The sequence below is a fragment of the Ceratotherium simum genome, chromosome 17, assembly GCF_057802395.1.
Source record: "Ceratotherium simum simum isolate JZ-2026a chromosome 17, ASM5780239v1, whole genome shotgun sequence".
Taxonomy (NCBI): Eukaryota; Metazoa; Chordata; class Mammalia; order Perissodactyla; family Rhinocerotidae; genus Ceratotherium; species Ceratotherium simum.
In genome coordinates this window covers 16,652,136-16,722,243 of record NC_141916.1, presented here as the reverse complement: position 1 = coordinate 16,722,243, position 70,108 = coordinate 16,652,136, and the positions used below count along the sequence as shown (strand labels likewise).

Genomic DNA, 70,108 nt, shown 5'->3' with positions numbered 1-70,108 from the left:
GTACTGAAACTCAAGAGACATGTCCTAGAAGCTTTAGGACAATGACACTGATGAATTAGAAACTGATATCTAGAAAAAATGGCAATTCAGAGAGACCCACTCAATGGAATTTTCTACAGTTGGCGGGAATTGCTTCTGCCTCCCTACCAAACATTTGTTTTTCCCAACAAACATCCAAAAAAAAAAAAAAAAATAGAGAATAGTAAAACTATGTCCAATGATGGAGTATTATATAGATAATAAAAATGAGGGTTACAGGGTTTATGTAAACATAAAAAAATTTTCTGTTTTAATGTTAAGTGAGAAAAGGAGAAATCGAAATTGAGTAATCAGCATGACCACTAAATCCTAAGCACAGAGAGAGGCTGGAATAGGACTGGAGATACAGTTTGAGCATAGCTGTATTCTTTTTAAAAACTGACTAAAGCTAAATATTTTAGAAAAATATGTTCAAAAAATATATCTATCAAAGTGTTAATGGTAGTTGTTTCATGTAATGGTTGATTTTTAAATTTTCCATCTTTCTATTTTTCCAAGTTTAAAATAATGAGCAGGTATTATTTTTATAATGGAAGCAATCAAGCCCTGTAAGGCTCCAAAATCCTCTGCAGGGAAGTGAAGAAACTCTTTGTTTAGAAAACAGTCAGGCAGGTCAAGGACCCTGATCCCTTCTTTTGTTCACTGCAGAACTATGAGGGCAGCTGCCTGAGGGAATATTCTGGACTCAAGCTCCTCCCACCAGCTTTCACCTAGGCCAGGAAAATGCAGGTTACCACACTGGCTGCAGGTCCTATCTCGGGCCCTTAATTCTCCTCTTCCCCCTGGAACTGCAGGCCTCCCAGAGGTCACCTTGCACACCTGCACACACTCACGTGCGCTGGCAGGGCTCAGCGACCTCTCTCGGTTGATCTTCTCTGGACCCCGGCTGAGAAGCAGAGAAATCTCCCCAACCCTACAACCCCGTACCCTCCATGCTCAGGCAGGCCTCAGTAGCAGTCCCCGCCCATTGAATGACACCCTAATCCGATCACTGGGAGGAGATCCAGCCAAAGGAGAACAGACTGGGGTTTAGTGGAAGTCGTGTGGGATGTAAGATCAGAGCCTTGCTTTTTTGTTCCAGCTCCACAGCTTCCTAGTTTTCTGTCTGTGGGCTCTTCAGCCTCAATTTTGTCATCTGTCAAATGGGGTGATAATGACACTTGTCCTTACTACTTCACCAGGGTGTTATATAAACCGTTCCAAAAAATGGCAGTAACTGTTAGCTTTTATCTTTGACATTTTACAAAGATAAACATTGACGTCCACGTCTTTTCCCAGCATCAATCTCATTTAATCCTCACAACAGCATTATGAGGTAGATTTTCTTTTTTTTCCAGAAGTAGAAAGTAGGATACAAAAGACTAAGTGCTTTGCCCACATGATGCAACTAGTTAAATAGTAGAGGCAGGATTTGAACCACAGCTGACTGATTCCAGAACTCAGTACATAAATGTTGAATTGCGTCCATAAAAACCAAGGAGACGTGGATTGTTAGCTCCGCTGGGAGGTGATGAGCCTTGAGCAGGTTTCAGAGGAGGAGAGGAAGCAGGGACAGAGAGCAGTCATTACAGAGTAGAGGGGAGGGAGGCCAGAGCCCTACTAGACCAGCCTACTCCCCTAGACGTGAGAGCTGGGAAAAGGTTGTCTGAGGTGGGTCACAGAAAATAAGAAGGGGGAGAGTGAGACAGAGGTGAGAGGACAGGCCAGTCAAGGCTGGAGAGATTAACTGTGACATAAGTGACAGGAGAAAGGACTGTGGTTCCAGGCAGAAGCAGAGCATGACTGTGCAACCCCCCCTGTTTTCAACTTTTCCTTCTTAGGCTTTTATTCTAGGAGAAAATATTTGTGACCATTAGGTAGGAGAAGATACCTTAGATAGGACACCAAAAGCCCAAAACATTTTTAAATATTGATAAATTGGAGTTAGACAACATTAAAAACTTTTGCTTTTTGTAAGATGCCATTAAGAAAAATGAAAAGACAAGCCACACACTGGGAGAAAATATTTGCAGCACATATATCTGACAAAGGACTGTTATCCAGAATATATCATGAACTCCTGCAACTCAGTAATAAGTCAAGCCACCCAATAAAAATCTGTACAAGATGTGAACAGACCCTTCCCAAAAGATGTACACATGGCCAATAAGCACAAGAAAAGATGTTGAACATCACTAGTCGTCAGGAAAATGTGATTAAAACCACAATGAGATGGCAATCACACCCATTAGAATGACAAAGACTGACAACACCCCTTGTTGGAGAGGAGGTGGGGCAACTGGAAGGCTCATGCTATGCTGGTGGAAAACATAAAACCGGATTCTCACTTTGCCTAGGAGAGGGCGTTTTAGGTCATGTGGTAAGGGTACAATGAATTTTACAAGAAAATGCCAAATTATTTTCCAAAGTACGTGTACAATTTTGCATTTCCAACCGCAATGTGTGCGAGTTCCCTTTGCTCCGCATCCTCTGCAGCACTTGGTGTTTTCGCTTGCTTGTTTGTTTCAGACATTTTAACAGTTTGTAGGCTCTCATTGTGGCTTCAGTTTGCATTTCTCTAGTGACTAATGCTGTTGAGCATCTTTTCGTGTTTTTATTTACCATCTCTGTCTCTTTTCTGTAGAAGTGTCTATTCAAATCTTTCACCCGTTTTTTTAGTTTTATTTATTTATTTTTTTATTGAGGTCACATTGGTTTATAACATTATATCAATTTCAAGTGTACATCATTATATTTCGACTTCTGCATAGACCACATCGTGTTCACCACCAAAACTCTGGTTGCCATCCATCACTGTACAAATGTGCCTTGGCCATTTTTATTGATTTGTTTTGTTTTTTTCTTAGTGAGTTTTGAGAATTCTTTATATATTCTAGATACAAGTCCTTTATCAGATATATATTTTGAAAATATTTTCTCCCAGCTGTGGCTTGTTTTTTCATTCTCTTTACAGGGTATTTCACAGAGGAGAAGTTTTTAGTCTTGATGAAGTTTAATTTTTTAATCTTTTTCTCTTGCAGCTTATGATTTGGGTGTTGTATCTAAGATATCTTTGCCTAACCCAAGGTCAGAAAGAATTTCTCTATGATTTCTTCTAGAATGTTTATGGTCTATTTCTGACTCTATTCTGTTTCATGGATCTGTGTGTCCATCCTTTAACCAACACCACACTGTCTTGATTGCTATAATAAGTCTTGAAATCAAGTAATTTGAGTCCTCCAACTTTTTTTTTCAAAATTATTCTGGTTAGTCTGGGGACTTTGCATTTCCGTGTCCGTTCTTACCAATTTCTACAAAAAAATCTTGCTATGATTTTGTTTGGGATTTCATCAAAGATTAATTTGGGGAGAATTGACAACTTAACAATATAAGTCTTCCAATCCATAAATATGGTGAATCTCTCCATCTGTTTAGATCTTCTTTGATTTCTTTCATCAGTGTTTTTTAGTCTTGAGCATACAGATGATACGAAAATTTTTTTACCTGTATATTAAGTATGCTTTCTTGATGCTGTTGTAAATGATACTGCTTTATTAATTTCAATTTTTAATTGTTTATTGCTAGTTTGCAGCCCATAATCTTGCTAAACTCACGTATTAGTTCCAGTAGCTTTGTGCAGAATCTTTGGGATCTTTTACATAGACAATTACATCATATCTGAATAAAATCAGTTTTATTTCCTCCTTCCAATCTGTATGATTTTATTTCTTTTTCTTGCATTATTGCACTGTTTAGGAATTCTAGTATGACACCGAGTAGGAGTAGAAACAGCAGATATCCTTGTCCGTTCCCAATCTTAATGGACAAGCATTAGGCTTTCACCATTAAGTATGTTAGCTGTAGGTTTATGTAGATGTCTTTTATCAGGCTAAGGAAGGTCTTTTCTACTCCTAGTTTGTTAAGTATTTTTTAATCATGAATAGATGTTTAATTTTGTCAAAAAATTTTTTTGCCTCTATTGAGATAATCATATATTTTTTTCTTCTATAGTATGTCAATATGGTAAATACATTAATTGATTCAATAAGTGTTGAACCAGTCTTTCATTTCTGGGATAAATCTCACCTGATCATGATGTATTATCTTTTTCATAATTTCTGGATTCAACTTGCTCATATTTTGTTGAGAATTTCTGAATCTATGTTCATGAAAGATTTGATCTTTAGTTTCTTTTCTTATAATGTCTTTGTCTGATTTTGGTATCAAGGTAATGCTGACCTCATAAAACAAGATGAAAAGTGTCCCTTCCTCTTCTATCTTCTGGAAAATTTTGTATAAAATTATTATTTCTTAATTAATCCTACATATGCTTCAGTGCCTGGATGTAAAATTGTCCCATCCGTAAAGCCTTCCCCAGTCCCACAATACTGTCTATAGCTCTAGTGATGATACTAACAATAACAATAAGTGGTCTACAGCACTGCATGCTTATGATGGTGCAGGTCCTATATAATAAACATTTATCATTTATTATTGTGTATAACATTCCCAGAAACCCTATGAGGGAGGCATTATTGTTACTTCTTTACAAATGGGTAAATCAAAGCTCAGAGTTGCTAAATAACTTGCCCAAAGTCACACATTCTTTCATTTATCATCAGTTTTTTATTGAGTGCCTACTAAATTTTAAGGTACCAAGAACTGAACCTAGCACAGTCCGCTCCCTTAGCCTCCCTTAGTGCTTCTCAAAGCACGGCCCTTGCATCCCCTGCATCAGAATCACCTAGAAGCTTGTTAAAAATGCATATTTCCATATTTCCCCTGTAGTGGAAACTGGGGGTGCGGGGGTGGAGGGTGGGGCCAGGAAAGTGCACTTCGCATGAGGTCCCAGGTGATTTTAATGCACCACCTCTGCTCCCAGAGTAGCTCTTAACTACATGCTGCCTTGTTTCAATATCTATTTGTAAATTTCTCGTCCGTCCTCTAGTTGGACTGGAAGCTTCTTGTGGGATGTAGCATCTTGTGAGTGTTGGTACCCCCAAAATAGCCAAGTGCAGTGCCCTGCCCACAGTCATTGTCCAACAGACAGTGACTGAACTAAAATGAAATAGGGTGAAAATGACACAGAGCTTCAGATGCTCATGGCCACCCACACGCAGCACCTCTCAGGCTGTGTTCCACAACCCTCATTGCGCTGGGAGGCTGGGTGAATGAGCCTGGTGGACCCAGAAGCACAGACGGGGCTCTTTTCATCAGAGCTGGGGAAATATGTAGAAATAATCCCATTCCCTCTCCTCTAACTGATGCAGAAATCCAGCCTTGGGAGGAGAGATGAGCAGTCCAGTGTTGCACAACGATCCCCCAAGAAGAAGATCATATTTAAGTCTCCCGGGGCAAGGCCGTCCCCATTTTACAACAGGTAGAAGAAGCATGAACATTCCATTCAAGCAGTCTTCCTGGAGAAGGCAAGCTGTCCAAGGACTCTCATTTGAGTTGACAGAGAAGAAAGAGTTTGGTAAAGGGGAGGAAAGAAGCTCATTTGAGTTCATACCAAGACTCATAGGCAGAGAAAGGGAGGGAACCACAAGAGGGAGGGTGTCCCAAATATTCTGCAACATCATCAGGATATGAATATTTAGCCCAGTTCCCTATATAAATAGAGCTCATAGCACCCTTCTGTCTGTTCCCATCTCCCTTTTGAAGCCCAGGGCCTGACAAGTCAATTACCAGGTTTGGTAGAGGACAGTCAGAGGCCTGGTGGGAGGGGTGTGACCCAGATCCTGGACTAGTCTCCTGGGACTCTTAGGAGGGAAGGAAGGTTCTCTCCCTCGACCTGGCCCCTCACTCCATTACCCGCTTAAAGCCAGATTTCTTTCAGGCCTCAGGCCTGTACCCCTGAGTTGATTTACAAGGCTAATTTAGCTATTGGAGTCCGAGATGAGCGTAACATGTGTCTGAGTGGATCTGAAAAGAAGGACCGTGTCCCAGGTGGGGAGGAGTGAGGAGCTTTGAACTGCAGAAGGAGACTCCCACCACTGAGAGTCTCAGGAGTGAAGGCAGTTGGGAATAAAAGCTGCCCTCTTACCTTCGTCTCCTCCTTCCCCCTCAGAAATTACCAGAACGGCTCACCATTCCTGACGCCTTTAAACAGAGCATGAATTGGGGGTGGAGGCCCGATTTCTATGCCCATCCTGAGACTACCTGTTTCCTTACCTACCTTGGAGGTTCAAATTCAGTGACTGCTAAAGCTGCCCTCCAGTCCCAAATGTCTGGGACTCTAGTCCTGTTTCAGGTCATGTTCGTGTTTCATGGTACATACACCCTAAAACAGCTGGGCCCCCTGCACTTCTCCTTCCCAGCCTCCACCCTCACATCTGCAAACCTCTCCCCGCTGACCAAGGCCTGGGCAGCTCTCGGCCCTTCTCCGAGCAGCAGATCACCTAGAATAGTCACCCTCATGTATTGTCACATTGGCACCTGCAGCCCTCAGAGCTCTTCCTGCGCAGCACCCTCACACCTGGGGCTGGAGGTCTGGGGGCTGGTGAAGCCATTGATTCCCTACTACTGCCACCCCCCAACATTTCTCAAAGCCCTCTCTACAGCCTCTAGGAACAGGGAGAAGCTCACAGACTCAACTAAGGCCTCACCAAGTGTTTGAAGCAGAGTAGACTGAAAGAGAAAAGAATCCCCAGCATCTTTTTTCTGAGTTGTTTTGAGCCATATCTGAGGCGTCTGAATACATGAAGTTGACCTGACCCAACCTAAGCTACCAGCTCCCATTTGGATTACACTGGCCAGTCTAATACCAACCCCAAGAGCCTATCCCACCTGCCCAGCCATTCCTGAGCTCCCAGAAAGCCCCAGTCAGAGGACAAGGACATTTTGGGGAAGGAGCTGAAATCTTCACACTCGCAAAAGGGGCTGCCCTGACTGGGAAGTTGCTCCCAGAGGGCTGCAGGATGAGGGGAGAAGGAAGGGTCCGTTATCTGCTGAATGTGTTGGGGGACTTCTCTGATGGACGGGGGAAATGTTCTGTGAACATAGCAGTCCTATTATTTTGGAGATCACTGTATAGTCCTCCAGAGACTTCTCCAGATTCTCTCCTTCAGTCTTGTTGAGAGCCCCTCCCTGCTCCCCAGTGGACCAGGATCCCATGGCCAGTCAAGCTGAGGGGACTGTGCCTTGGGAACTCAGAGCTGCAGATAGCGTGGATGAGCGCTCAGGGGGCTCAGCCAGTTTGCCCTGAGGAGAAGGGGCCTCAGATCAGAGCTCTGGTCAGAAAGGGCGGGAGTGGGGGGCAGTCTGTGGGAAAAATGCTCGTTAAGAAGAGTGGCTTTTTCTGGAAAAAAAGTTTCCACAAATCCCCTGTCAACTTCCTGGCAATGTCACAGTCCCCGGGTCTGGCAAATACTTTCTGAGCACATCCCACCCCTCACCTGCCTCCAGGGCTAGCCCCTCCTCATCTCTGTTCTCAATGCTTCCCAGAAAAAATACCCTTGGCTTCTCCAAGCCACACTGCCTCAGGGCAACATGTCCCCACTCCAGAAAGCCTTTCTTTCATCATTTCTAAATCTCTCCATTTTCTGGCATCTTAAGTTAGACAGCAATGAGGAATAGCTCCTGGCTCCCCACTTCCACCAAAGCTTGACATTAAACACACATCACATGCTTTGAATTGCAAATGAAGTTTATTGTGCAGACACCAAGACCACAGCATTTTTGATACAGAGCCAGCAAGAAGGGCTATATAAACAGAAAGATGTTTCCCTGGGGGTGCTGCCAGGAGAAAGGCGCAGGCTTTGAGGTGGGGTCCTCAACAGAACACTCCTCAGGAAAAGGACCACCAAGTGAACAACACAACGAGGGGCCGGGAAGAGGGCAGGGCTGGAAGCACAAACTTAGACAGTGCAGCTTCTTCCCCAGGGGACAGAGGGTATCACTGGCTCCAACTAACTGGTTTGGAGAGAAGATATTTCAAAAATTGTATGTGGACGTCCCTTTCCTCCAAAATGCCATCAGAGATACATGACAAGGTTTGACTTGCTGTCAATTAGATGTACAGAGACAGGCTTCTACATTCTGGAGTGGGAGAGTCAAGGGCAGGACTCCATCTTTATCTAAAAGTGAAGCTTGCAATTCCGGCGTCACCTGAGCCAGAACCACCCCTTTCAGAGCTAGAACCTCCCCCTCCAGAACCGTATGCCCCTCCAGAACCAGAGGCTCCTTTGGAGCCACATACAGAAACGCATCCTCCTCCAGAGCCGTAGCCTCCTCCACCGCCACCTCTGGAGCTTGACCCTCTGCTTCCAGAGGTGTAACTGGTGCTTATAGAGCTGTATCCTCCTCCTCCAGAACTGGATCCTCTACCTCCAGAACCATAGCCTCCAAAGCCGGCCTTGGATGCCACATTTGAAGAAATGGTGCTGCTTGTCACAGCTGCAGAGAAAGATAGTATTACCACAGAAGTTCTGACTGCCTCGGCCTGCCTCCCGCATCACACCATCCACAGGGCAGGACCACACCCCACCACTTACACACAGTCACGTTGCTGCCGATGTCACCAGACAGCCTGTCAGGAAGAAAGAGAAAATGACTTGTGGCAGAGCACTTGGATTCTGTATACATGTTGTTTTACAACTTCCACCTACAAACGTGCAGGTTAGCGTCTAAAATCAGCCCCCAGGGACCTACAGACCCCCTCTTCTGTGTTGCCAGATCATAGAGATGTGGCAGGCCTCACATTTCTGCATGGCCTGGCATCCCAATCCATCTCAATTTTTTGCTCTCGTAAAAATGATCAAAAAGCAAATTCACCTCTGACTTGGCAACCCGTTTTTATATTTAAATCCATCTTAGGGAGTCTGATATTCAGACTCCAAGCCATACCAGAAATTTTGAGATGAGACTGCACTGTGAACATTACATTCAGAAAGAACTGCGACTCTGTACAGCCTCCCCATCCGCCCCCTGCCCCACTCTCCTCTGCTTCATCTGAAATCTTTCCCAATTCCTCTTGCAAGCTGGGGACAGGAGACACGGCCTCGCAGACAGGCACAGAGCAACAGCCTCAGCAAAGCCACTCCCTCCCTGTCATAGTGGCTTGCTGGGGGCCCGGGGTAGCTTTCTCCTTCCTGATGCTTCAGCCAGATTAAATTCACCAGGGATGCTGATAACAGACAAGGGTCTCAGACCACAGAGGAAGGAAAGGTCCCCTTTTAGGGGGTTAAATAACGGTTCTGTTTGTCCTCCAGAAACCTGCAAAGAACTAGGTCTGGCGCCTGCTCTGGGAGAGCATGACTCAGCCAGTCAGCCGGTTCCAACACATGAGCTCCCCATTCTGGGTCACCAGGTGGAGGGAGAGAGGGCCACGCACCCTGCAGGCCGAGAGACCAATGCTTCAGACTGTCTCCGACTAACCTGTTTCCATAGCATTTTGTTTCCTCTTTCAGAAAAGACCAAGATTAATTTATTGCTTAATTTAATTTAATCTGCCTTGTTAGTCATTCCATATTGATAAATCTACAATGTATACAATAATGCTTTCTGTCCTGAATCTCTGCTTGGGGAAGACAGTGACGTCAGCTCTCAGCCCTCCAAGGCCCTGCCCGCCCCTGCTTTCCCTGTCTTTGCCTCCAGCCCTGGTTCTAGGAGGGAGGAGAAGGTGGACCAGGGTACCCCTTGCCCTCCCTTGCCCCTCACCGGCATTCCTCGCCCTCCAACAGCTTGCGGTAGGTGGCGATCTCCACGTCCAGGGCCAGCTTGACGTTCATGAGCTCCTGGTAGTCGCGCAACAGCCGGGCCAGGTTCTCCCGAGCCCGCTTCAGGGCCTCCTCCAGGTCAGAGAGCTTGCAGTTGGCATCTTTGAGGGCGTTCTCTCCTCTCTGCTCCGCATCGGCAATGGCTTCTTGCACACTCTTACACTAGAAGAGAAGGTTTCTGTTTGTCCAGAGTGGAGTCTGCCTGGCAGACAGGGAGAGGAAGCAGAGGTGTTTAGGGTGTTGGAAGCCAGAATCTCTGGCCCTGGGAGTGTTGGTGCCCTCCGGAGTTAACGCAAGTCACAAACAACTGTCCTAAGACCTGGTGCTGTCTCTGGGGCATCTTGTTCCCAAGTCACCTTTGACTGGACCCTTAGGCTTTCCCCATAATGACCTCTGATCCTCACCACATGGGGCCAGGGTCATTATCGCATTTTATAGTTGCAAATGAGAACATTCCATGTGGACTGCTTCACAGAACTTCTGTTGCTTATGGAGTCGACTCTCTGCCCACATTATCTCTTCCAAAGCTCTGCCCACATAATCTCTTCCCTGTCCTACCCCAGGCCAGCTCCCTGCAGCACCGCTGCCCTCCATCACGCAGCTGGCTGGTGCAGGGCCTGTGCCGCGCACGAGTGGGCAGCTGTGCCTGCCATCAACGGCCAGGCAAATGACCTCTTGCTTTGTTATTGTTCCCTTTCACTTGTGTAAGCAATCAAAAGTGAACACAGTTCTTTCCCTGCCCTGATCCTTACTTTAAAATGTCTCTTAGACGCTCTGAAAATAGTTATAAGCCTTAAATTATGCTAAGCTCGAGGCGTTTGGGATTAACACATGCTAGATAAGAATTTTTCAGTGTCTCTTCTCTCTCTCTCACACCCACACACATGCACACACACGCCTATACACAACCTCCCACCCCACCCCGAGCTCCACTCAACCCGCCCCGGTGCTCAGGGCCACGCCCCACCTGCTTCTTCACGTGGGCGATCTCTCCCTGCAGTCTCTGGATCACACGGTTCAGCTCACTGATCTGCACCTTGATCTCTCGCAGGCTGTCTCCGTGTTGCCCGGCAGTAACCTGGAGCTCCTCATACTGCACGGGAAGAGGGGGACAGTCGCAGCTTGAAGGAAGCTGGGCTTGAGCCAAGGAAAGTCTGATACTGGTTCAGGGAGGGTCAACCAAGCTGAATGTCATGGCTGCATCTGTGGGAGGTGGGGGACTATCTCGCACTCCCCAAAAGGACTCAGTGCCATTCTCGATTGAGGGCATTTGGGGTACCGCGGACACTCTTTCTTGGGAATGATGCCCAACATCCATTAAACAAAAACACCAATAATCCCACTGTACACTTTCCAGCTGGGTGAAACCCAGCTTGTTAGAAGGTACTGTGGCTCTCCCTGCTGTCCTAGCACTTGCCTTGCTGTGGTACAGCGCCTCGGCCTCGGCCTTGCTCCTCTGGGCGATCTCCTCGTACTGGGCGCGCACCTCGGCGATGATGCTGTCCAGGTCCAGGTCCCGGTTGTTGTCCATGGACAGGACCACGGACGTGTCGGTGATTCTCTGTTGCATCTGGGACAGCTCCTGCAACACACAGGAGGTCTGGCTGTGGCTTCCCTGCCCACAGCCAAAGGCTCTCACACTAAGCATCATAATCCCACTGGATAGGATTTCAAGGACTATAACCACCATTCCAGGCCTCTGCCAAGGTTGTCCTGAGAATTACGGGAGAGCAGTCTGTATTTCCAAGCCTCCTAGTTAACAGCCTTCCCCATTCTTGCAGTTTTGGTAAGGGATCCCCAGAAAGAAGCCTTAAATTCTACTTCCTGTGTCAGAAGTCGTGTCCATGCACTTGGGCCGGGGGGGGGGGGCGGGCGGGGGGGGTTGTATATTACATTTTGGCCTCTGAAGTATATTGGACATAGGGATGGAAACAGGACAGGTCTCTTCCTAAGGGGAGTTGGACATTTGGGACACAGAGTGAGGGGAAACTGTCTTAGTGTTTCTTGAGCCTACTTCCTGTGACATCAGAGGAGAAAGTTCCTCTCCTCCAAGACCTACACCATAGAAGCCCCCTAGTGGCCTGAAATGATGGTATATTGAAGCCAGACAGTCCATAAACCCCACTGGTACCACCTTTCTACCAATCGGGAAGGACTTTCTTTTGGTGGGAAGGGTGGGAAGCAAGGGTCTATCTTCTTACCGTATCAAAGAGGAATTTCAGGAACTCAACCTCCTGGTTCAGCAGGTCCACCTTGGCCTGCAGATCCACCTTGACCTTGTAGGCATTGTCCACATCCTGCAGGAAAAGTCAGGGGCCTCTGGTGAAGCTCATCTCCACCACCACCTTACAGCATTCCATGTATGGGCCCCACCCTCTCTCTGCCCATCTCCTCCTCCCAGTCCCTGTTAGCTGCTCTCCAACATCCCAGGAAACTCAAGTGACCCATGTGCCCACAGGACCTCATTTGGCATAGAGTCTACAATGCACCTCTGCTGGGGGCTCCATGCCCACGTTCACTGTTCACGCCCCTGAGACCATCAGAGCTCTGATGAGACCAAGCTTTGTCCACCGTTCTCTCCCTCCTGCTTGAGACACTGTGTGTTCCCACTGTGGGGCACAATGGCCTCTGGTGGTTTTAACAGTCCTCAACCCTCCCCTCCTGTCTGTCCATCCCACCTCTCCTGAATTTCCCTGGATTTTACACCAAGGCCTCTGCAGGAACCAGGCTGAGAACCCACTTTTGCCTCTTAGCTCAAACCTTTGCCAGCACAACTGACAGCACATTTAAGCAGGCATTCTAAGGAAAGTCTCATTCCTTCCTCAGCTCTGCAGAAGAAGAATAAAATGCTTTCTGTGTTTGCATCTTTCAAAGTCCAATACAGGCTTTAAGTGAGTTGTTGGTGAGAAATGTTCTAGCAAACTCACCAAACATCTCCAAAAGCTTGAACTACAGAGATGCATTTGTTTCCAAGAGAACCAGCCATGGACGTGCCCCACCACTTTCCCTGGCTACTGCTGTTTGCACTCAGAGCTGTTCTTCAGCTGGTCTGTTTGGACACAACGGGGTTCTGAAGCACCCTCATTCCCACCCCAGCCATGACATTCTCTTGCTCACCTTTTTAAGCGTCACAAAATCATTCTCAGCAGCCGTGCGCCTGTTGATTTCGTCCTCATACCTGTTGGGACCCAGAGGACACAGCTGTCAGATTAGTTCTAGTTTGTTTATTTTTTTCTTTTCCTTTCCTTACTGGACTCACCCAAAGGACCCCATTCTCTGGGAATATTAAACACTCTTCAGCTGTCTAAATTGAAACTATGATATCCCAAATGAGGATGCTTTTCTATAGATTAACACTCAAACAGGTAAAACGCATGATGTCTGAAGCCCTAAACGTTGTCCTCACAAATAATTGATGAAGATACAGATTCTCTCCCCTCTATCAGCACAAATGCAGTTGGGAGATGAGTGGCTTTCCAGGGGAATGATCGGGTGGCTCAGATCAATGTTTATCTCACTCAGCATTTACTCTTCTACCTACTTCCTCTTAAAATCCTCAACAAGATCCTGCACATTGCACAGCTCTGATTCTCGTGATGCTTTTTCTGTAGAGAGTGTATCTACATTTCTCTTCAGTTGAGCAATGAACGCCTGGAAGATGGGATCCAGGTTGGGGGTGCCGGTGCCCACGTGGATTTGCTGCAGCAGCTCCCATTTGGTCTGCAGCACCTGGTTCTGCTGCTCCAGGAACCGCACCTGCCGTGACCAGAAGGAAAGCACATGAGCTCTGAGCTGCCCCTCCCACCAGCTGGCCATGCTCGCCAGAGTCAGCTCTGATCCTGCTTCTGGATGTAAAGAAGTCTACACAGCTTCGTCCTCACCAGCTGGATGGCGGATCATGCCAGGCAGAGCTTCTGAGCTTCCTGCCTCCACACTTGGAAAGTTCTATAGATTCCTAATGTGACATCTGGCACTCTCTAAGGAGAGAATTCTTTTCTTACTTTACCACCCACTTGTTTGTTGGCAGCTGTTCCCAGGACTCCAGACCATTTCCCTCCCTCATCCGGTGAATTCCCGGCAAAGCTCCCACAAATTCTGGGGAAAACCAAAAGCAGGCATCCACTGGCACTGCTCCTAAAGGTGCTGAGTGTGAGAGCACTGGAGGGCAGGGCTCCTCAGTCTGGTTTTTAAGAGCCTTGTAAATTCCTTAGACAGGCTCATCAGCCTTGAAACAGAAGAAAACCCTAGAACACTCCAAAGGGACACCAATAAAAACTTTATGGGTCCCCAAACCGAGAATGCTTCTCTTGGAGGGAGGAATTTCAGATTCAGCTTCTCAGAATTTAATAGAGTAACAACTTCTAGGGAAGGAAAGATGATCTAGGAAGAAGATGTTGTGCGAACCCCTTCCAAAGCCTGCTGTCACTTGGCCTGAACCAGTCAGTCCATTACTTGTCTATATCAGTTTTCCTAAGATTTTCAGAATTTTCCATAAATATTATTTATTTGGGCTGAAACAATAAAGCCAAAGGCACAAATAATTCTTAACTGCAGACTGCTGTGGAAGATGTAGCCCACGAAGCCAGCATCTGTCCTATTTGGATATTGCCAATGACCCAGGCTAGTATGAACACACTGATGACTCCTAAAAGAAACGAATCTCTGTTGCTTGCTTTTCAAGTAGCACTGGAAGTAGGCCACCTTGAGCATCAGTCAGAGCCGACTTCTCATGACTCACCTTGTCGATGAAGCAGGCAAATTTGTTGTTGAGAATTTTGATCTGCTCCCGCTCCTGAGACTTCACGTTCTGGATCTCTGGGTCAACTTTCACATTGAGAGGCTGCAGGAGGCTCTGGTTGATGGAGACTTCGTGGATGCCTCCACCGGGGAATCCTCCAGGCCCAAAGCCACCAGGACCCCCAAAACCTCCAAAGCCACTGCCACCTCCAAAACGGCCTCCACCAAAGCCGCCGCCTCCAAAGCCGCTGCTGCCTCCAAAGATGCTGCCACCTCCAAAACCACTGCCACCTCCGAAACCACCTCCTCTGCCACCAAATCCACCACCAGAGCCAAAGCTTCCACCTCCTCCAGCCACACTAATGGAGATGCTCTTGGTCCCTCCAAGGCCAACAAGACTCCGACTGCCAAAGCCGCCTACACCGAAGCCCCTTCCGCCACCGCCATGGCGGCTCAGGCAGGAGAAGCCAGTGGTCGATCTCCGGCTCCCACCAGAGACCACAGCCGAGCCACTGCTGAAGCCCCGGAATCCTCCTCCACAGCCTCCTCCTCCTCTTCCTCGAGATCTGTACGAGATCTGACAACTCATGGTGCCTTTGCCCGGCGGGGAAAGCTGAAGGATCCTGAGAAGAGTTAAGGATGGAGAGTCCACTATGCTGTTGGGAGGCTGTCAAGGTCCCCTTTTATACCCGCCAACTAGGTGTTGGTGTGCATGGGTGTGGACCCACTTATGCATGGGTTTGGTCTACCAGGAAGCTACTCCTGGTGAGTGATTATCAAGCTAATAGCCACTAAAAAAGTCTACTAATCAGCTCCATCCCAGAACTTGCTTTGATTGCAAACTTCTCCCGTTTATCTGGGCATCTGTCACGCAATTTGATTTTTGTAAAATCATCAAAAGAGGCCAGGATGTGTGTTTCTCAATCTGAAAAAGGATCTTCTGCAGGATGCCGCTCCTTGCTCTGGACCAACCCACGAGAGGCCAGCTACCACTCGGGCCCGTGCAGGCTCACCAGCCCTGATCAGTTGATGAAAGAGATGGCAGGTTATAGACTGTGGGAGCCCCTCAATACCAGCCTTAGAGTTCTCCTCGCTTTTCTTTCTGCCCCAGAAATAGTTTCAATAAGTGCTTTTGCAGAGCATAAATGTGATGGGGGGAAATAAGCAGGCTCTTACAGAAAGAAGCTGGCCGAGGATGCCGCAAAAGAGTTGTCGTTCTTCAAAGTATCTTGACCCTTTCCTTCCCAAACCACACCAGGAATGCATAATAGCCAGGCACTGAGGAGAGGAGAATTGTCTTCCCTGTAACCAGAAGTTGTTACAACCACCAACTCTTCATTTTTCTACATGAAAACCTAGGGGATGAGGGGCTGTTCCTGGGTCTGTCTCACTCTGAGGCACCCAACAAAAGATTGCAGTCAAAGGCTTTACACAGCTCCAAGGTCCAAGTGTGTATTGACTCAATCAGTCAATACTCATGTATAGCCCAGTGATTCTGCTAATCAATTAGGAAGTGAGGCTCCTCAACAATACTCAGAGATGGAAGAATATCAGAAGACCCGTCGAACCACCAAATGCACAGAGCATCCACACCTAAACTCAAGCACGATCCATCCTTTGTCCATGTGGCCAAATCCGTGGGAGAGGCGCTATGGAGCACTAGAATTGAATTTAAAGTCAAAAGTTCTGGGTTTGAGTCCTTTTCGACATTTACTGACTCTGTGCCTTTGAACTAAACTCTGAGACTCTGTATTCTTAGCTATAAAATGAGAAATTCATAGGAAGTGTTTTGAAAACCATGACACACAATACAAGTGTTGGGTGTCATTGTTTGCCATGAAGCTAACACATTCCTTTTCCTTTCTCCCTTGGCATGTTATTCTCTCTTCTGACGGCCATGACTGGGCACTCCACAGAGGCACCATACATTACAGAACCAGGATTTCTCAGATCCTAGGACACAGTTTGCATAAAATAGTGTAAACAACATGAGCTTTGAGTTTAAGTCCCAGTTTCATTGTATTTTAATCAAATGACCTTGGATAATTCATAATCCTCTTTGGGTCTCAGTTTCCTCATCTGTAAAAAGTGAAGAATAAGAAGAATATGGCTATTGCAAAAACAGAACAAGATAATAAACACATGTGCTAAGCACAGTTCCTGATTCATAGCAGAAACTCAGTGTTATTCACCTTCTCGACCCCCTTCCTCAAATCTTCCATCCTATGTCTTCACTACTTGGCTGAGGCGGGGATGAGGGTAAAGAACAGGGAGCTAGCTATTCAGAATATTTGATTTGCAATATGAGAATGCTGAAGGAGGCAAATCTGTGTGTCGCCTTGATTTTTTTCCCAGTCTCGCTTACGTAATCATAATCATGCTAGTAAATCAAAAAGCTAAATGATATACAGAGAGCCTCAAGCCAAAGGCAAACGTGGCACTATCTACGGCTATCTGAACAACACCCTAATTATCCATTACACCTCCATGACTGTGCTGAGGCCACACCAGCTCCAGGGGGGTCTTGGTCTCTCTTTGAGGAAAGGAAAGAACATTTTATTGAACATCTACTGCACCCCAGGCTTGTGCTGGGCACACAGTCTACATGTTTTACTCTCTATAATTATATGCTCACGCTAAATCTCCCTTCCCATTCTCTCCTCTGGGCACCTTCTCCTTCTAGACCCATTCGCCAGTTTTTGAAAGTCAAGTTGAAGAGAGTCTTCTTTTTCTCTTGAAATGTGGAGGGTGGAATTAATGCAACTTAGATATTGCATAACATTTTATTTCCATAATTTTTTACCCTTGCCTTTTACAGAATTTCAATGTGCTTGTCTAGATAACGTGTTCTGCATTCCTTAAGGGAGTGAAATGAGAGTCAAGACTCTTGGTTCTGGCTGTGATTTCATTTCTGACTTCCACCGTGGTCCTCAATTTCTTCGTCTATAAAATGGGAACATTTATCCTGTCCCACAGAATATTGGCCTTGTTGGTGTAATGGGTTTTAAGCTTTGCTGTCTCTGAGAACAGAACAGGGATCCTGTAGGACAAAATCCTTCTTTCAGGAAGTTGCTGGCAAGCCCAGGCCCCTAAATGCTTTTCCTCAAAGGTTTTCGAAAGCACATCCTTTGGCCACAGCGCAAAAGCAAGCCCCAGTGTTAATCGAGAGGGTGGGAACTGTTTAGCCAGTGGGAAATAGATGTGGATGCTGACACCAGACTCTGCTGGCAGGAATTCGTTTCCCCTCCCCCATACTCTCCTAGCAGCATCTCCCTCTCTTACGGCCTCATCACAGTCATCCTTGGGTTACAATGAGCCGTGTCCCTGGACTTCTGCTGGGCAGAGCCAGGGTCATATTTATCTTTACCCCAAACCTCGGCCCCCTCAGCACAGAGCATCACTCAGGGAATAAGCCCAAGATCCAAACATCATCTCTAGGGTTTTGGGTTTGGAATGGCGGGTTTTCTCTGACACGGGAATGTGCTGTTAGCAATGCTGAGTCTTCACAGCCTTCCATCCACCTGTTCCCTGAAGACCCCACCTGGACGTCATGTCTGGCTTCCATCCCACCCGCCATAGGGACTTCCCTTCACGGGCCAACGAGGTTAGTCTCTCCGTCCCCAAAACTCAGAGCATCGGCTGAACAGAGCTGCCTGCCAAGCCCTCAAGCCGTCTGGTCCACGCTGCGCCAGAATGGAAACCAAGTGTTTGGATTCAAAAACAAAAACAAAACAAACAACAAACTTTCCACTTCCAGGCCCTGCTGCTGAGTTCAGGCTGTTGGAGGGGCCAACACTCAGAGAGAGTCTAATAACATCGAGAAAGAAGTCAGAAAACAGATAGGATAGCCAACAGCAGCCTGGAAACAGCAGAAACCGCGCAAGGCAGCTGACGCCTACTCCCCACTCTGCCTGCTGCCCCTGGCGCATTCCCTCAGAGCGCGTAGCTGCCGCTCCAAAGAGCCCCACACTCCAGCGGCTCTAAGGGAAGGTGGGACGGGAGACTTACAGGCTCCCAACAGCAGTCATTGCTCAATATCTCCTCTGAGGCATTCCTTTATGAGTGACTGTTTTAAAACTGCTCACTCAGTCTGTAGTCCCGGCCCCTGACCCAGTTCTCCGTCACAGCCCCGGGCCTCCCCTCCTTTCTTACCTAACAAGTCCTTGATAGTTTTTTCTTCAATCGATTCCTTTTCTTATCCCAAACCCCAGGGCTCTTGATTTTAACATTCCCCGGGCAAACTGGCTTTAACTGCCAAGCCAGGCTGGCAGGCAGCCAGGCCGGCAGGCAGCCAGGCCCACCCAGAGTGTGAAATGCCCAGCACCCCACTGTATAGAACTCATTCTGGAATGCAGCGACTCGCAGACGTACATACCAGGCTTATCAGGAAAGCAGGATGTGCCCACTGCACGGAAACAATGCAGACCCCAGAAACAGAGGAGAAACAAGGGCAGGGATGCTGCCCAGGACACAGCAGGGGCTCATCACGTGTTGGCTGAACTAACGAAGCAATCCAGCAATCACCAAATGAAGCCTCCGGCATAGAGCCTGGCACATGTAGATGCCCACAATTGTCACTTCCTTCCCTACCGCTGTGGCCAAATTGTCATGTGTAGTTCTAATTTGCTAACTGGGCCCCAAACATTGGGAATTTAGACATCCTAGCTTTGTTCTCCATGGATCCATCCACAGATGAATGAACTCAGTTCCCGTCATGGCTACAACATACCCACAGCTCACTGGGGCGTGTGCCTTGCTTGCTGAAATGCCGTCCAGCTAATGATATCATTCTGACATGTGTGTCTGTATGTTCTCACCTGCAACATGTCTTCACTCGCACAGAAAGAGCCAAAAAAGCATCTTCCATGAAAAGTTCTTGCCCTTCCCAGCCCCAAGCCCCCTTCCAGTCAAATTATTTTCCAGACCAAGTTCTCCTCCCACTCCAGCCTCAAAATCCTTACTCTTGCTTGTTACCCAATAGCCATCCCAACACAGAAGGTCAAGACAGCCCTCAACATTCCATCCATTTCAGTTGTGATTTCAGAAGAACAGGGTATCATAATTATACTACTCATGCCTTCCTTGAAGTTCAGAGATTCCTCTAGGTTTCCCCACATTTAACGCTGCCCCCTTCCTACCCAGCCCCTCACTTCCTGCGGATTCCTGCGAATTCTCTCTTACATCACTGCCATTCACAGCTGCAGTTCATCTCCAGTGCCTCTACCTGAACACCTGCCATTTCTGCAGCCAAGCACCCATTGAGAGTTCCAGCAATGCTTTCAGTCCACACGTTGCCCCCACGCTCAGCCACCACCTCACCCTTCCTCATCATGTAAAGCTGCCCCTCTCCCATGGGACCTCTTTTATTTCTTCCTGTGTTGGGTTGGCTGGGAACAATGGTAGGAGGAAGCTGGTGGAGAAACATCCCCCCCACCCCAAAAAATGAGACAGAGAGAGAAAAGCATGAAAACAAATGGAATTGTAAAAGACCAAATAAATAGTCTCTTATTTCAAGAGATTCCTGCTCCTCAGTCTAGCAGCAAAGCTCTTCTGGATGCCTTCAGCCCTGCGGGCACTGGCATGACCCGTTTTGGAAGGAATGGCTGGAGAACTTGATTACGGACGACCTACTTGCTGCAGGGATTTTATTTAAAAAAAAAAAAAAAAGAAGGTAACTGTTCAAAACTCTCTGGACTGCTTCCCCCCCACCCACCCACATCAAAAACCATGGGTCTTCCAAACTCTTCTTTAAGTCTTTTAAATTCTAAAAATGCAAGTGAAATCGTTGCTAGTCAAGCAGTGAATGTCTACAAGAGCTAGTACGGTCATTTATTTGGGATGAGTTAAATTCACGACACACATTATATTTTGATGAGCCGTAGGCGCACCTCATGGCCCACCGGGTATTCAAAGCCATGTACTTGTCTCTGTTCAGCAGGACTTTCACAAGGGAAGCTGTGTGATAAACTGGGAAGAGCATGTTCAGGTATAAAGGTCAAGTCCCTCTGCCAGAAACCAGCAGTGTGACCTTGGCATGTCAGCCACTTTTCGGGTTACCTTTCCTCACCTCTGGAAACCAGCAGGAATGGTAAGAATATTAGATGAGGGTCAGAGAGCTAACATCCTATTTGCAGCCCTGGGACCGGCTGACTCCAGAACCTAGAGGAGCCCTCAGCCTTTCTGAGCCTTGGTTTTCTCATCTGCAAAATGGAGGCATTGAACCACAGATCCCCAGGGTCCCTCCAGTTCAGAAGTCAGTTTTTGCTTCACATGGATATTAATAGTTGAACCTCTGAGAACAGAAGCCAACTGCGGGAGAACTTGGAAAACAAAACAGCCCCAGACCCTGCCATCATCTATCTTCTCTCTCTCTGAGGGACAGGGGGAGAAATGGAGGAACAAGGCAGACAGAGGGGAGCCGCAGGGGAAGGAGCAGGGCAGACAGGTCTGGCTTCAGCTAAAGGAGAGTTTTGCCTTCAGGCAGGAACTGAGAACTCCCATGGGCATGGGCATTGGGATCTGAGAGGTGCCAGTTCATTACGTCTTGATTCCCCAACTGTAAGCTCCTTTAGAGCTTCCGTCTCTGTTTTCCAAAGATGTCTAGTGATAGAGTTGATTGATAAATAGTCATCTCTTTGAAATAGATTTCACCACTGCCAAATGTGGGGAGCACAGCAGCTAAACCCCAAGTCTGCTTCTTCTCCTTTTATTCCTTCTGTCTCCTTCGCATCAGCTCACAACACACCTGGGAGCAGGAGAGAACTTCACCTCTTCCCCTGGGGCTCCACATTAGCCACTCAGAGAAATTTTAAGAAAAGTTAATCTATCTGAGATTTGAAGTCCCAAGGATGTAAAATCTCCAGGCTCTCTCTCCTCCCGTGGGTACAAGTACCTGGCAGAAGTTTCTGGCATTTGTCTAAACACCAGGATTTGTTTGGGTTTTGCACGTTTCAGTGCTGTATCTGTCCCACACAGAGCAAGATCCAACGATGGAAACATCGTGGAGCCTCTCAGTGAGGTTCCTTGGGGTTGGAGGCAGAGGTAGACAGTCTGTATGGACCCCACCATCCCCACCGGCCCTCCAAGTCAGCATTTCAGTTGGCATCTGAACACTAGAGTGTTATATGCTGAGGGCTGCCTGGACCCCATGTTTCAGGGAGGGCCCAGACAGCCACCTCCTCTGGTCAGGGCTGTCCTCTGGAGACCCGTTACTATATCTATGGAGTTGGAGCACTGTCCTTACATTGGAAGTCTCCAGAGGGCCAGGATGGTGTCTGTACTTCTCTCTGTAGGTTTAGCTCCATGCCATTCACTGTCAAGCAGAAATAATGCTTCTCCAGTAAGAAAGGGAGATGATAATGACAGAATTTTATGATGAGGGTGTTGTGGTAAGTTTGTCTAGGCAAGTCCATGAAACCCGATCCTTGCCGACATCCTCCATGCCCTCTTCTGTGTAGAGCTAACCAAGCACACCAAGATGCTAACCTGAGACCAAGAAGCATCAGGTTTGCCCAAGCAGGCGTCCCTGGGGACCCCTCCCACTTGGGCAGTGGAGACAGCGTCTAGAGCTCCTGGACTTTGGAGGGAACAGGAGTCGTTTGTCCACCTGTTTGGCCTCCTTGGCTGGACCTTAACTCTCCCCCATTTGTAAGCAAATGCCCCTTGCTAGGTGTTTGTTTTCCATTGCTGCTCTCATTTTTAATCTACTAACAATCCCACGAGGTGAGGATTATTGCAGACTGGGAAACTGAGACATGGAGAGTCGGCTGTGACGACACAGGGCTTGTGCCCAGGACACGTGCTGTTTTATTCGTCACAGGAATTCCGAGCATCTCCTCAGAAACCAGGGGGCCGATAGTTTGGAAGAACCATCCTCTCATTCTCCTCCTCCCAATCTCTCCTGCTCGGAAACCCCCTTTGCTAGAAAGCTTTTGCTGATCAACCCCACGGGGTGCCCGCTCCCCTTAACCCTGTGCTTCCTCTACGGCCCCTGTGCCTTCGTTTCCCTTATGATCTGATTTATTACACCACTTTCTCAAGTGGTCAAGCCATGGTTGTGGGTCTCGGCCCACAAACTCCCAAGCTGGGTCCTTAAATGGAGTCCTTGGCTGGGCTCTGGGCAGTTCTTGCAAAATTGGATGCTAGTGTGGGGCATGCAGTTTCACTGAGGAGGAGTAAAGCTTTTCCAGATCCTCACCGGGGCCCAGACCCAAATACGTTTACACACCACTGTCCTGAACTCATCTCATTTCCTCCTGTTTCTTGCCTCCTGCCCCAGGCCCCACTCCCAGAACCGGCTTCGGCAGACAGTGCTGCCCCAAGTGTGCTGATTGGCTGTCTCTCTCGGGCCACTGCTTCCCAGGCGCACACCGGGGCCTCAGGAGAGGACTTCTCCGTGTCAGTATGTTCAGGGTTTCTGCTCACAACCAAGAGGGTGGAGATGGTGGGCAGGAGCACACAGCAAGGGAGGGCTGCTGTGCGTGTGGGCTGGGGGGGGGGGGAAGGAGTATGATGGATTATCAGATTGAGAGTGAGAAAGAGGGTGGTCCCCTCCCTCCTCCCGTGTCCCAGGAAGTCCATATGTCACAAACTAGAAAGGACGGGGACGAATCTTGGCATCCTTCCTCTCCATATCAAGTGTGAATTCAGCTCACAGCCCCTTTGGTGTGTCATTGCAGGAGACAGCAGAGAAGGACCAAGGGCCTCCTGCTCTCTTTGGGCACAGACGCACTGGCACAGCAGTGTTCTGGGGGCACTGCTCCAGGGGTGGTGAAGTGAGGAGTAAATAAGGGATGCAGGTGGGAAGTTGCCACCCTCCCTGGGCAGGAGTCACCAACCTCCCCAGGTCGGGGGTCAGGGTCTCAGCAACCGAGGGAGGGCTAGAGAGTGTCTTGGGGGCTGGAAGGTGACTAGGGACAGACGCTGGGGTAGGCGGCTGGGTGGGTGAATCCCCCCAGGAGGAGCGGAGCAGAGCTGGTAAGGAAGCAGGGAGAGTGAGCAGCTTGTCCCGCTGCTAGTCTCAATGCTGTTGAGAGAAGTGCCAGGAAGGCTGCATAGCACTTCAACAGCTCCCATGCCCTTGGGGTTCATCCCTTACTCACCAGCCAGCCTCCTCCTATATTTTCCACCTCCACTTCCCTCCCTCCCCAGATCAGCAGCTGGGAGATTGAGTGCAGCTGGATCCCTGGAACTGCTGTGCACCTTCCTAATCCTTGTTCCTGCAGAAGGTTCCTATCGTCCCAGTCCCCACCCAGACCCTGGTGAGGGTCTGGTGTCCTGGCCCTTCTAGGGGCCACTGCTTCCCAGGCAGCAAATTGGAGAACATCACACTCAAGAGGGCTGAGGCTGGCTACTTAGAGGATCTTGGAAAAGCAGACTTTGTCTTTGCCCCAAAACGCAGACAACCATCTGCCGAAGGGTGAGCAGTCTCCACAGCCTCCCCTGAGAGCCGGGGGAGGGAATAACACCGGGCAGTGGAAGGGAAGGATTTAGGTTATTGCAATGGCAAGGCTGGGAGATGCCAGGTGAGGTTTCCTCGCGGGCGTTTTAGCAGCAGCACGACGCTCTCTGCCAGGCAGACAAGGGTCCCTTCCAAGGACCGGGATGGCGTGGCTGCTCGAGGTCCTCTGTGAGGATCCTGGTGGGGAAAAGGCATGAGAGGGAAGCTTCCGAGGCTGGGTCCAGGGCTCAACCGCCCTGTTCTCACTGGATGGTAGAAACACAGACTTCCAGACCCTGGGTCTTTGGGGTCTCTTCCTGTCCCTTAGGTCTTCTCCCTGCCCTCTGTCCCAGCGTAAAAAGTGGCCACAGTGTCCAGAAAGAAAAGATTCTGAGGGATTCCCTGTTTAGGGGAAGAAAAGCTCTAATGACAGATTACCCTTACGGGTGCCCTATAATAAACAAAGTCTGCTCTGTGTGCTGGTTAAGGACACGGATTTGTGTCACACACCTGAATCGAATCCCAGCCCCACCACTATTAGCTTCTTGACCTTAGAAGGGTCACCTACCCTTTTGTGGCCTCTACTTCCTCATCTGTAAGGTGGGCATAATAGTATTTACTTCAGAGAGTTGATATGATATCATTGAAATGAAATATTGAAATATTTAAATGAAATAATACAAGTGGCACTTAGCACAATTTCCAGCAGAAAGCAAATCTTCCTACTTTCCCACTGTCTGTGGAAGTTGCAGAAGATGTCTAGAAATTCCAACACTGTGGTAATAAAATAAAAATGACTTCATCTCCCACACTGCGTCTTGCCACCAGACCATGCACCCCGACCTGAGGCTCACAAGCCCACCTCCTGGACCCCCTGCTCCCCGGAGCTCCTGGCCCTGTCGGAGCTCAGGTCCCAGCCTGCAGGCAGCTCACCTCTCATTGCAGAGCTAGTGGTAATGGCTCTAGGTTATGAGCCTTCCTCCCATGAGTATTTCTTTTAAAGGAGAACTCTTGAATGCCTCAAGACCCACAAGGGCAAAGCCAGAGGGAAGAACGAGGGACAGGACTCCGCCTTTGTCCCCAAGGAAGCAGCCTTTCCCAGGCACCCCAGCTACGCCTCTGCTCCTTGGCCCACCCCACCCTCAAGTACTTTCTCAAGGAAGAAGCAGAGTGGTAATGATAGCTCCCCTCACGCACACTTCAGATCACCCTCAAAGATGTCATTTCATTTTGACGATCTCCTTCTGAAATAAGTAGGGCAAGAATTGTGCCCCTTTCACACATGAGTACACTGAGCCTCTAAGACAGTGCAGGGACCTGCCTGAGATCCCCAGAGTAACGTAGCAGACCTGGGATATGTGCCAAGGTCTTCGGGCTCCGCATCCTTCTGTGAGCCCCACTTCTGCCCACTCCACCCTCTTCTGCCTAATCCCTGCTCCCAACACAGCGGTTTATTAAGAGTGCTCTGCCCCTCTGAAAGGCCCTCCACCCCATTCTAGTATCTGTATTAACTAACAGCTCAGAGATATGTTAGAGACCACCCTGACCGACAGCTCCTTTTTTTTCATTTTTTTCTTTCTTTTTTTTTTTTTTTGCTGAGGAAGATTCGCTCTGAGCTAACATCTGTTGCCAGTCTTCCTCTAGTTTGTATGTGGGTTGCTGCCACAGCATGACCGCTGTCGAGTGGTGTAGGTCCGCACCTGGGGGACCGAAGCAGGGCCACTGTAATCAAGCATGCCGAAATTAACCATGAGGCCGTTGGGCCTGCCTTGACACCTTTGTTTTTAAGATGAAGAAGCTGAGTTCAGTGAGTTGACAAGGTCATGTGACTAAAGGGTGACAGAGCAAGAACCTGGCCCAGCAGCTCGGCCCCCGAGCCACAACACCCTGACACATGGCATTTCAGAGCCAGAAAAGGCTTAACAAATGCCCCGATCAACCCTCAATTACCCACAATGACGGAAAACTGGAAGCAAACAGGAGCCGTGTCCTTTCCAGGCTGCCAAATCTCTCATCGCAGCCCTTCCCCAGGCTGGTAAGTCTCCTTCCTATTCGCACCCCTGTGGGTGGCTAGGAAAGGGGCTAATAGGTTGGGTCAAGGGCGAGATAATCCAACCCTCGCTCCTTCAGACCCTCAGTAACCACAAGTTGGCGATTGTCCTGCAGTGGGATAGACTGCATTTCTTCCCCTGGTCCTGCCAGGTGCACACCTCTCCATGGTGGCACGTGACAGGTCACAAGTGCCAATGAGGTAGCACAAGGCCCCTGCCACACCCCCTTGCCTGGAAGCCTGATGTCCTTACCATGGAAACCTTGTTTTGCATTACCAAGCCAAGAGGGAGGATCGCTGAGGAGAAGGCAGCCAACAACAGGGCACTCCCCAGAGCACGGAGGGACTTCTCTAATCCCAAGCACACCCTGGCAGTTAGCACAGTGTGAGTGAAGACCCTCAAATATTAACCTGCGAATGTTGATAAGGGATGGTTTCAACTGCAGGCCCCAGAGGTAGTACACTATGTTCTCCCCTTGCCCAGAGTGTCCTTCCAGCTCCACCAAGTATAGGAAAAAAGGAAACTGTGCTGACAACAGGAGAAACTTAAGGCTGATAACAAAAGGGGCTAATGAACTACCCCAGTTGTGTACAGAGGAGGAAGGAGGAGCGTAGGAATATGTAGGTTGTTGGATCCAGAAAGCTAAGCCAGGGACCTGCCCCCACAACCCCTTCTCATCTTCCAAATAATTGAGGTTCATCAAGGACCCGAGTAGAGGAGGGGCAAGATGGCTTCACCTCAGTCCTCGTCTCACGCACACCCTGCCATGAACAACCCATGCTCACGGACAGAATTCCCACATCTACAAAAATGTCCTCCAAATCCTCTCTCAGATCAGTTCAAACCAAGACCAAACTTTCATACTTTTTAAAATAACTAGTCAAAATATTCTGGACGTTGAATCTGAGACTTGGGGAAGGAAAACAGAGGAAGAAGAATATGGAGGATTGGGGAAGATTATGGAGGAAGGAGGAACAGGATCTCAAGGTTGGAAGTGGTTCCATCCAGGGCTTGACTCTTCTGAAACTCCTCTGCCTCAGGAAACACCTCTCCACTCCTGTATTTCTGATGGAGATTAACTCACCATCTCACAAGGCAGCCCCCACCACCATCAGACAACTGGGCCTGGGTGAGAGTTCTTCTTCAGAGTGACCCCTGTCACATCCAAGCAAGAACAAGCCTGACCCTCTTCTGCACAACAGTGTGGTCCATCTTCAGTGAAAGTGACCATCACGCCTACCCTCGGACATCTTTGATCTCCTTTCAAGCCCATTCTCTGCCCCAGTTCTTGTGCCTGAGCTCACACTAGCTTGTCAGTGAGTCACTTACACTTTCCAAATGCTCAGTTCTTAGCTCAACAAGCTGGGGGAGACATTTCTCCCTTGACCAGAGATTCCCTGAACCAAGAAGGATTTAGCTGCTTCTTTATGTCTTTACCACCAACAAAACAGAACCAAGAAAGTCTTTTTCTTTTATTATTCCCAAGAAGCTTTCTGAAATTTTGTATACAAATAACATCATTTTCACTCTCACTGCCCCAGGAGTCGCTCCCTTGCGGTGATCAATACAGGTCTCATCATTGTGTGTAAAGGAGACTTTGTACCAGCAGAGGACACTCTATACTGTCTAGACAGAACTAAGAGGACCTATTGACACATTGGAAACTGGGCGTGGGTGCCAGGGAGGGGTGGGAATAACCCTACATGAACCTGGGAAGGTCACAAGTTGACTAAGACGGCGCCATTTTGCTGATAATGGATTGGCAGGGAGTGTCACGTTCCCTCCAGCAGATATGGGAGAGGCAAACACAGTGACACAGAGCATCCCAAGGCAGCGTGTGTATCCGTCCTTCCAACAAACAACCAAAAATTGCTAGTGCAACCCAAATGTCTCGTGAGACATCTTTACCCTCCCTTTCATCTGGTGTAAGAGTCCAGCCAGCTGCGGCTCCAGGAAGCAACTTCATAGACCACCCCTCTGGCCTACAACTGTAGTCAGCCTATTAACCACATCTTCTTCACAAGGGAAGGGACCTGTAGTGCCCACTTTATCCCTTCCACCTGCCCAAGTCCTGACTGTATTTCTAGGCTCTTCTCAACTTGTAGCTCCTCCAGGAACCTTCCACTCATGCTTGACTTCTCTTCCTGGATGCTTCTTGAGATGTGCTTCCCTCTTGGTTTCCATGACACCATGCTCATTCACTTCTCCCATCCTCAATGATGGCTCCTTTACACCCTTTCCTGGTTTCTCTTTCTTTGTCTGGTCCCTAGGCAGAGTGGTCTTGGGATTCGGTTCTTGATCCTCCTCTTTCTCTCTTTTTTTAAGAGAATAAGTTTCTTTAATGGCAAATGAAACAGAAACTAATGGAAATAGTTACACAATTCAGGGGTCCATATAATATACTCTGAGATGGAGATATGGCCTTTCCACAACCCCTCCCCCTCAACACACACACACACACAAAGAAAAAGGCACAGTTGAAAAGATGTGCCTCATCTTCTCCCCTAGATGCTCTAAAAATGTCCCCAGCCACAAAATGTCCTAAAGCAACAGTTCTGCCCTAGGGATCTTTTGGAACTCTGTAGAGACATGTTTGTCACTGTGAAATGGAGAGCTGTTACTGACATTTAGTGAGCACGATCCAGATTGTGCTAGCCAGCCTGAACAGCTTCTGAGCACCCAATCATTTATAATCCTTCAGCCCAGAACACAATTCCATATCACATACACGTGCAAAGTGGATTTGCTCAGTATTCAGATGTACTGAGTTGTTGAGGATGCAACTACTGTGTAAATCAGGAGAAGGTGAGTTTTCGCCTTTTTGGAAAGTTGTGTTGTCAATGGCAAAGTTGCTCATAGTATTTAGGTTGCCAAGCAGCAGACCCACATCAGCCTGCATCTGTAGCTGGTTGAATACATGGTGATTCTCCCCATCGGTGCAAACATCTGACCTGTTAGTAGGTTTTCCAATACAGCCCTGCCTGAGAATTTACAAAGAGAAATATATATGATATCACTACCAGCTTTTTCCCTTTTGTGTCTCCTTCAAATTACAGTGAAAGCATTGTGTTGATTTGTTTTAATTATATGCGATTGTAAGGTATGCCATCTATGTTTTTCTCTTCCTGACGGTAAAAGGATGTTACTTTAGTTTTTGTTATGAAATAGAGGACAATAAGACTGATATCTTTAGAATAACTGACCTAAAGAAAGAATATTCTTTTTCAAAAGAAACTTTTATCAATGTCCATAAAGTCCCTGTTAAATTTTCCACCCACATTGTTGATAGGACAAGGCAGTTGTATGAGACTTCCCCATAGTCCCCCCAAGGGACCAACAGAAGGTCCCCACTCCAACGAACACTGTCTTGGGAGGTTATGGTTCCTAAAATTCCATGCAAAACCATAGGCTCTGGTTCAAGATCATCTTTTGGAATTCTTTCTCCCAGGGACTAGTGAACAGCCCCTGAGGATAATGAAGACCATTCCCCAAGGGAAAGAGTGGCGATGGCAGACTTGAGACAAGCTGAACTAGGATCTTAGAAGCAAGGGCTGCAGGAAGAGTTGCTGGATTCTGCTGTTTTCCCAGGGGCACTAGACAGTTGTCTTAGGCCTGGAATTGTGGGAGAGGAGGCAGTTAGTGTGTGGGGAGAGGAGAAGGTAGGAAGTCCACTCTTCTCTAGAGTTAGATGAATCTCAGAACTCTATTAGAGAGGAGGCTGTGTAAGAGCCACACAGTTATAAAGACACTTTGGCTAGTTATGGAAAGAAGACTGGCCACTGAACTGACAGCTGCAACACTGTGACCATTCATGGAAGAAGAATGGCCCAAGGGGAGCCCCAAGACTCAGTCGGCCAATGGGCGAAGGGAAGGAATCTGTTCTAGTGCTGAGATACTAGGAGCGCGACACGGGGATCTAGACCCAGGGAGAGGAGGTATGTGCAGGTATCTTAAGGTGAGGGCAAAATGCTTAAATTGGATCATAGGCTGTGGCATATGTGCACAAGCCACAGCTAGATTCCAAGAGGCTTATCTGCTGAAGAATGTGCAGCTCAAACCCCAACACAGTAGAGACAGTCAAGTCTGCTAGAGGGGGAGGGGGAAGGTCAGGGTGGCAGAACATCTGAGAAAGGAGAATAAATATATATGTAGATCTTTTCTTGTATGTGCATAGATACCTTTGGAAGGATACTCTAAGAAACTATGGTTGCCACAGAGAAAGGGAACTCGGTGGTGGGGGACAGGAGAATTTTTATCGCACGGTTGTACTTGTGGATTTCCCTCCTTTTGAATGTTGTTACTTAGATAAGCACCAAGCGTCAGATGCACACTGGACCTACCCAGGGATGAGATATTGGAGTCTAAGATTTTGGGAGGTCATCATTAGACCTGGCGGAGCTCAGTATCTTGGCTGGACAGCCCCTGAAGAATTATGACTGGTCTCGTGGCCATTACGTTTTCTCCATTTGAGCAAGTTTCTCCCGTATATTTCTGGCTTTCCTACCGCGAGTTCTCTGCAACTGTTCCTCTGCCCCTTCTTCCCTAGTTGTCTGATGGTTTACTCGAACTTTCAAATTTTGATGACTCTTCAGTTCACACTAGCCCCAATAATTACATAGATAGAGTAGAGATACCTCGAAAGAACTAACTCATCATTTCTCGCCACGAACCCTCTTGGTATATGTGTTATTACCCAAGCCAGCAATGTGGAAACACCCTCAACTTTTCCCTTGGCCTCACCCCTGCCCTTCCGCAATCCACATCCAATCCATCACCAAGTCCTGATGATTTGACTCCCAACTGCCTCTGGAATGCAGATCCTCGTCCTCGTTTCTGGCCACTCTGCCACCTCTAAGGACTTGAACTGAGGTGCAAGCCTTGATGGTCTTTTGCCTGCACCTTTTCAATAATCTCTTAACAAATCTTCCTACCTCCAGTATGGGCCCCTCCAATCTGACCTAAGTGATGTCTCTCAAACACCAATCTGACCATGTCACTCTCCTATTTAAATTCCTTTCCTGGCTCCTCCTCATCTATCCCAGCTGTTTCAGCTATAAAATACCTGAAGAACATGACATTTCCATGAGCAGATCTCCCATAGGCAGATCGGACTTCTTAGGGGACACTCAAGTACAAGACAGACTATAGTTCATGCTCGACGCTTATTCCACTAGCAGTAAGGCAGCCCCTTTCTCTCCCATTGGCCCAGTAAATAGTAGGTTGTAATAAGCCAATAGGTCCCAAAACCCCATCTGAGAACTTCTGACCCACAAACTTGAGTCCAGACTCCATTGAACACCTACGAGGCCCTTCTTGATTGGATCTGACTAACTCTTCACCCTCATTTCTTGTCACTAACTTCATGCTTCTTCAGATGACCAAATACTTCATGCAATTTCACTCTTCCATGTCTTTACCCACATAATTCCTTCTGCCTGGGGTGTCTTTCTCTGCCTTAAATATCCTTGTTTGCCTTGAGTTTCCTTGTCTGCCTGACAAACTCCTATTTTTCCTCTAAAACCCTGCCAGGTATTGCTTTTAATCACCCGCACTTCGGTATATACCATTTCTATACCTTGTGTTTCTATCATCGTATGGGTCATGTGCACCTTTGCATACTCACCATCACCAAGTCTCCAAGCCCTTTGAGAGCAAGAACCATGTCTCACTCATCATAACGTCCCCAGTGTTCGGCCTTCTCCCTGACACATAGTGTGTGTGCAGGAACTGTTTGTTGAAGTGAACAGAATCCAGATTTTTCCTTTGCTCTCTTTCTAGTACTAAAGCATTTGGGTACTTGATCTTACTCAGTTTAGTTCTTCATTATATACTGACTTACACAGGATTTTCATTTAGTCCTATGACCTTACAAGTTTTGGTAAGTTTCACTGTGAATTGTGGTGGTCTCTGTTTCGTGTCTGACCTTACCAAGAAAACCCAAGTCCAAACAAGATGAACAAGGGTATTCTCAATACTGAAATGTGACTAAAGAAAGTTGTAACCCAAGAAAGAAATTAGGAAACGTGTGCCAGAGTACTAGAATACCCTCATCCGTTCATTCAACAGTATCCCAGGTGCTGTATCTGGTGGCCCCAGAGGTCTGCTCTCCCGTGGAGGAGAGTAAACCATCTCCCTCAAGGCCACCCAACTCCCATTTTTCTAAATCAACAAGCACTAAGCTGCCTTTTATGACTAATTCAGTTTCCCAGGTGTCTTGATAACAGGATGGAGAGGCTCTGGTATTTCAGTCACTGAAAATGTAGGTTCCCCCACAAGCTAATACATGGACATTCTGGTTCACACATCCATCACTTGTGTGTTTGGGTCACAAGTATCAGACCTCAGGAGCAGATACAACTTGGGTGCATTAGCAAAATCAATTTTATGTCCCTTCAGAGCTGTCACTGGGCCACAGTAACCATGTCAATGTACTTCCCTCCTTGGTGGTCCTGACAGTACTTCCCTCCTTGGTGGTCCTGACAGTACTTCCCTCCTTGGTGGTCCTGACAGCCAGCTGCCTTCTTCTACTTCTTTGTCACTCCCTTTTAATCTCCTTTAACCATTTATGATGACACATTCACAGTTCACGAAGCATTTTCACATTACATATTTTATCCTCTTGATGTCTAGAGGCAAGTATTCTCATCCCATTTCACCTGCAACAGAGGCTCAGAATGGTCAAGTGACTTGTCCGAGGATCCACACATCCAGGAAGCTGTGGATTATTTTCCTTTGCCTGCACCTTAAATACCAGAGTGTTCTCTGAATCAAAGTTTCTTGTTCTTTCTATCCACCATAATGCCTTCCAGACTTTCACATCAGTCCAAACAGGAAGCAGCTCTGGTGAAGGCATGACTGGGGAGGAGAGGGAGAGCTCGCTGCGTTGTACATACATGATACACGTGTTGATTTATACTCTCTTTATTCCCCTCAGCTCTGGTTGACACTGGAGCTAGAAAGACTTTTCCTAATTGGAAGCTAAGAAAATTGATCTTCAGAGAAGTTAACTGAGATTTCCATGGTCATGGAACCACTGGGAAGCTGATGTTCATTTGTTCCTTAGAGCAAGCATCTATTGAGCCATCTGGAGACCAACAAGCAATGTTATAACAGCCAGATCATCATCATCATCATCATCACTGCCATTGTCATTAAAATTTGCACTCACTGAGTGCTTACTATATGCTAAGCCATGTTCCTTCATCATCTCATTCAGTCCTTACAATAATTCCCACAAGGAAGGCATTGTTATACCCATTTTTTTTAGAGAAGATAAAACTGAGGTGCAGAGAGGTCCTCAACTTACACATTGTCACAGAGTGAGTAAATGATGGTGGTAAGATCCAAACCCAGGCATATCTGAGTCCATTGCTTCTGATCTCTATGCTGTCCCATTGTACTACTTCACAAGTACAGGCTATATGCCCACAAATGAACTTCTTAGATTAAGCAGAGCTTTGGGTCGTGGCCTGAAAGAGAGAGGAAATGGATATCCAGCTCTCCAGAAGCACTCTTGGTTCTTGAACTACCCAGGCCAAAGTCTGTATTCTGGGTGTAGTAGCTGCTGATCCTGGATTATCCACATCCCTCTCATCATAGGCTGTTCCACATGAACAATTACTTTTCCATGCAATACTTTCCCCTCTTCTCAATGCCAAACTCCTTCTTCCCAACCTGCTTGTTCACTGCCCTTTTCAAGAAAGCCTTCTCAGGTGAATACCCCAAACTCTCCATTTCTCCATGACATTTCCACTCTCTGAGAAAGAGCTCGTTCTGGTTAAATGTTTAATGTTTTAAGTCAAATGTTGCCTGACCCGCCTCCCCATACTGCCCATCATGTTCATGTGTCCCAACGTCCCCATACACCATGGGGCTCTAGGGTCTTCTTTCCCTCCCACGAAGCATTCATCCAGGATAGACAGCGCCATGAACAAAGGCGATGGAGACTCATAGAGAATTTCAAATGCAGTTTATTGCAGCAACACAAGGAAACGGGAGTTTAGGACCTCTCCACAAAAGACGATCAACTTGCTTACACCTTATATACAAAACCAAAGCAGCACAGAGCTTGCTGCAAGAGATAGGAGACTGAGGGGCTGTCCAGAGTGTGTGCTCCATGCAGCGAAGAAGCTGTGGGTCTAACCAGCCCTCCTCTGGCTGACTTAAGGAGGTGCTTTGAAATGTAGTGTGTGTTGAGCTGTTTCTCAGGCAAAGCACAAAGCAGGGTCATAGCCAGGGACTGAGACTGCCACTGATCTGAAAACTTCTTTGGGAAGCAGAGTAGAAAGGAAAGAGCAGGGGAATCAGGACGAATCCGTGTAACTAACCATAGCTCTTTTCTCCACTAAGGTCGAGGCAATTGACCTTGGTCTTGCCAAGCATAATTGGTAGTGATGGGAGGGAGAGCTAACAGGATAGAGAGCACCTCTTTATCTGGTCCCTCGGGAATAGCTGCTGGAAACAAACTTCACGCTGGAACTGCCACCAGAGGTCTTGGAGCCCCCAGAGCTGATCACCCGGCCTCCGGAGGAGCTGAAACTGCCTCCAGAGCCCCCGCCACCAGAAGCCCAGCCGCCAGTGCTGCCGCCGCCGCCTCCAGAGACGCCTCTTTGGCTCCCGCTGATGCCTCCGGAGCTGTAGCCGCCGCCGCCACCTCCAGAGCTGTAACCGCCTCCGGAGCTGTAGCCACCACCGCCGCCAGAGCTGAAAGCGCCGCCTCCTCGGATCCCACCTCCACTGATGCTGGTGTGGCTGGTGCTCACAGCTGCAAGGGAACACTCAGTTACCTTCAACCCCAACTGCCTGTCCAACCCAGCAAAACCCACACATGCCCCTGAGAAATCGGCGTGTACTTACACACGCTCACGTTGGGGGCACACTCTCCAGACATCCTGTAGGAGAAAGGAAAGTGACTCATGACTCTCCAGCTTGACAAACCGCTTCCCTAGGCCCTCTCAGCCCTCTTGAAGATTGTGTCCATCTGGGGCTCCCCCAATCCACTTGATCCGAAACCTAATCCAGTCCCCTCCTGCCGCCCGAACCTTTGTCATTTTTCTCAGCATGAGTACAAACAGGGAGAAATCTCCATATATATTAGACAAGATCTTGCAGCTAATGCAGGCCACCTCTAAAGGCATTGACTTTAGGCCAGATGACATCTGAGCCAGCCCAGATGAAGACTAAATCACTCCATCTCAAAGAGCTTCATAGAGATGCTACAAACCTCAAAAAAGAAAACTGGGACTCTGGCTCCCAAAGTGAAACCAAGTCTTTCCTCCCTCACTGTGTACCTTTCCCTTCCCCCTTCCCCATCCTCAGGACCAGCTGCAGTCACATGGCTGCTTCGTCAATAGCAGTCAGTTCACATGGAGGGAAGCACATCAGAAGTGGCCAAACTGCCCAGGGTCCCTTCCTCACCTGACTTCTTCTCCTTCCAGGAGGGTCCTGTAGGTGGCAATCTCCAGATCCAGGGCCAGCTTGGTGCTCATCAGCTCCTGGTAGTCACGCAGCAGGCGGGCCAGGTCCTCCTTGGCCTTCTGCAGGGCATCCTCCAGCTCAGCCAGCTTGTTCCGGGCGTCTTTGAGAGCATTCTCACCACGCTGCTCAGCATCGCTGATGGACTGCTGCAGCGCAGAGATCTGAGAAAAGAGAGTCCAGCACATGACACACTCATTTACCTAATTTCATCTTGGCCTTCTCATCTCAAATTGACCTCTCCACCCCAGTGAGGCCAGTACTCTGGGTCCAATTGAACCACAGGAGCTTAAGTCATCTCACGCATTCGCCTGCCTCTAGAGAGCACATCACTGTGTTGACTTCCTTAAAAGCCCTTAAAGGTGATGCAGCATTCTCTCTTGGCCCTGAGTTGAGGCTCCTCCATGCCTTACAGACTTGATATTCTTCTAAATGCCTACCCTGAAACCTCCTGGCTGCCTGCCCTCACTCACCATCTCTGAAGTCTCCTTTGTACCATGGGCTAGATCACCATGACTATCATCACATTTATTTCTCTACTAGGTCATATTCACAAGTTTCCCTAAAGAGAACCCAGCATATTGACTGAATTCTGGAAACCAGCATAGTCACCAAAGGAACTAGGGATAATAATATAACTTTGTTATGGATCACAAGATTCAAAACAAGGAAAGTGTCCTCCAATTACCTGAGGATCTCCCCCATTCCATATACCTGAACAATAGAAGGAGGAAGCAAGTACCTGCTTCTTGACGCTGTCGATTTCAGATCTAAGTCTCTGGATCACCCGATTCAGCTCAGAAATCTCTATCTTTGAATCTCTCAAACTGTCTCCATGTTTGCCAGCAGTGATCTGGAGCTCTTCATACTAAAGATGGTGGATCAAGTCAATCAGACGTGGCGGAGCACACCATGCCTCATGCACACAAACATAAGAGAAAACCCAGGATGGAAAGAGAAGACACTTTGGGAAAACTGGCTAGGCATTGAGCCCATTCACCTTGGTCTGGTACAGGGCCTCGGCCTCAGCCTTGCTCCTCTGGGCGATCTCCTCGTACTGGGCCTTGACCTCAGCGATGATGCTGTCCAGGTCCAGGAAGCGGTTGTTGTCCATGGACAGGATGACATTGGTGTCGCTGATATGAGTCTGCAACTGAGACAGCTCCTGCAAGACATAACAGTTCAGTGACTCTTATAGTGTTAAAACAACAAACAACTTAGAGGAAGGGGTCAGGAGATGGAAGCTATATCTCTATTCTTCTGAGTGGATTCGGGCTTAAAGGCTCTCCATTTGGGTAAACTTGGTTGAAATTAGAGGACTTACCTCTTGGTAGAGTATTGTGAGGAACTCAATTTCCTGACGCAAGTTGTCAACTTTAGCCTGGAGGTCCACCTTGGTCAAATAAGCAGCATCCACGTCCTAGAGGAACAATGGACATCATAAAGTCGTATTCTTCCCAGGGCAAGTCCCTCTCGCCAGCTGAGAGGGGATTCTCCAAGTAGAAGAGGTGTTTGGAGTCTACTCTATGCCTTTATCCCACAGCTGGACCACAATCCCTAGATTGCCCCACTCCTTGGTATCACAGTCATGAGGGAGGATGCCTGACTTGCTGAGAACCTGCCTCCCCACTTACTACACGAAGTGCTGAGAGATCTGGAGAAGCAAGTGCCTGGATAGTCCATGTCCATCGTAATGTGGGGAAAAACTCTACTTCAGATATTCATCAGGCCTGCTACCTGGTTCTCCACACTGTGAATTCTCTCTGCTTAGTGAGTGGAGAACCCCTTCTCTTACATATTTCAGATGTGAGGTCCATCCTACAGAATTTGCTCACCTTCTTGATGGTCACAAATTCATTCTCTGCATTTGTCCGCCTGTTGATCTCTTCCTCGTACCTGCAAGGAAATCAGAAGTGATTAGGAGATTCAGAGAAGGTGAGGCCTGGAGTTCAGCTTTCTAGACTAAAATTGGCATTGCCTGTCATTGCTTTCCTGTCACTAGCCTAGGACATCTCAGCCACCCCTTTCTTCTGAGGAATAGAACCACTAAACTATTTCCAGCTTCTGAGAAGATGAAGATGTCTGAAAATGCCAAATTTATTTGCCTCTAACCTAAGAAAAGACGTTATTGCTTACAGTTCATAGTCTTAGCTTGCCACTTTCTGGACATACTTTAGAATGAAAATCAAGAACTGCCCAGCCAGGTTTCCTTACTTGCGCCGGTAATCCTCCACCAGGTCTTGCACGTTCTTCAGTTCTGAATCCAAACGAGGTTGGTCGTTCTTCAGTTGTTCCACTTGCCTTCTCAGAGTGTTGATGTATGACTCAAAAAGGGGTTCTAAGTTGTAGGTTCTAGTGGAGGTGTCTACCTGCTGCAGCAGCTCCCACTTTGTTTGCAGCACCTGGTTCTGCTGCTCCAGGAACCGCACCTAAGAACACAAAACCCCATTACCCACCAGGGCAGAAATGGAGTCCCATGGCCCCTGAGTTCCAAGGGCTACCACACATGAGACCCGTGCCTCTTTTGGAAAAGAACTTCAATTCCTGTTTTCCTGGCCATGACAAACAGAGAAATAGGAAGAAGGTAATCAAGTTAGCATCATCTTCATAACAAAACCCAATTCACTGTTAATTCAGAGAAGCTTTAATTTCCCTAAGAACAGCAATTGTAGTCCTGTTTCAGTTGGAACTTTAGAAGGCAGTAGCTACACAAACACCAAACAGCAAAGCATATAGAAAATTACTGCAAATTACACTTTGAAATAGATGCATGATACTTAAGAGATTTGCCTTCCATTTTTTTTTTTTTTTTGGTAGATTACTATAAAAATTGGTTTGCATTCCCTGAGCATACCATAATTCAAAAGCATGTTGGGAAAATCCAAAATTGAATTCCAAATCTATTGTGGATAACCTTGAGTTGACATTATTGATGATTAAGCAAAAAATAAAAAATGGTTTACATGTTTTTCCAGAGCAGATACTCGGAAATATAAGTATTAAAAAATCTCTACCCTGATGTGGTCCCAATGTAGAATTCTCAGAGCTCTCCTTCTGATAGCAAAAGATGTTTAGCACTGACTCACTACATACTTTCTGCTGGGATATCACATGCACTCTGTGCACCCTCAACTCCCTTTCTGCAGTTAGGAAGACATTTCCAGGCTTCTATTTGCACCCTAGAATGCTGAGTTAGCCCCATTTCTACTATCTTCATTCAACACATGTGAGTACCAATTCAACTCAAGAGCTAAATAAAAAAACGCTTCAAGGTGGTGTCAAATAGATCACTTTTGTATAAACCACGGATCCCTCTGTCCAAGAGAGAGTTTAGTTATTAGCATCATGCACAAGCACACTTCCAACGTATCTCCTAGAAGACAATTCCACAAAATATCCTTTTAATCATCCAAACATGGAAACTTGAAGCTCAAACTCAATCATGTCTTGGCTGGGCTGATCTCAAACGAACCAGGAGCAGCTCTCCCAGTGCACTGAGCAAACGAACTCACCTTGTCAATGAAGGTGGCAAACTGGTTGTTGAGGGTCTTAATTTGCTCCCTTTCTCGAGACTTTACTCTCTGGATCTCAGGATCAATCTCCACATTGAGGGGTTGCAGAAGGCTCTGGTTGATGGTGACTTCCTGAATGCCACCAGGGGGGCAGACAGGCCCAAAACCACCCCCAAAACCACCTCCACCAAAACCACCTCCAATGCCAATGCCACCACCAAAACCACCACTGCCAAAGCCACCCCCAAAACCACCACTGCCAAAACCACCCCCAAAGCCACCACCGCCGTAACCACCACCCCCAAAGCTGCTGCCGCCATAACCACCACCAAAACCACTACGTCTACCTCCTCCAGCCACACTTATGGAGATACTTTTACTGCCACCAAGGTTAACAAGACTCCGACTTCCAAAACCACCGCCAGCACCCCCAGCACCACATCTTCCCCTTGAAAATCCGCCGCCGCCCCCACCACTACGACGCACGGAGCTGCTAGTGCTCCTGCGCTGGAAGCTGACCACCCCAGCAGAGCCAGAGCTGAAGCCCGCTCCCCCCCGGCGGCCAGACACAGAACTAAAACATCGGCTCATGTTGACTTAGAGAGAGCAGAAGCAGAGTCGAGAAAGGGAAGGAGCTCGCACTCCTCTATCCCAAGCACAGAGACTTCCCTTTATATACAGGGAGCAAATTGGGCTTGGTCCCCGAGTCAGCGGGATGGAGTGCCTCTCAAGGGTTTGGCTTGCCTGCAGCCATACAAGATTTTTACGAGCCTCAACAACGTGATAAACACTACACACCTAGCTCCCAGATGGCTCTCAAAGTTGCTGTGCATGCAAGATCGCTCATGTGGCAATCATTTTATCAGACAAAAATCTCTCTTCAAGCACTTGTGACTTTGGGAAAATAGGACCCCACATCTGCCACTTGGTGCTTCTTGGTAGGATTTCATCACCTCCTGTCACAAAGATATGTAAGTTTCCATTCTTGCTGTGCCCTGGTAAGCTACTAAGCACATTCTCTCCTCAGGCCTGGCAGGTGCAATTCTCTACCCTTGAATCTCAGAAGTTCTCCGGCCCATTTCTTAGAACTGCCCTCCAAACGCCAAGGCTCACCAAGTTATAGCTCCTGATAGAGAGTAAAAGCTTTAATAAGTGAAAAAGTAAAAGAAGTTATTTTTATTAAATGTAAGCTTTATAAGTGTGCTGCATTAATATGAGAAGAGGAGAAGCTATCGTCAAACAGGATGGATGGGTAGGTGCTCTGGAAGGACCAGAAGGGAAAGATGTGTTCTTTTCTAAGTTTTCCAGTTGTTCCTTTTCCTTGAAGATAGACCAGGGCGGGAGACAGAGGCACCAGCAACACAGAACTGGGCAAACAGCTGGCATGCATGTGCCAGCTGAAGAAGCATCTGGAGCAGTGAGATGAACAAGCAGAAGCTGTTTCATACATTTTGAAAGGAAAAGGGAGGAGGTGAGACTTTCCAGGTGGTTCCAGCTTCACACTAGACTCTATGGAGAGAAGAATGTTGACCTGGAAGGGAGGACAGTGATGGGAGTCTGGAAAGCCTGATCAGAGAAGTTAAAATTGTTTCTGGACAATAGCAATGGCAAGAGTAAAAATAATAATAATAGCTAACATGTATCAAAAACTGACTGTGTAACAGGGACTGTTCTGGTAAAACAGTGCTAGTCTATTTTTTTTTATTTTTTTATTGAGGTAACATTGGTTTATAACATTATATAAATTTCAGGTGTACATTGTTATATTTCTATTTCTGTGTAGACTACATCACGTTCAGCACCCAAAGACTAATTACATCCGTCACCGTACACATGTCCCCTGTTATCCTTTTGCCCTCTCCCCTCCCCCTTTCCTTTCTGGTAACTAATCTAGTGTCTATATCTATGTGTTTGTTGTTGTTGTTTTTATTTTCCACTTATGAGTGAAATCATTCAGTATTTGACTTTCTCCATCTGACTTATTTCATTTTATGCTACCCTTTTTTAAGATGAAGACACTGAGGACCCAAGGTTGAACAGCCCGCCCAAGTCCACATAGATGGTAAGTAGCATGGCTGGGATTTGAACCAAGGATGCTGAGCCATAGTGTGCAAGATCCTAACCAGCGTGTTGTAGGACAGCACAGCGACCGACTTCGGGATGTGCTGCCACTGTGTGTGAAGCCAGGCAGCGCAGGAGGCTGTCCCGCTGCAGAGAGCTCCAAGGGCAGGAGGCCCATTTTATCGCTCTGAGTCCTTGGCTCTAGGCACATGCAAGTGTTTGGAAAATGTGTCTTCAATTCACTTGGAAGGGGAGACTGGAGGCACAGAGTTCAGTGGGGAGATTTTGCTTCTACAAGATCTTCCACAAGAGTACCCAGCATGAACTGCGACGGACCAGGAAACCTCAAGGGCCTTCCTGGAGAGCAGCCCTCTGTCAACCTTAACAGGTAGTAGCGTCATTGAGATCTAGAAAGACCTGAACCCCACACGGATTTTCATTCTGAGACTTCTTAGAAGCCTGGCATGCTCCCCACACTTGCACGTAAACACAGAATTGAAGACTCAATGGGGAGAAGCCAGTGCTAGGTTTAGTCTGCTCTGAGCAACTCTGAGGGGTAAGTCATAGACCCAGTTGGAAGTCTCCACTGTGGAACACAACATAAGTAGGAGAAGGGGAGTCTGTGACTCTCCAGGCCCATCACCCTGTGGTTCTGAACCAGGACAGCAGTGCCAGCCCTCTCCAGCCCACCTCTCACCACCGAGCCCTGTCCCTCCTCTTCCCCCACACTTCCTACACCCTCCTCCAGAAAGTGCCCCTCACCTCTCCACTGCTTCCCTCCTTCCCCCCATCACCATGGCACTGTCATCTGGGACTCGGTGCTAACACTAACATCCTTGGGCTGTTAACCCAACCATCTTTGTAGGGAATGAGTAATCCAGGTCTTGTTTCTGACTAGGAACAATGGGACCTGGGATGGTCTTGGCGTGGTAACGACGGTTGCCTAATCACCTTCTGACAGGCAATCAAAATGCTTTTAGTTCGGCACACTCCCTCATGAGACATATCATTCTGCACAATTGATTCCTTCTAGCATTTTGGAGGGGTATGCATATGTGCGTGCATGCGTGTGTGTGTGCCTATGTGCATTCATCCTCTCCCCTCTGCTGGCCAACAACAGATCTTTGCAGTCATCATGCTTCCATCCCCAAACTAAGAAACCAACATAGAGAAAAATCAAAGAGGTGCATGGTCAGGAAATTGATAGACAATTTATAGAGCTGCAAAGCTTACTCCGACTGCACAGGAACTAGAAGGAACAAGAAGGCACAAAAATCACCACTAGCTTACATCTGCACAGTTCACCTCGTCAAGAACATACACAAACACGATCCCCACAAGACCCTGGAACTAGGCAGTCAAGCTGTTTTCCACCCATGTTATGAAACAGAAAACTGAGGCTCAGAGTGACTTGCTTAGACACTCCAGCCAGGAAAAGACACATTTAGGACTAGAACATGAGTTTTCTGCTTTCAATTCAGGTGTTCTTCCTCCTAAACTGGAGAAGAGGCTCAAGGACAGGCAAGTGAAACGTGTTCCTATAAATGAAAACACAGAGAATCACAGAATATTCCCAGGTGCACGGACTCAAAGACCCCACCGTCTAACCTGCCTATTGAAGAAGTGAGAGGGCAAACCCAAAGAAGGCAAAAAATTTCTCCAAGTCGTACAATCAATTCCTGTTCTCTTTCCACTGCTCACTCTTGAGGGAACCCAATAGGGCTGGAAACTGCAAGGCTGCCGTCTACCAAGTTCCTCATTTCCTATGATGTCCAGGACTGTGGTGGGTGTGCAGTGATATTAAAAAGCAAATGTGAAAGAAAGGTGTTAACCATAAACCTTCATTCTTGGCTTATTTGTGTACTTTGCATCTATGAAATAAAGACAAAACGAAAGAGGAAAGAGGCACTAACATCTACAAGCACCAACTATGTGCTAGGAACTACATTTCACCTAAACATCACAAAAAGTCCACGTGGTCGTAGTTATTAGCCCCATTTTAAAGAACAGACAACTTAGGTTCCTAAAAGCTAACATATGCGTCCCACTTCCCCCAGGCGGTAACTGACATCCAAGCTTGTCAGACTCCGAGCACATCGTGCCTTCCGCCCGCGGGCCGCCTCTGGTCGCTGGTCGGTCTCCAGCCCCGGCATCACTGCAGCTTTCCTAATTGGCCTCTCACCAAGCCTTGCACTTGACCTTTCCACTCCCAGGCTTTGCACAGACTTTTCAATCTTCTCCTCCCCTTTTCCTCTGTTCCTTTCTGTCTTCTGAGCCCACTTCTACTCTTCTCTTCTCCGAAAGGCCTTCCAGCTGCCTTGGCAACTCTCTTCAAACTCCCACCCATAGTTGAGCTCTGGGTACCTAAGATCTCAATTCCTGAGCGTTTGGGCCTGAATCTATCTTTTGTCCATCAGACCTTGAGGCAAATGCCTACATCTCTGCTCCCCCAGCAGTGGACAGGCCCACTCCTCCAGGGAGTTTTCCTTGATTAACACCACTCAGCTGCTCCATTGGTTTCTGTTTCTCAGCTCAGTTGCTGCCAGAATCAAGTGCATATTGATGGACTTATTGGCTCATTTACACGTGTGTGTGTGTGTGTGTGTGTGTGTGTGTGTGTACTGGTCCTGCAGTTGCTCTGCAAGCCTTCTGAAAGCAAAACTGAGTCCTCCATGACTTTGGGTGCCCTCCCAGCACCCCCTCTTTCCCCAACCTCCCACACGGTCCCCTGCTGAGGGGTACCTCTGTCAATGCTGGATGACAAAGCACCAGAACACCTCCAGTCTCAAGGACCCACACACACCCCCAGAACCGATCACCGAGATGAGGCTGCCACAGGCAGGCTGAGGGCATGGGCAGGGGCGGGTGTGGTGATGTTGTGAGAGCTTTTTGAGGGATGGGACTGAGAAAAGAGTTGAAGAGAGACATGCAGTGACAAGCCACCCAGGCCTGCGGGACTCTCCTGGGGACACAGGAGAAGGAGATTTCGGGAGAGTGGGGAAAGCGGAAGCCTGGGAGGGTAAAGGAGAACCACAGACAATGGGGAGGCGGGGTGAGATGTCGAAAGCTGGCAACCAGCAGAGGAGGGGCCGAGGCTTCTTATGCAGGAGGGAGAGGCCCAGGGGGGCAGCAAAGAAGGAGGCCCCTGGGAGGCACTCACCAACAATGCTGGAGGAGAGCAGAGGCCGGAAAGGAGGCGCGTAGAAGTGGGAGATGGAGGTTGTCTTATTTTGAGGCGTGGAGTCAACCAGACGGGGTCCTACACCTGACTGCAAATTTCTAGCTGTGTGACCCTAGGCAGATCACTTACCCTCTCTGAGCCCAAGTTTCCTCGTCTGTAAAATAGGGACTATATCTACCTTACAGGGAAACTGAAGTGTAGTGGATGATAGATAGAGGGAGGAGGAAGGAGTCTCTGTCACTCTTGCATTTGGAAGGACCCAGAAGATGATATAAGAATCAGGGAAAGCTTTGGAACAAGTCCCTGTTTCACTGGAAACAGTGAAAAGACCTGGAAGGGAAGTTTAAGTTCTTGAAATGAGGCTATCTTGTGGGAGAAAGTCTTAGGGGGTCTATAAATCTGTAATTGGGAGGCCAGGGGCCCATCACATGCAGGCAGGGATGCTGAGTGCAGCTGAAGATGAAGGGAGCTAGGCTAGACTGGGAATTCTCTCACTGTAGAATGCCTGCTCTGCAGGGTAGGGACAATCCCCAGGACTGAGCACACTGAGACAGACATGGAAACCAGGCCACACATTTGGAGCCCCCAGAAGCCCTCAGGCCCGGCACGGGGACGTTCAGAACCGATCCACCAGGCTCAAGAACCTCCCAACATTCCAAGCTCCCAGCTCAGCCTTGCAACAGAGTGTTGATCAACCTGAAGACATAGTTTCCTGGACTGATCCGAAAGCTGACAAAACCAGGGCAGCAGGAACAACAAAATAATGGGAGTTACACTGAGCTTGAAGAGGGACTGTCAGAGCACAAGGCTCATAATCTGAAGACACATCCTGAGCCAAAGGGCCAGTAATTGAGGGTGAGGCAAAAGTCTTGAGAGTCTTCCTTAGACCAAGGACTTTCCCGGCCCAGAAGAGCCCGCCCTGTCAAAGGTTAGACAGAGTTAGGATTTCGTTAAGCCAGTGGCTGCTCCTCCTGTTCTCACCATGTCTCAAGATCAAAATCTATGTACATGAGAAGCTGATGGAATTAAATTTAGATTCCCAAAGTGCCTCGCCCTGCCACAGCCGCTCAGAGGGAGGAGCAGCTGGCAAACTTTCCCTGGGACTCGCTGCCCGCAGTGCCATGCTCCCTCCTGCCCACCTCTCTGCTGATTAATGGATGGTCCACTTGGCTCTCCCTTTGAGTACCTGCCTTGAGGGAGTAGCATTGACCAGAAGCAGGGATGGAGTGCTCCATGGTCCCTGGAAGGACCACAGAGTCCCCACACGTCGTCTCCCCAGCCCTCTTCCAGGGGCCAGTGAGAATCATATGAGACATTGCATGTGGAAGCATTTTGTACATGGTAAAGGGCAATGGAACTGCTCATTGTTCTCGCCGGGTGAGCTAAAGGTAAGAGGCATTTGCTCCTAATGGGATAGCTCATTGTCTCTAACAGGAATCTTCTTTACACCAGGAAGCCTCCTCTGGTGTCTTTTAGTGCTAGCCCGCATTGCTCAGGCCCAGAAGATCACATCGAGAATTCTCATTTAGACTCGGAGATCCTCCTTGACTAACTCCCCTCTCCTCGGTCCTCATTTCTCATGCCCCTGCTCTGTGGAATCTCTGTTCCAATATTCCTAGGACTCAGGCACATGGTTCCCTCCACCTATCCCCTAGTGCTCCATGACTGAGATGGTCAAGGGTTTTGGAGAGAGAAGGCAGGGCTGTGTTTTCTGGGATGACTCCAATTCCTGCCCAGAAGGAGAAGGATGGGAAAGATGACCTCTGATTGGACATTGCCCTTGTGTTTTCTCCAGAGCCTATTTGGATTCCCTACGAACATCAAACACACATGCGTGATCCAGGGATAATCAAACCCACAGCCTGGAATAGGTCTGGTGGTGCCAGAAAACTTGGTTTCATGTTACAATCCTGACTAGCATCCTTGGCCTCTTCATGACTTGGTCCTTCCTGGCATCTGTCCTTAATTTTCCCAAATATAAGAGAAGAGAATTCCTTTTTTCTCAGGCTCCAGCACATGAACTCTTAGGGCAGCAAAGACATGAAATGCTGCCATACACATATCCCCACCCATTCTTCACTCCCTCCCTCAATCTCCTGCCAGATCATTAGCCAACCTCTGCTTGAAATGTGCTAACTCCTCACATGGCCTCTCCCATCTCAGGATCAATATAAAGCAGTTCCCATCTGTCTATCTGAGTCATCAGCTGGGACCAACACCTCTTTGCTAGGGAAGCTCTTCAAATCTTTGCAGTTTGCAGTTCGCTGTCACATCTCCCCCAAAGACTTCCAGGGCCTTCCACCGTCCTCATGTGGCCAGGCTTCTGATTCCCCCACCGCCACCGTCCTGGCCCCTGTCCTCTGAATGGGCTCCTATTTAGTAATGTCCTCAGAGTGGTGTGACTACAGAAGACCCAAAGTAGGCTCTGCACACTACTCTCTTCCTGGTCCCCTGCCTGTCCCCAGCAGCCACCACACCCTGTTGGCTCACGTGTTGTCAGTGTCAGCTGAACACTCTCGCTCTAAACCATGTTTGCACCCACTGCTGTTCACCCCTGTCTTCCCATCCTTGTCCTCACGCTCTTGGTCTTTGACTTCAAGTGCAGGATGTCGCATCTGTCTGCGCCCTCCCTCCTTCCCTTCGGGCAGCTCCTCTGCCCACCTGTCCCTCTCCCAGCCGGTTCCCCCACTCATCTGCTGCCAAGACAGGTGAGATGGGGAGCAACTTCTCAGACAGAATATAGATGTGTTCCTGAGAACACAGTGTCTTATCAATATAGGTTGCAGTCATATTTGAATGAATCCCACATCCAAATTCCATCCGTATTCCCTCTGGGAATGAGAAAGTAGGTCACATCTGTTACATGACTCATTTACACAGACTCTGAAACATCAATAGAATAAGGTGGTGCTCAACTTGCTCCATTCTTAAATTCTGCATCTATGCTTCCCTCAGGGGAAACGATTAAAGATGCCCCTGCTCGTGACCTCCCCCTGGGTTAATGGGCTCAGCCTCCTGTCTCCCCAGCTCAGTTTCACCCTCTCTTATCTTTGAGTCTCTGGCAGACTGTTCTCCTGTCTGGAGGACCCTTCCCTGACACCCTGTCTACACCTGTCCCCACTCTGTCCCCCAGACCTGTTCCACTTTCCAGCTCTCCAGGGGCCTGTTGGGACCAAACTTCCCTTCTTCAGCATTGGCACCTGCTGTGGGCTCCACTGCTCCTGTTGTGGTGGGTCTGCCTGTGTCCACAGGACAGGCCTTGCCACCACCCTCAGGCTAAAGGTCCACAGGGGCACAGGCTCTGATTTCTCCTCCCTCTGAACCTTCCCCTCCGCCATAATATATCTTTTGTGCTGTGAATGCCTTAAGATTCAGAAATGTGTTCATTCAACATTGCGTTCCCAGTGCCTAAGCCACTGCCCACCACACAGTAGGAGATAAATAATTGCTTGCTGAACAAACGTGTAACTGACTTCTGAATGATCAGCCGCTTTAAGGATTAGTAAGATTATGTCTGCAAGGTTTTGCAAGATTGTGCATTATTCATGCAATAAGAAAAAATAAAGTTTACATCCCAAATACGAATAATTTCAGAGGCCTGCAGAAATTAAAGAAGAAACAACTGATCTTCTGGCCAAAGAGCAATTTGAAATCACAGAAAACTTTATTGTATAAACACCAAAAATGTCTACCTTCAACCAGGGAATGATGAAGTCCCAGCACCCCCACCCCCACCCCGCCACAAAGGGACCCAGGCTGAGCCCATCAGATGCTTCAAGAGGATCAAAGACTTGAGGTTGTGTTAGGATCACAAGCAAGTGAAGGAGACTCCAGATCTCAGAAGCAAAGCCACCTTTGCCCTCTCAAGGCTCATTAGTTGGCAGACACTTTCCCCTTCCTGTCCCCTCCAGCACATCTCAAGCGTCTTATGCAAGGCCCACAATGAAGAGTCAAATCCTCACAAAGTCTCAGTCACAGAGAACAGGAAGCAGAAGGGACTTTGCTGTCTAGGGAAGAGTACTAAGCTACCTTGCAAATAACGGGCAGCTTCCAGGCTGATTCAGGATTGCACCCTCCCAAGACCCAAGTCTGATCTTCCAACTCCTCAGGGCCTGGGCATCTGGACCAAGCAGAGCTGAGCTACATGTGCCCAGCCTGTTGGACAATTCTCAGGAGGGCTGTTATGGAGCAGAGGTCAGGAAGGGCCAGGCTTCCAAAGAACAGAGCTGTCTGGAGGGGCAGGACAGAAGAGAACTTAATTCTTGTCAGTCGACTCCTCCATTCACTGCTAATGACAGTGCTCCCTGCGGACAAGGGCTCATGCCCTCTGAAATACTCCCACCTTGGAGTGTTAACCCAGAGGAGAATGCTTTGAGAGACAGAGATTCAGAATCAGCACCAGACAGGGATTACAGGTGTCTGGCGTGGGCAGCAAATCCACACTCTCCATCAACGAGCAAGGGTGAGGCTACAGACCAAGAGGCAGGAACTCATCCCTGGCACAGAGGTTCCCCTTACCAAGCTGGCTTGCCTTGCCATCAGCTACCCTCCAAGGGCCTCATTTTGTGGGTCCCCTGAGGAATGGATCATTGTTCACAGAGCAGCCAAGGTGCAGGAAAGGGAGCCTGGGAGTGCAAAACCTGGGGTCCTTGACGTCAACTCTCCACTATCCGCCTCCTAAATTCTCTGCAGGCTCTTTTTCTCCATCACTAAACTGGGCCCCTGGTTGTCCCCAGGGACAGGAGCAGGGCCAGCTGAGTGGAGTCTGAGTTGAGAACGTGTCTGGCTGTGATTCTGACTGCCAGCCAGTGCCCTCCAAAGATAGATCCGCTGTTTGGGGTTATCCATCTGCTTCCCCATCTAGAGTGGAATTTATTGGCAAAACTGCTGAGACTCATCAGGAAAAGGTAAGTGAGAGGGGGTTGGGAAGGGCGCGGGGGAGGGGACAGGAGAGCGCCCTGCGGCCTGGGGCGTGTGAGCCTTCGCCTCTCTCTCTCTACTCCAGGATTCGCCTGTGGGAGGTGTTGGTAGACGTTTGGATGATCTGCACGCGGGAGAAGCCGCCGCCGCTTCTGGCCCCGTGCTTGCTGCTGCCTTTGCTGCTCCCGCCGTAGCCTCCGCCGCTGCCGCTCCCATAACCGCTTCCACCGCCCCCTCCGGAGGCCCCGCCGCCTCCGCGGGAGCTGCCGCCGCCGCCGCCGCCGTATCCACCGCCGCTGTAACCTCCAGAGTCTCCGGCGCCGCCGCCGCCCCCGCTGCTGACGGACGCCTGACTGCTCTGCACAGCTGTGGGAGAGAGAGCGGCCCAAACCAGGATCAGGAGGACTGGGCAGGGGGACCCACCTGCACCCGCCTCGGGGCAGCCTCCTGCATCCTTCATCACTGGCAGCATCTGACTTGCAAAAAGGTACATTGGCTGAAAGTAGTCCCATTTTTAAAGTATTCTTCATACTACAAAGGAATGTCAGGACATCCTGACAATTTTCTTTATGGATATACCCTGAAGAGTTCCAGGCCTCTGCTGGTTATTTGGGCGTCATAAGAATTAAGATAAAGAAAAACTGAAATCTAACAATTTATTTCAATGCATTTCTCCCGGCTTTGTAGCTGTGTTTGCTCACTTTGGTTTTCCTTGTATAGGATTGGAGACTAAAATGCCCACTGCCAGTTCCCTGCTGGCCAACCCTCCGGGGCCTCCTCCGCCCAGCACCCACCAGCTCTCCTCCTGGGCTCTGCTACTCACAGATGCTCACGTGGCTCTGCAGCTCCCCTGACATCCTGTAAACCAAAGCACACGCATCAGCCAGACCCCCAAAGCCTGAAGGCAGGCAGCATCAGAAGCAATGACGGGTGAAGCCAGAGCTGTCCCCAGGCTTCGGGGAAAGATGTGTGCACGAGCAGGATGGTCAGGGAGCCAGTGGGGCCAGAGGGGATTTTAAGCATTTTCTTGAAGTCTTTTAGCACTGGGGGGTCACCACCTGGCTGCAATGGGCTTAGGCCCACCTGCACTCCTCGCCCTCCAGCAGCTTGCGGTAGGTGGCGATCTCCACGTCTAGAGACAACTTGACTCCCAGCAGCTCCTGGTAGTCGCGCAGCAGCCGGGCCAGCTCCTCCTTGGCCTGCTGCAGGGCCTCCTCCATGTTCTGCAGCTTCTGCTGTGCGTCCTGGAGGGCCCGCTCTCCTCTCTCCTCTGCATCCGAAATGGCTGTGTGCATCTGGTCAGCCTGCTCGGGAGACGGTCACGGAGAAGAACCGTGCAGGGGTTGACTGTCAGGAGCCCCGCCGGCAGGGTGCGGTGGGAGGTGGCGTGTCTGGTCAGCCCACCCTGAGCACCCATCTTACCTGCTTCTTGACGTTGCTGATTTCTGTCTGCAGCCTCTGGATGATGCGGTTGAGCTCAACAGTCTCCGTCTTGCTGTTCTGCAGCTCATCTCCATGTCTTCCTGCTGTGACCTGGAGTTCCTGGTACTGGGGGTCAAAAGCAGCATCAAGGTCAGCCTGCTGCTCACCATGAGCCCCTGCAGAAGGGAGTGGGTCTGCCTTCCTGGACCCTGTCCAAGGCTGCTCTCCTCCAGGAAAGTTACCAGAGTAAGCCCCCCATAGCTGTGATCCCACACACACACTCACACCAGTCCCAAACCTCCCGCATCTGAGCTGTGACACCACGCACACATGCAGACACACACACACACATCTATATCAAGCCTCCCTCATTCCCCCCAGTCTCTGGGCCAGACCCACAAACCAGACAGACAAACCTGCTTCTGGATGCCCTTTTTACCCCCTTTCCCCCACATCTAAGCCCTTGCACTGGCCCTTACCCCCACCGGGACTCCTCACTTTTTCCACCCCACCATATTCTTCCTGCCCTTTCCAGAACGATTTCCCTGGCACTCAGGACCTTGTTTCCTCAGAGGCCCTCAGCATGCTCCACAGTTATTCGCATTTTCCTCTCTGTCTCCATTTCTGTGTCTACACGGCCCCATCAATAGGAACTCTACCCATGGCCATGACCCTGAAGGAAGCAAGGGGGAGGGTTGGCTCAAGGGAAACTTTGCATTCTGATGTTTTCATTGTTGACCATTCTCCTCCCCAGTCTGACGCTGAAATCTGTGCCACTCAGAACACCTGCCTACAGGACAGTGGGACAGAAGCCAGCTGGGATTAGAGTTGGGCACAGGTAATCCACAAAGCAGATCTCAAGTGCCGGCTGTTCAGAGTTTAGTGACTGGCCTTTGAACCTTAATTACAGAGTCTTCACCCTCCAGAAAGATCCAGATCCATTTATGTGAAAGACGTAACCAAAGTTGTGCCCAACGACTTAGCTAGAAAGATGTTTATCTGATAAGTGAGGGTATGTTCTTCCCATGGAACACCACGCTGCTAGTGAAAATAATGTAGACTCTTTAATGTCACAGAAAGACATTCATGAGTGATAAGTGAAAAAGTATAAAAATATATTTTAAAAGATATTATTATGAAAAAATAAGAATAAAAAACATTACAGCGGTTGAGAACATGGGTTTCTAGACAGCACATATGAGTTTAATTAAGTTCTGCCTCTGCCACTTCCAGCCACAAGACCTTAGAGAAATTAGGTAATCTCATACTCTATTATCCGTAAAATAGGGACAATGAAATCCTTACCTCATAGGGTTGTTGTAAAGAGTAAATGAAATAATGTGTATAAAGCTCTTAGTGTGCTGCCTGGGTCATATGAGTTTTCAATAAATGTTGGCTACAAAGAACTAGTAGAAAATATGCTGACATGTTAATAGTGGTCGTAGGATATAAGTAATCTTTACCCGTAATTTCTAAATTTTCTGTAACAAACATGTTTTACTTTAGAAATAGGAGAAAGACGATACAAGTCCTGGGAGGTATGTCTGGGTTTGGGGTACCACGTCTGGGCAGGGGAGTGGCCGTGCCCACCTTGGTCTGATACAGCGCCTCGGCCTCGGCCTTGCTCTTCTGTGCGATCTGCTCGTACTGGGTCCACGCCGCGGCGGTGATGCTGTCCAGGTCCAGGGAGCGGTTGTTGTCCATGGACAGGATGACAGACGTGTCGCTGATGTGGGACTGCATCTGGGACAGCTCCTGCGAGGCATGGAGCACAACCTAACTCCTTCCACTCTCCTCCTGGAGCCTCAGTTTCCCTCTACTGCCCCCTCAAGGCTCTCTGGGGAAGCCAGAAGCCTGGGCCAGAGGGAAGTCTTGGGGGAAAGTTCTTTGAATAGTCATGCACCGAGAGGTACCTTAACTAAAGATAAAGGCAGCCAGACCTAGCCTCCCGGGAGAAGAAAGGAACCTGAACTCAGAGCCCTTGTAGACCACCTGCGCACCAGGCCTCTCCTGTGCCCTCTACCCTTCCTTCCTCTGGGTTGGCCACCATCTTGGGCAGGGCCCTCTGACAGGCAGAGACTCCTTGAAACTACATGAGCTCTCAGAGGCAGTAGAATGGACTCCACTCGTGCAGCCAGTCACACTCACTGTTGAGTCTGGGCTCTACCATTGACTGGCTGGGTGACTGAGCAAGTAACTGAATCCCTCAGGGCCTCAGTTGTCTCATCTGTGGAATGGAGACGCCCAAGACATGGTAAAGCTCCTCGCACGGCATCTGGCCCAGAGCAGGTGCCCCCCCAGTTAGACACCGGTGACAGTAGGACCGGGGGGGGTAGGGCCAGACTACCCCTCACCGCGGCAGTCTTCGTCTTCATCCTTTAATCCACACTGCCCTCTCCTTCAGAGTCCCAAATAGCCCCATTGACTTGCCAGTGCCAGTGAAGATTTCTGTTGGTTTCGCCCCTATATGTCCCAGGTGTTAACCTCGTTTCCCAGACAGAAGTGGAGACCACTTCCCCTTCTACTACCTTGGAACTCTCCCTGCCTCCCATCTTCAGCCCCCCACCCAGGAGTCCTGAGGACTGGGGGTTGAAGGGATGGCTGACTCCGGACCCACAGAGTTGAGGTAACTGGGGACTCCACACCCCTTGTGATATGTGAGAAAAGAGAAGGGTTTCTCGTGAGGCCTGAACTCACCATCTGAAATAAGTATTTCAGGAAATTAACTTCTCCAAACAGAACATCCGCCTTGGACTCCAGGTCCACTTTGCTCAAGTAAGCAGCATCCACGCCCTGAACAGCAAGCAAAGACCGTCTGACTTTATGGCCAGGCGCTGCCTGCCACCAGCTGGCTGGGTAGCCCAGCAAGTGGCAAAGCTTCTCTGGTTTACTTTCTTGTCTGCAGATTTCCTCACCTCACTCAAATAAGGGACCTGCAAACCCTGGCTTTCCTGGCCAGAAGGAAGTGTGACACCAAGCTCCTCATCTTGGTCAGTCGCGTACAACATCCCAGGTCCCTCCCCAGGTCCCAAGGCCACACCTCAGGGACACGCAAAAGCTGTCAGTTAATTTAATTTCACTTTCAGGACCCTGGAGAGATAAAAACTGAAGGATTCCTCAAGATTCATGCTAGCATCACTTTCAGACTGCCCCCTTCAGTGTAAAGGCCCCAGCATTTGGGCAACACACTCAACAAACTGGCGCCCGAGGTCACCCTGTCCATCCCCCAGTCACGCAGCACCCACAGGAATTCCTCACTCTGCTCAGCCTCCTGGGCCCACAGTCCCCCTCGGGGCACCCCCATCCCTCACCTTCTTCAGGACCACAAAGTCATTCTCCGTGCTGGTCCTCTGGTTGATTTCTTCCTCATATCTGCCGGGAAACACGAGAAACACAGACAGGCTGCAGGGGCTGACCTCGGCTCCTTCAGATCCTCCTGAAAGTGGCAGGCTTGGAATTCTCCAAACTTTTACTGTCCTGGACTCTGGTTCTCCCCTGCCAGGGCCTGCCGCTCTCACTGAAAAGCAGCTGGAGCCACCTCCTGGTTCTCCAGGTCAACGGAGGGGACAACGACCCAACATGGAAAACCCAGAGCCACATAGAATGCCCCCCAAATGTCCATTTTTATTTTGTGTTACCTTTGTAAATTTGTCAAGCTCAATCATTTTTTTTAATTGAGAACATAAAGTAACAACCACTTTTACTAAATTTTCTTAAAGAGAAAAAAATTTCACCTACAATTTTGTCCCCCAACACCTTCAGTGTGAATTTCATTTCTCCCTTGTCAACTCACACACACCTGACTCTCTAGCGGCCCAATGCAGTAAGCATGTCAAAGGTATGTTAAGAGAAGCACCCTGCACCCCCAGCGCAGGGAGGCAGAGGCCGCTCAGATGCTGCTCAGTGCAGGAGCAGCTGATCTAGAATTAGACAAGTCCTGTCACCCCTACATTATTATTAATAGTTAATGCTTATTGAGTGCTAGTATGTGCAGACACAGCCTAAGAACGTACTAAAAATAATTGCACCTAAGCCAGTGGTTCTCAAAGTGTGGTCCCTGGTCCACCAGCATCAGCACCATTTGGAAACATTAGAAATGCTGACACTCTGGCCCCATCCCAGACCTACTCGATCAATTTGATTTTAACAAATTGATACACACTAAAGTTTGAAAGCCACAGATCTACCCCTCCAACAAGGATGATACTTACTATCCCCACTTTACTAATGTGAAAACTAAAGGCTTAGAAAGATGAACTTGCAGGCAGCCAGAAAGTGGCAAAAAGCCCACACCAGACTTCAGCCTTATCTGGCTCCAACATCCATGAAGCCAGTCTGCCCCTCTCCACCCAATACAATTGAGGGCTGACTGGCAAAACCATCCTACCAGGGCCACCGTATGCAAAATGGCGCCCCCTGCAGCTGTGCAGCACAGAGCTTGCATGGTCACACCTGGTGGCCCTGGTCCCACCACCCCTTGCACATTAACACTAAAGCAGAATGTCTGGCCCCGTGAATGACTTCCCCACCCTGCTTCTCCGTGACCCCTTTGCTCTGCCCGGAGCCTCACCTGTTCTTGTAGCCCTCCACGAGATCCTGCACACTCCTGGTCTCTGTCTTCTGGCGCATCTGCTCCGTGTTGAGAAAATCCACCCGCCTCCGAAGTTCACTGATGTATCTCTCAAAGATGGGCTCCAGGTTGTTGGCCTGAATCGACGTGTCTACCTGCTGCAGCAGCAGCCATTTCGTTTGTAGCACCCGATTCTGCTGCTCCAGGAATCGCACCTAAAAGCAAAAGACCTCCAGGTTCATGACCAAGAACGTGACCAAGCTGTGGGTCCAAGAAGCTCCTCCACAGGGAGGAGGATGGGCAGCCCCAACGCATAAGCAGACCTCAGAGAATCAAGATGCCCTGCTAGGGGTCAGAGAGCCTCCCCTTCTCTGGGACCAGGGCACACGAACACAGTGTGGTTTCTGATGATTGACCAATAGCTGGAAGGTCAACTTGCCTGAAATTAACATTAAGCTAACCCTGGTGCAGAAGGTAAATCCCCTCCAACAGAGTGCTGTGTCTCCTTCAGCTACAGCCATTTCCATCACAGAGCTGTCACTGCCTGCCCCCAGTTCGTCACGCCAACAGAAGGAAGAGATGATTGGAGCATCTGAAGCACAGATGCATCCAACGCTCATCTCTCTGTGTGGTGGAAATGCCTATGCAATTGAGGAGAGGAGAAAATAAGAGGCGGGAAGGAACAATTTGGCTTGGAACTGATTCCTAAGCAAAGTTGCCTGGTGTCCCCACCCTGCAGGCCCCACCGCTGCCTGCCACTATGTTTTTCAGGAAGGTCACCTCATTTAAATGCTTTTATAACCCAGACAGAATTTAAAAATTAAATGCTCACATTTTTGTAATGTTGCGTAATGCATTCTAGTGCCCCAAATTAATGACTTTGGGGTTGCCCAGTGTTTGGGAAATACCGGCATTGCTATTTCCTTCATTAGCACAGAGAACTGAGAGTGGGCATCATCCTACATTCTCACTACCTCTTTCCCCCAAAACTGTGGGCACAAAGGTCGGGTGCAGAGTCCAGAGAGCTGGCTGGCTGTGCAGAACAAGTGCACGGACTGTCCTTCGCATGGCAATGATCGACTCTCATCTTCCCTCTGCCTACAGATGGAGCCCCGCCCCCCATGCCTTAGGTGGATGCGTAAGACTTGCCTAAGACAGTGGATGCCTCTATGCTTTGCTCAGGTGCGTACACACACACACACACACACACACATGCATCCCCTCCAGAATCCGTCCAGGAGCTGTGTATGGGGGCAAACCCAGTGCTCCGTGCTGTCAGAACCCTGAAGACACTCCCCTACAATGTGGCACTAAGAAGAGTGCCCCAGATCCCTGGCCCTTGAGACACACAGCCCCACCCCCTCACCTGAGGGGCCAGCCCTTGCTAACTCTCTTTGGGTTCTGACTCTAGGCTGGAAAATGTGCGCAGAGAACACTGTTTCCCATGACTCATTTCCCTGAGCTTTATCAAAGCAGGAGATAAGGCAACCAGCTCTCCCAGGCTTGTCAGCATGGCTCGTAACACTCCTGTGAGGAACACTTGGCCAATTCTGACTCTGGCACCACTCCCTGGGATTGGAGTAACCCATCGGATGCTCGTTCACAGCCCTGTGCTCCATGTTGCGGGAACTAAAAGAAAGAATCTTATGGTCCCGTGGGGAATCTCCATGCCAGACAGCAAGGCGGCGGCTGGACCACTCTGGGTGCTCTGCCCCGTGCACAATACCTCAGGAGTTCAGCCAAAGAAACGTGGTTCTCGTCAGGCCACTCAAACCGCAAAGGCAGAGGCTGGCTTCAGGGAGTACCAGGTAATTTTAGTGGGATTTAGCCACTAGGAAAATCATTGAAAGCCATTGTGATTTTCCCCCAGGTCCCCCAAAATGCTCCTGGGCTGTGTCCTGTTGGCAACACTCAGGGGAAGCTGAGATAACACGGATAAACTTAGCATCGTACAGACCTGACCTTCTTACTGGGAAAAGCACAGCCCACTCGGCCTCTCATGCCCTCCCACCCACTCAGGACGGTCCAGCCACAGCGACCCCCAGGGGCTCGAACAGCCAGCTCTCCCAAGCTCTTTGCCCGGCTAACTCCCATTCACCCTTAGATCTCCACTAAGGTGGCATCCTCCTGGTGTCTCCCCTTCCTAAACCCTGTTCTTTCCCCCGTAGCATCTATCATGATTTGCACACATTATTTTGGTGTTGCTTTAGCGTGTCCCTCCTCCACTGGGTGTGAATCCCAGGAAGGCAGGCCCATGCCCCTTTGTTTTCCAGTGGACACAGGGTAGATGGGACCTGTGGACTCACAGTGCCCAACACAGAGAAGACAGCTCATAAGCGTCACGGACTAAGGAAATGCTAAGGGCTTTGGAATTGCCTGTAGTGTAGACGACCCAGGCCACTCACTACCCCGGCATAGAGGATTTGAGCTCAGCTGAACAAGCCAGGCCAGTGTCCCCATGGGAAGAACTGCAACCCCCCTTTCCTTCCTGAGGTCTCTTTCCTCTGTCATCTATTCTAAAAAAGCCTTTGTCTCCATTCCCACTCTCTGAGGGTCCAAGACTGGCACCTGAAGGGCTGACTCAGTTTTTCTTTCAGTGCATATTTATTGAGCAATTACCATGTGCCAGGCACTCTTCTGCATGTTGGAGATTCAATTATAAACAAAACAGACAAAACTCCTGCTTTGCAGGAGTTTACCTTCTATCCAGAGAGGCAACTATAAAGAAACGAACACAAGGAATATTCAGTGTGTCAAATGGCTGTAGGGGCTATGGAGAAAAGTAACACAGGAATGGTGGATAGGGATGCTGATGTGGAGGAGAGCAGGAAAGGCTTCATGGAGACAGAGTCATGTGAGCAAAGACCTGAAGGAAGTGAGGGGGGAAGCTGGACCACTCTTTGACGGAGGAGTTCCAAACAGAGGGAATGGCAGGTGCAAAGGCCCTGAGGGAGGACCGTGTTTGGGATGTTGGAAGATGCAAGAATGCAATAGTGTGCTGGTAAGGGAGAAGAAAGAAGGAGAGGAGGCAGAGTGGGTGTGCAGGGTCACTGCACAGAGTTTGTACCCTGGGGAGCTAAATTCCAGCCCTCACTCTGCTCACTAAACCTTACAGCTTGAGAGCTGTTCCACCCGGTGGTGGCAATGTTGCCTAATTCTCACAACCACAAGCCAGGGGGTAGCAGCAGTGGGGAATTGGGCCAGATCTTGAAGGGCCTTATAGGATCTTGGAGTTTATTCCGACTGAGACAAGAAGCCTCCATTCAAATGGAGGAGTGATGAATATGTTTTTAAAGGTGGTGTGGACAGCAGGCTGTATGAGATTAAGGGTGAAAGCAGGAAGACCAGATCAGAAACTAGAGTCAGAAGTCACTGCCATAGAAACCTCTCCCTTCCAGCCAGGCCAGAGCCCTCCTGGGTGAGGACTCTGTCCTCATGGTCATCACAAGCCTTGCCTTTAGGGAAGGACAGGGAGCCACATTTGCCTGCAACCTGGCCTCTGCCCAGAGCCCCATGCTGTAAATGAACAGATGTCCTGCTAATGGCAGAACCACAATCCAATGAGAGTTTCAAGAGATCAGTTGCCAGCAGCCCGTGGCCATGTCACTGGCCCCTATCCTCCCTTCTCCCTGCTCCCCCCTCAGCCTAGCCTTGACCTGTCCATGGTGTCTCCTTCCCCGTCACCTCCCTGCTCCACTCGAGCCTCCCACTCCTGCCTACGCCTGCAGTGTGATGATGTTCAGCTAGATTTCCCATCCGAGGTGATCAGAAGCAGCCAGAAGCATTTGCTCTGTTGACCTCCACTGGCTATCTCTGGGCCTCAGCGCTGATTCTTACCCCTCCTCCCCCAGCTCACACCCTCTGTCCTGTCCCCAGCACTTGCTCAGATGTCAGAGGCCAGGTGTACACCCAGTGGTGGACCTTGGCCATGGCTACTCTTGCAGTCAAGCTCTGGCCTCAAAAGAGAACTCCTGTGGAGACTGAGGGAAAGTCACTGAGCATCCAGGGGCCTTTGTGCTCCAGGGTACTTCCCATTACATGCCTGAAGGCAAAGAACTTTCTGGGGAGCCTCAGTAGCCACTGTGCCTCCCCCTCTGGACGAAAGGCAATGCTAGAGGAAGCTCTTTATCACAGCTCTTCCCCAGCCTCTGTTTGGTGACTTAGACCTGAACCAGACCTAACCTGAGCTTTAATCAGGGAACTGGGGAGAGGAGCTTCTTTGGCTCCATCTGGCCCATGCTTGTCCCTGGATGAGCTAAAGCAAGGAATTCAGACAGAATCCTACATAGTACGCTATTGACCGTAGCCCCCAGCAGTACCCCCCAGGGCATTCACCTCGGCTCTGCCACGGTGTGCCCAGCCCACTTCTCCTGCCCACCCCACCTCTCCCTCCCTGCCTCTGCAGCGTCAGCTCTACTTCTCTCCTCTTCCCTCTGTTCTACCATTTTCTCCAGGAATTTTAACCATTTGAAATTCCCCATAAGTGCCAAACTTTTGTGCCTCCTGGTCCTTCTGCCTGGAAATTTTCCCTGCTCTGAGAACCTATTTGACTCTTTCTCTACCTTCAAGACCCATGTCAGACCTGAGGTCCCTGAACCTGGCAGGCAGAGCCCATGCACCCTCCTTTGAAATACTGTGGCCCAGAGAATACTATCCCTATTAACACACTTCCCGCACACTGTCATAATCCTCTCTCCTTTATATCTGGGGCTCCTTGAGGGCATGATCTGTGTCCTAGTCACCCTGGAGCACCTGGCACAGTGTCTGGCATATAGTAGAGGCTTAGTAAATGTTTGTGGGCTGCATGGGTGGGTAGGTGGGTGGGTGGATGGATGGATGGATGGATGGATGGATGGATGGATGGATGGATAGGTGAGTGGATGGGTGAGTGGATGGATGGGTGGATGGATGGATAGATGGATGGATGGATGGATGGATGGATGGATGGATGGATGGATGGAAAGTGAATAATGATTAATGAGAATGAGGTTACTACCCCATGCCTTTTGTCTGTTTGGTATTTTCACACACCTTATCTGCTTTCCTGCCAAAAGGAAAAGATAGAGATAAATTCCTTCAGTAAGTCAAATTGAGGCCTAAATTAGGTAAATCCTTTTTTAAGGTCCCAGACACACACATCTGGAAGTGATTGTCACCATCAAACTTGAGTCAACACAATGTGGTGAGAGGTGGCAAGGCACAAGGCCCTCTCCGTCATTCGGTCAGAGACCAGAGACTCTGCCTGCCCCTGAGGTACTCACCTTGTTGATGAAGGAGGCAAATTTGTTGTTGAGAACCATGATCTGCTCCCGCTCCTGGGTCTTGACCCTCTGAATTTCAGGGTCTACCTCCAGGTGAAGTGGCTGTAGGAGGCTCTGGTTAATGGTCACTTCTTGGATGCCTCCCGGGGGACAAGAAGGACCAAAGCCCCCAAAACTGCTACCTCCAAACCCAGCACCCCCAAAACCACCTCCTCCATAGCTGCCACCTCCAAAGCCACCACCTCCAAAGCCACCACCTCCAAAGTTTCTTCTTCCTCCAAATCCTGCTCCCCCACCCTGGTGGAAACCACAGGCGCTTCTCCCCACTAGGATCACGGAGATGCTTTTACTGCCACCCAGATTGTAGAGGCTTCTGGAGCCAAACCCCCTTGCATGGCTCCCATACCCACCACCACCACACCTCCCTCGGGCCTGACACACAGACCCCACAGCCCAACTCCCACCACCAGAGCCAGCACTGTAAACCCGCCTGCTCCTTGAGCTAAACGCCGACTGAGAACTAAACTGGCAGCTCATGGTTCCTGGAGCATCCAGAGAAGCAGGCAGGAGAAAGGGCCCAGCTGGAAGGAGACAGAGACCAGGCCCGGAAGGAGCTATGACTCCTTTGGCAAGAGATCTGGCTCAGTCTCTATATATACAGGCACTCACTGGGCTGGGCACCTTCCGAATCCTGGGAAGGGAGTATTTATGTTTAGTTTGCCTGCCAGCAACATCTCTTTAAAACCTCACACCTACAAGTTGCAGAAATTGCATTGTAGACAAACTTCCCCAACTTGATCATTTATCATTCATCTCTTGCCATTTAGAGATCAGAGTGAAATAATCTCTCAGGATCAAGTTTAGAAACTCATATACAGTTTCCTCCAAATCATTGGTTGATATCTTCCTAAGAAACTCCACCACTGAGTTGTTTGTTTGGGGGTGTGCCCAGGAGATCTGGGGCAAAGCTGGGGATTGTCCACCTGTCTTGGGACCACAGCGGGGACTGGGGTGGAGACATCTGCTGCTGTAGCATTATCCTGGTGGGGCGAACGTCTTGTTCTGACCTCCCCAGACCCTGCTTCTGCTCCCCACTGTTATCATCGCCAAGCACACCCCAAATGTTAATCATATGAAAACACAGTCTTGTGGTCATTGAGTGCAAACAAAAGCCAGGGAACTCTGCCCAAGACTGCCCACATGGTTGCTCTGTACCCCTCAGGCTCCTCAAATACAAGACAGACAAGGTCCTGAGCACTAAAGGTCTGTGGTTAGAGATTCATTGAGCATCAAACAGGACCTAACATTGTCTTCTAGACCAAAAGACAAACTATCTCCTAATCTCCCTCTTTTTCTTTTTTCTTTTTCTTTTTTCCATTTCCAATCTATTGTAGACCAAAGCTTTTGTAAAATAGAATAAAAATGAATTACTCTTCAAAGAGGATTTTTTTTTAAGATATATGAAATGCAAGTCCCAATTTTTTTTTTTTTTTTTTTTTTTGGCTGGGAAAGATTCGCCCTGAGCTAACATCTGTTGCCAATCTTTGTCTCTCTCTCTCTTTTTTCCTCCCCCTCTCCAAAGCCCCAGTACATAGTTGTATATTCCAGTTGTAAATCCTTCTAGTGCTTCTGTGTGAGCCACCACCACAACATGGCTACTGACAGACGAGTGCTGTGGTTCTAAGACCGGGAACCGAACCAGGGCCACCAAAGCAGAGCGTGCCAAACTTTAATCACTAGGCCATCAGGGCTGGCTCTAGTCCCAATTTTTTATTTTTAGATTCAATAGGCATAAAATTGTTCTATTGCTAAAAGGAAAAAAAATTTAATTAAGTTCCTAAATAGTTTTTCTCAAATTCTGTATTTATCTCCTCTCAAGCCAGTAACAAAGTGCCCAAGGACCCGCACTGGTGTGTGGACCCACATTCTGGGAAGCACTGTCCCCGACAGCAAGCACGGGCAAAGCTCATTCATTGAGCATCAGTGTCAGCCAACAAAAATGTGTGTTTGCCCTCTGGACTCAAATAGATGGTGACTCTCATCCAAAACTTAATAATAATAATAAAACTTGGGGGGAAAACACTCCAGACCCAGAAAAATGGCTAAATGATGGCTTGCTGACTTGGATACATTTATTTAAAATTATCATCATGGAGACCATGTAGCAGCATTAGAATACACTTGTGATACAATGTTGAATGAAGGAAGCTAAATACACAATGGTGTCTGTGCTATGAACTCATAAAAATTAAGAATGCAGAGAAGGCAGGCTTAAAAAGTAACATAGAAAGTGAACTGATTTATTAAGGATTGTAGGAGGTTTTCTTCTTAATATTCTAAGTGTCCTTTTCCTTTGTATTTGTGCAATAAGTAAATATTTTTGCAAAAGTTGGGGCTGAAATCACAGCTGCCAGCAGCTATAGAGGTGGGAAGAGGCGGATGGCGGGAAAGAATAAGAGTGCTGTCAGAAACAGCAGGGGGAACAGGCATCCTCGCGCTGGGAGGGGCTCTGTGGGGGGCCTCCAGCCTCCACGCCTTCCCCTCTGCTGGGGAACTGTTTAGTGGATCGTCTCCAGGAGACACTGTGGGATAGAAGAGAAAGGGAGCCTGAAATTTACAGCCACAAGAGCCAGTTTCAGCTCCCAGCCCTGCTATTACTGGCCTGTGATCTTAGGCAAGTCGCCTACGCTAGAGCCTCAGATACTCAAAGGAATCGGAGTATCTATTTCTCAAGGAGTCAATGCTACAGGCACATGAAAACGCACAGAACAGTATGATACACTAAACAAGCGTAAATACAGCTACTCTGAGACCCTGGGAGGATGACCAACTGGCCCACTTTGCCTGGAATTTCAGTGCTTGAACCAGGACAGTCCTGGGCAAGTCAGGACAGTCGCCACCCTAGTCCTGGCACCTCGGGTCTGCACAGCCCTAGTCCTGACCCTAACCCCACAGGGAGCTCTTGGTAGGAGAGTGAAGCCCCCGGGCACAGGAGACATAAGGAGAAAGCCAGTAGAGCCAGAGGAAAGAAAGGGCAGCAGAGCTAGGCACTGGATGGATCAGTGGGAGAGACTTGCCTGGAGACAAGGATTCTGAGTCAGGACAAAGCAGGGCGAAGAGGCAGAGAAAACCCAGGGCATCTGGAGAAGGGATGTAGGTCACAGGCAGGAAGCAGCAGTGGTGTGGCGAAAGATGCTTGGGTTGGGCATCTCAAAACCTGGCTTTGAATCCTGGCTCTGCCCCTTCCCAGCCTTGTGGCCTGGACACACACTTAACTCCTTGAGCCTCAGTTTCCTGGCCTGTATAATAAGGATAATAACACCAGCTTCACAGGGGTACTATAATGAGCAGCTGAGATCAAATATGGAAGAGCCCATTGGAAACTCCAAAGAGTCATACAAGTGGGGCTCCTTCCCCCGCCACCTCCAGGTAGCCTTCCCTGAAGACTCAACCATGGGAGCCCACCTCTCTCTCACCTGCTGCCACACTTTTTTGCATCACTCACTTTCAATCCCTGTTATGAAGGATGCACATAATTAACCCCTTCACATATGTCTCTATTGCCAACTAAATAAATGGGAAACTCACCCAGGTTTATATTTACCATCCTGCTGAATATGGTGAATTATTAAATTGTGATAAAATAAAAGAGGAAGCTCGAGACAGCAGAATTTAGGAAGCCCTTTGGTCTCTGGCTGTGACCAGTTGCCATCACACAATGGCAACCCGCAGTCTATCTCCTGTCAGCTGATGGCCCCTGTCACTCCCTTGAAGGGCTGAGGGCAGGGTGCCCAGCAAATACCACTAACTGAGCCTCTGGTGTCGGGTGACAGCTTTCTCTACTCCCTCAAAACAGAAAATTGGCTTAAAGTGAAGCATGAGAGATTTTACTTGTCCAAAGGAGATACTTAACCTCAGGTCCATATTAGATGGTGGATGAGGTTTCTAGGACAAATTGCCACACCTAAAGGAGACCCCTCGATTGGTTGGAAGTCGTAGGGCAGTGGTTTCCAAACTCGCTACCCGTTGGAATCACCTGGAAAGCTTCAAAAACCATGGGTGCCTGTGCCCTCCCCTGGAGACAGGGATTTCACTGGTCTGGGTGTAGGCTTGGCTGCGGAATTTTTAAAAGGTCCCTGGTGGTTTTAATGGGCAGACAAGTTTAGACGCCACTGGCCTGGAGGAAGCAAAAGGATGAATGAAACGGCCTCTTGAGATTCCATTGGGTCCGAGGACAAAAGATTAATAATGATCATGATAATAATAGTTAACCTCTCATGGAGTGCTCTCAGTGGGCTGTGCACCATGCTAGGTCTATAACATGGATAGTCTCATTAAATCTAAAAACCACCATTATAAGGAAGGTATTATTACTATTATCCTCATTTCACAGATGAGGAAAAGGAGACTTGGAGAGGTAAAGCAACTAGTTTGAGAACACACCAATGAAAGTGGTGGCATGGAGATTTGAACCCACACCCTCCCTCTCTGGAACCCACATGGACTGCAGAGGAGGTGGGGTCTTTGAAGAGACAGGGCTCCCCCTTCCTCCTCTCCGCATCTCTCCCCACCTCCACCAGTCTCTCATTAAAAGGAAGAGGGAAGTCAGTTGAGGCCTCCAGCCTGCCCTGCTCGTCTCTCAGGTACTGAAACCCAGGGTTGCCAAGAGGGTGAGGCCCAGGGCGGTTATCAGCCACCAGATCGCAGTCTCGGGCAGCAGCGAGAGGCCGGGTTCAAGAGGAGTTGCCGGTGTGACTGGCAGGGCCTCCCCATTGCTCCCTGCATCCCCCATGTGTGGAGGTGCATATCACAGGGCAGTGCAGAAGTTGGCAGGGGAGTGGGGACAGAGACAGGGTCCCCTGGGCAGAGAAAGGGAGGGACGGAGAATTTCACTCACCAGCCTCCACCCGGGAAGGAGGGGAGAGCTACAGCCCTAATGTAGGTATGGAGGCCTTTCACCTTGAAACAGGAGCTTTTGGACCCCTCGGCAGCAGATGAAGGCAATGAAGCGACAGGGATCAGAGAAAGCAGAGTCCTGGGACTGAATCGAAGCTCCTAGCCTTGGCTTCCCACACCCTCAGACCACTCTTCATCCTGCATAAGAGTGGCAGACCTGGACACGTGACAGAGACCATCACCTAGCGCCTTCATTTTACGAGAAGGAAATAGGTACAAAGAGAGGAAAGGACTTGGTCCAGGTTGCAGGGGAAAGTTGGTGGTGCAGCTAGAACTAGAGCTTGGGTATCCTCCCTCCCAATCCAAGAAAGAACCGGGAGCCTATGAGAACTCCCGACAGCCCCTGCGCTCCCGCAGCCTGGGAGAGATGGGCAGACGGGAGCCCCACCTCTCAGCTCCAACAGGCCCTGCCTACGAGGTGGGAAGGGGTGCTGGGCACACAGGAATGCCCCTGGTGAACCCTTCTCCTGATTTCTAGGTTAGGGTGGGTGTGTGGGGCAACAACTAAGCCTTCAAGCTCCTCCACAGGCCCCAAACCGGCCAGGACCCCACCTCTGATATCCTTTTAACTAGAATCGCAGGGCAACTCTGGAAACTAAGGATCTAGCGTGCTCTCTCCTTGTCTCTCTCCCTCTCTCTCTCTCTCTCTTTCTCATCAAACCTAACAGGTGCTCTTGGGCCAGAAGCCCTGGCAAGGTCTCGGAGTGGCCCTGCACACTCTCATGGCCACAGTCCAGAGGTGATATTGTTCCAGGCATATTAAGCTCTTCCATACAGCATGCCGGAGGCCATTATTACTATTTATACACCCATTTATAAAGCTGGCAGCTCTCTCTCTCATCTCTCAAGCAAAGGGAGCAGCTGCACAGGTGTGGGCCCAAAGGAAAACAAGGCTACGGGTTAGACTCGGATTGAATTCCAAGAGAAACCGCGAGGCCCCGACAGGGAACTGGGGTTGTCTGGGCAGAGGATGCTTCTCTATACTGGATCAAAGAAGGAGACGAAACAGACTCAAGGTTCCAGGGCTAGGTACTGGTGGGGCAGGGACCAGAACACCAGATCCCTGGGGAGAATATGAAACCTGTAGAAAAGCCCCAGATCAGGTCTCATCTTGCCCGTGGTGGGAGAAATTAGAGTGCTAAACAAACATAAGGAATTAATGATTCACCATCATTCCCTCCATTTAAGGAAAAGCTGGGTTCCTGAAATGGCCATAAATAGTAATGACCCTTTTTTGAGCTCTTACAATGTGCCGGGAGTTAAAGAGATGACATCATCCAACCTGCACAACCACATATTAATGAGGAGATTCAGCTGGGGAGGAGGGGTGGGGGGTTCGGGCAGCTTGCCAGTTGCACAAAGTGGTGGACCCAGATCACCCCAGGAAGCCTGATTCTGAAGCCTGAGAACTTTCCGCTGTGCTGGATGGCTCTCTGCTTCACGGGGTAGTTTCGGGAAGCCTTGGGGTTAGGTTGCTGGAGTTTGACTCCTGGCTCCACCCCTACTAGTCGTATGGCCCTAGATAATAAGCTCATAAATCTCTCTGTGCCTCAGTTTCCTCATTTGTAAAATGGAGGTAAGAACACTGTCTACCTCTGTTAAGATTCAGTGAGTTAATTCATAAGAAGCTGCTGGTAGAGTGCCAGGCAGCTCACAAGAGTGCCTCATTTTAGCGATTATTATGTTGCTGCACAGTAGCCACAAATTTCTTTAACCAGATTGTATTTTCTATCCAGCTTCCCTTAACAAATCAGAAACCCATTGAGAGCAAAGAAATATGGCCCTGTGATACGTTATACAAAAGATACAGAAAAGCTTTTCTTTAATCACCTACTTAAAGGAACATGGCAATTTCTTGATAAGTTTCAAACAAGTCAAAAGCATCTCTTCTGTTATTAGCATAAAGGTGATTCTCTCCCTCTGCATTCAGCGCTGGGGGGCTGGTGGGTGGGGGCATGGAGGTGGCAGCCAACAGTGGGTTTGCTTCTGAGAGGTGAGGCTGCAGCGCTCAGAGTGCAGGCTGCCATGGGAGAGTCCCCAGGCTTCCCTCTCTCTGAACTCCAGGTCAGCTTTTCACTCTAGAGCTAGAACATTCTCTGTCGAAGCTGCAGTTGTCTGTTGTGTTTTTCTAGCCCGATAAGCACTGGGCTCTCTTACACACAACTCTTAGCTGTGTGTGTACTTAGCTAAGAGTTTCTGTGATGACAGTAGGCACATCCTCTCTTTCTGTTTATCTGACATCTTCTGTCAGTCCTTTATGCTAACGAGGACCATGCTTTATAAAGAAGATATGCACATACACATAGGTTTATCCACCTTTTGTTTTGCTTCTCCCACCTGACGTCCCTGGTTTGAGTGGGGCCCCCAGCCCTGCACTGAACCTGTGTTCTATCCACGGGCTCCTGGATCTGCCTTGATTCCGTGCTGTGTCTAGGTTAGGGGTGGGGGTGACCTGTCACAGGGCCGTTCCAAGTTCTTTGTGGGCTCTCATAACTCTTTATATTTGAAGGCTCCACCCCACATCATATCAAACATGTTAAAGTACACCCTCGGCATATATAATTTTTTGCTATAAAACATTTGAATTTTTATCACTGCTCTTGAAAATATTTTACTATCAGCAACTCATTTGATTATGAGTAGCTGTAATTACTGGACAATTTTGGACATATTTGGAGTTACCGAAAAGCAAAGAAAGCTACCCTAAAACATTTTTCAAATGTAATGAAATTTTTACGAATTCAAAATCTTATCAATTAAGGAAGCTGATCTATGTCATCCAGAGAGTCTGGTGGATGAAAAGATCCTCTGGATGAAAAGATCCTGCCCCCCAGCCTGGGACTCTCAGAACTTTCTCTGGAGGGTGTCCTTCCAGACTCAGGCCAGAGCTCCATGTGTGAAAGGGACCGCAGGTGACCCACTGGCAGTGGAGATGAGACCCAATTACCTTAGAATCCAGAATGAAAATTCTACCACTGTGTCTGAAACGTATGCAGTTTATTGAAGATACAGAACAGAGAATTCTTTTCTTGGAGCCCAGAAGGAACAAGTACCGATCAAGCACCAACAGGAGGTGGGGACCAGGGGCCCCTGCCTACAAGGGTGGGGTGTGTGCAGGGCCGGCTGGGGCTTCCCCATAAGGCAGTGAAACGTGGCTGGGGTGGGGACACCTGCGGGGCAGGGACGGTGGCTCGGCCCTCGTGCTAGACATTGTCTCTCTGCCGGGCCTGGTGAGAGTAGATGGTTTTTCAGCCGGATCATCTTTCCCAGGAAATTTTGGGCTGTGATGCCAGTTGTCCGGGAAGGTGGGGCTCCGGGGCGCAGGTCAGAAGGTGCGTTCGGAGAGGGTCCCACGGGGATGGGGAATAGCGAGCAGAGCTGGGGTGTGCTGGCCGGTGAAGAGGGCTGGGGATCCGGGGACACCTCGGGCGCCCCCTTCAGAATTTGTGGTGGGACCGCTGGCTCTGGGAGGAGCTTTGGGAGACGCGGGTCGAGCTGCTGCCGCCGCCGCCCCCACTGACGGCGCAGGAACCCCCGGAATTGGAGAAGACCCCGCGCACGGTGGAGCTCCCGCCCGAGCCCCACCGCTGCGGGCCTCTGCCGCCCAGGCCTCCGGGGCCGCCTGCTTCTCCTCCCAGGGCTCCTCCTCCCAGGGCTCCGCTGCTGCTGCCGCTGCTGCCGCTGCTGCTGCTGCTGCTGCTGGCGTTGTGGACCATCTCTGCAAAGAGCACTTAGGGTCAGGGAGCCTCTGCGGGGTCCGCCCGGCGCGTCGCCCCTCCAGCCCACAGTCTCAGAGCCCACCCGTCTTCCCCGGGGTACCGCCCACTGAGACTCCGCGGAGGGTGGGGAGGGCAGGCCTCAAGGAGGGGAGGCAGGTTGGCCCCGCTGGGACGGAGAGCCTCAGGTTACCCAGCCACCACGCAGCCTGCTGATAGAATGATCTCACACCGGCGCTGGCCCACGTTTGAGAAACATTATCCCAAAAAGTCCAGCCCCTTCCCGGAGAAAGAACCCGGTCCTCACCGATGCTCACGGAACTCTGGCACTCTCCAGACATCCTGGCGGAAGACCAGACCCCGGTGTTAGCGATCTGTGCCAGATCCTCCCTTCCCTAAATGCACCTTGCTTAGGTCAACAGCAATGAAAGCCTTGGTCCCTCAACTCGTTCCTAATTGATGCTGACAATAAGAAATAGGTGCTCAAAAAATCATGACATGCGTTCCTCTTTCTATGGGGTAAGGTTGGACTTAAACTATTACCCTTTCCGCTAACATTCTCCCAGAGAATCACAGAGCAGAGGAATGATCCTGGGCCTACCCATCCTCTCCCACTCCTCAGGAGCCTCTTTATTCAATAAATTTTATTTGAACTCGTATGGGCCAGAGCCCTGTACCCCAGTGCCAGCCTATAGGAACCCACTCTTCAGAAACCCACAATTAAGGCAATAAAGAAACGGCTAGAAATAAAGTTTATGCCTATGACTCCTCTTCGCAGACACGTGTTTTACAGCTAAAGCATGAGACACGAAGGGTGGAAATCTACAGGAAAGAAGGTTCTGATGGTGTCACTATCGTACAGAAAGCACAAGCTCTCCTGGAGGTCTGGCAGCATCGTGAGGTCCTCATAAGGAGGAGGCCTGGCCTGCCGAGGGCTACCGCCACCTCCAGCAGCGCCCCCGCGCACACGCGGCACCTGCAGCAGCCTCAGGCAGGGAAACCGCCGGGCCTCTGGGCCTCCTGGGAACCAGAGGGACTCCCACTGACCTGCACTCCTCGCCCTCCAGGAAG

The 70,108-nt window shown here is 49.1% G+C and overlaps 4 protein-coding genes across 4 annotated transcripts in view; all 4 read right to left on the bottom strand.

The window, feature by feature from the left end:
• Positions 1-149, bottom strand: part of LOC147914722 (keratin, type II cytoskeletal 73-like) — an 8,120-nt gene extending 7,971 nt beyond the window's left edge. The window contains exon 1 of the mRNA XM_087442353.1: positions 1-149. This exon is cut by the window's left edge and continues 857 nt beyond it. The gene's annotated coding sequence lies outside the window, so the exon portion shown is untranslated.
• A 7,943-nt stretch (positions 150-8,092) lies between these two features.
• On the bottom strand, positions 8,093-15,063 carry LOC147914721 (keratin, type II cytoskeletal 2 epidermal-like). The gene is made up of 9 exons (XM_004429078.3): positions 14,476-15,063; positions 13,279-13,493; positions 12,855-12,915; positions 11,939-12,034; positions 11,155-11,319; positions 10,705-10,830; positions 9,679-9,899; positions 8,514-8,548; positions 8,093-8,415 (listed from the first exon to the last, which is right to left on the bottom strand). Exons 1-9 carry the CDS (start codon positions 15,061-15,063, stop codon positions 8,093-8,095), a joined length of 1,830 nt encoding a protein of 609 aa, XP_004429135.2.
• Positions 15,064-34,393: 19,330 nt separating this feature from the next.
• KRT1 (keratin 1) lies at positions 34,394-39,541 on the bottom strand. The gene is made up of 9 exons (XM_004429077.3): positions 38,951-39,541; positions 37,653-37,867; positions 37,274-37,334; positions 36,763-36,858; positions 36,439-36,603; positions 36,181-36,306; positions 35,382-35,602; positions 34,821-34,855; positions 34,394-34,728 (listed from the first exon to the last, which is right to left on the bottom strand). The coding sequence occupies exons 1-9, from the start codon at positions 39,539-39,541 to the stop codon at positions 34,394-34,396; spliced, it is 1,845 nt and encodes a 614-aa protein (XP_004429134.1).
• Positions 39,542-49,188: 9,647 nt separating this feature from the next.
• On the bottom strand, positions 49,189-60,902 carry KRT77 (keratin 77). The gene is made up of 9 exons (XM_004429079.3): positions 60,366-60,902; positions 55,105-55,319; positions 53,846-53,906; positions 53,232-53,327; positions 52,125-52,289; positions 50,535-50,660; positions 50,196-50,416; positions 49,936-49,970; positions 49,189-49,478 (listed from the first exon to the last, which is right to left on the bottom strand). The coding sequence occupies exons 1-9, from the start codon at positions 60,900-60,902 to the stop codon at positions 49,189-49,191; spliced, it is 1,746 nt and encodes a 581-aa protein (XP_004429136.1).
• Positions 60,903-70,108: the final 9,206 nt, after the last annotated feature.

Bases quoted from the DNA above. Each gene is read 5' to 3' on its own strand.
- LOC147914721 (XM_004429078.3), bottom strand. From the start codon at position 15,063: ATGAGTTGTCAGATCTCGTACAGATCTCGAGGAAGAGGAGGAGGAGGC. The intron at 12,035-12,854 runs GTGAGCAAGAGA...CTTTTCCTGCAG, and splicing joins ATTTTGTGACGCTTAAAAAG to GATGTGGACAATGCCTACAA. The intron at 10,831-11,154 runs GCAAGTGCTAGG...CTTCCCGTGCAG, and splicing joins AGGCGCTGTACCACAGCAAG to TATGAGGAGCTCCAGGTTAC.
- KRT1 (XM_004429077.3), bottom strand. From the start codon at position 39,541: ATGAGCCGATGTTTTAGTTCTGTGTCTGGCCGCCGGGGGGGAGCGGGC. The intron at 36,604-36,762 runs GTAAGTCCTCTA...TATGTCTTGCAG, and splicing joins TCACAATACTCTACCAAGAG to GAGCTGTCTCAGTTGCAGAC. The intron at 36,307-36,438 runs GTGAATGGGCTC...CACCATCTTTAG, and splicing joins AGGCCCTGTACCAGACCAAG to TATGAAGAGCTCCAGATCAC.
- KRT77 (XM_004429079.3), bottom strand. From the start codon at position 60,902: ATGAGCTGCCAGTTTAGTTCTCAGTCGGCGTTTAGCTCAAGGAGCAGG. The intron at 55,320-60,365 runs GTGAGTACCTCA...TTTTGCTTTTAG, and splicing joins TTGCCTCCTTCATCAACAAG to GTGCGATTCCTGGAGCAGCA. The intron at 50,661-52,124 runs GTGGGCACGGCC...TTTGACCCCCAG, and splicing joins AGGCGCTGTATCAGACCAAG to TACCAGGAACTCCAGGTCAC.